Source organism: Pelodiscus sinensis, chromosome 3 (genome assembly GCF_049634645.1).
Source record: "Pelodiscus sinensis isolate JC-2024 chromosome 3, ASM4963464v1, whole genome shotgun sequence".
Classification (NCBI taxonomy): domain Eukaryota; kingdom Metazoa; phylum Chordata; order Testudines; family Trionychidae; genus Pelodiscus; species Pelodiscus sinensis.
Window position 1 is genome coordinate 67,106,332 of NC_134713.1, and position 72,089 is coordinate 67,178,420.

Here is a 72,089-nt window from a genome sequence, read left to right on the forward strand (position 1 = left end):
CTGGGGTTTGAATGAGCAGATCTAGTGAAGACATGTTAATTTGAACTGAGAGGCTGCTTCTGCCAGCAACATTATTTCTACTCCTACAAGGAGTAAGGGAAGTCGACAGGAGTATGTGCTTCCATCGACCTCCTGCTATATGAATGGTGCCAAAATGCGATTTAAGATACTTCAACTCCAGCTATGTAATCAACATAGCTGGAGTTGAATATCTTTAGTCGACTTTCTCCTTTAGTGTATACTAGGCCTAAGGTGCTACAGGACAACTAGTTTTTTACCTTTTTTTTAAAGTCACAGACTAGCATGGGTAGCTCTCTGATTCTTTTTAAAATCCAGTCCTAACTATCTCAGTTTGCTAAAGAAACTGCTTGAGACTTTATCATTTGTGAAGCTAGTGAAACTAAATAGAGTAATTAGAGTACTATTGAAATTAAATTGGTGCTCTGTAATATGTACCAAGAGACAGAATTTTCAGCATATAATTACTTATATATATATTGGTAATGTAGTCTCTTTATGGAAATCAAATCCATATGCCTTATACAAATCAGACAAATATATCTTTCCGAGATATATTTAATTTGTGCATTACTCAAATGCAAGAGTGAAAATCAGAATTTATGGGCCAAATTTTCCAGGCTATTGAAACCACTTAAAGTGACCTTAAAGTAGGCAGGGAGTCAATATAAACCAAAATCCATTCTCCAAACTCACATTGATTTCAGTGGGATTGCTTGAGGAGCAAGGAACTATTCGGCATGAGTAAAAGTATTAGTATCTAGTCCATAGTGCATACAGAGGGGTTTTCATTGGGCATCCTGACAGCATTTTTATATTTACTTAGATTGAGAGAGATATTTCAAATTATGGGTATTCTTCCCAAGAGTAAGCAATTATTTGAATACATGCTAGCAAATAACGAGTGGATAACATGTTTGTCTTTTAATTTAAGTTAGCTGTTCTGGAATGCCTGAACTGCCTCAGGTCAAAATCCCCTTGAAATTCAATGGGACTTAAGCACAAGATTAAGTATTTTCCTTAATATAGATGCTTTCCTGCATCCGGGTCTTTGAGATGATTGGCTCTGGTTATTAGTTTTGCAGCAGTCTGATACAGAGAATATTCTTTTTTTATTTCAAAGAAAAAGAGTGAAAACATTTGAAGAAGAGCTCTGTGTAGCTCAAAAATTTGTCTCTATCACCTCACTAACAGAAGCTCGTCCAATACAAGATATTACCACACTCACCTTTTCTCTGTGATGTCCTGGAACCAATAGGTACATCTAATTGTATTCTTCATTATTAACACATTATTAAATGTGTGAAAGGAAGCATTATACTGAGGGTATGTCTACACTACCCCGCTAGTGCGAACTAGCGGGGTAATGTATGCATACTGAACATGCAAATGAAGCCCGGGATTTGAATTTCCCGGGCTTTATTTGCATAAGCCGGCCGGCGCCATTTTTAAATGCCGGCTTGTTCGAACCCCGTGCCGCACAGCTATACGCGGCACGGGCTAGATAGTTCGGACTAGCAAGCCATTCCGAACTATCTGTACGCCTCACGCAGCACGGGCTAGAGAGTTCGGACTAGCAAGCCATTCCGAACTATCTGTACGCCTCACGCAGCACGGGCTAGAGAGTTCGGACTAGCAAGCCATTCCGAACTATCTGTACGCCTCGTTCCACGGAACGAGGCGTACAGATAGTTCGGAATGGCTTGCTAGTCCGAACTCTCTAGCCCGTGCTGCGTGTAGCCGCGCGGCACGGGGTTCGAACAAGCCGGCATTTAAAAATGGCGCCGGCCGGCTTATGCAAATTAAGCCCGGGAAATTCAAATCCCGGGCTTCATTTGCACGTTCAGTATGCATACATTACCCCGCTAGTTCGCATTGGCGGGGTAGTGTAGACATACCCCTAGTTCGAACTAGGAGGGTAACGTAGGCATACCGCACTTGCAAATGAAGCCTGGGATTTGAATTTCCCAGGCTTCATTTGCATAAGCGGGGAGCCACCATTTTTAAAACCCCGCTGGTTCGAAACCCGTGCAGCGCAGCTACACGGGGCACGAACTAGGTAGTTCGAACTAGGCTTCCTAGTTCATGAGGAGTAACAGTAGTTCGAACTAGGAAGCCTAGTTCGAACTACCTAGTTCGTGTCCTGTGTAGCCGCGCTGCACGGGGTTTGAACCAGCGGGGTTTTAAAAATGGCGGCTCCCCGCTTATGCAAATGAAGCCCGGGAAATTCAAATCCCGGGCTTCATTTGCAAGTGCGGTATGCCTACATTACCCCGCTAGTTCGAACTAGGAGAGTAGTGTAGACATACCCTGAGAGTCTTGCTATTAAAAATGCCTGAATCTAGCCTGCAATTTTATTGAGGCAATTTGGGCTTGTAATTAATTATATGGACAAATGATGTATAAGCGTTTTAAAGCTAGCTTTGTGTCTTGCCCCCCAATCTGTGTTGAAAACGTTGGCACAGCCCAGGAACTGGGCTCTATCATGTTCATTTTGGTTAAAAGACAGAAAATGAGGACATGGCAAGTGTATACAGATATCTGATCTTGATAGGGGTAAACAGCAAGCAAGAAGAGAGATTATTTAGAAAAATCTCTCTCTCTCTCTTAAAAAAACCCTACTTCTTATTTTTTAGTTACTAGAAGACTTACCGGAATTGCATGGGTCCTTAACTCTAACACATTTTGTTTTTCTTCATTTAAATCATTGCTCTGGGGTGGGGCTGGAATTGAGGGGTTCCGTATGCAGGTTGTCCCAGGGACAGAGGACAATCCCAGCTCTCTCTCAACTCAGCAGCTTGGGGCCAGGTGACAAGTGCCTGTCATGGCAGGCAAAGCCAGAAGTGGGGTGCATGTCCCATGGTGAGGGGGACAGACAAACACACCGACAAAATCTCTGAAATATATAGTAGATTGCTGTCCCTTTTTCTACTCCTATCTCCTTCTGTCCCTATGGGGTTATAGCTGTCCTGATCCCCATCTCTGGCCTCTTGCTGTCCTCCTGTGGTCATTCTACAGTATAACTGTCCCTGCTACCAGATCCCTTCCTTTCCATTTTATGAGAAACAATCAAATTTCAGGCACAACCAACCCATTGTTCTGGCAAAACTAATCCCTTACCTTGCTTTAAGTTATGATAAGAGGAAGTTGTGTACCAAATGTAGTGGTCGTAGCTCTTACCATTTAGGAGGACTTGTACAAATAGACTCATAGATGGACACACAGACAGATAGATGCACAAACTCTTTCAAATATACAGTAGATATATTGAACATGGAGAATATAATGATCCTTACACAGGGACTACAGAAAGACTACTCAGTTTAAATTTTTTGAAGGGATCTTATAATTTTGCATCCAAAAATAGGAAATAATTGATAGTCAATGGAATCTGTGCAATTAAGTCCTGTGTGTAACTTTGAACATCTCAAAGCAGATGTCACATTGAAATAGAAGTCATGTAGGGTGTGATTCTAAATACCCTCCACTTAGAATTTCATAGATTCATGGATTACAAGGTCAAAAGGGATTACTATGATGCTTTTTCTGACCTCTTGTATATCACAGGTCACAGAATTCCCCCCCCCCCCCCGCCCCAAATAATTCCTAGAGCATCTCTCTTTTAGGACAAACATACAAACTTGATTTAAAAATTGCCAGCAATGGAGAATCTATGATAACCTATTGCAGTATAATTGCAGTAAATTGCAGTATAATTGACTTTATCATTGGAAAAATCATTTGGATTAGTTTGACACATTGTATATCACAGGGAAGCATGTATGAGTCTATTAATGTCTCTCATGACTTTGAGATATTCCAAGCATACAGGAAACCTATTTCAATATACACTCCCCTGAAGTATCATTATGGCTACTATTACCCTGGAACTTTTTCTTTTGTTTTAATTTTAAAACAGTATTTTACTCACATTCTTTGTTATCTGTTAATATGTAACTCGGACAATGGCATAGAAAATTGTATTATAAATACTACACACCTTTAGATAGAACACAGCAGTTAGAAACAAATTGTATTTACATACTGTAAATGTAGATTATAACAATTCAATTTGTTGCTAATTTATCCTAGGCTATCAGGTTGTTAATTGTTCTGTTTGGCTCATAAATGTCAAGCTCTGCCTGTGACAGGTCAAGTGACTAGGTCATATTCTCTAAATAAATATAGCTGTGTCATATAAAAAGAAAAAAATTATCTTCTAGCTCTACTGGGCGATTGAGCCTGTCAGAATATTTAAAAGGACAGAATTTAAACCCTAATAATGTATGACTTGAGAATAGATAATTTGTTTCCAGAATATGTGGCTCAGGGCAGTTACTCTTAAAATGGAAGTCACTGTGTCAGTGCAAACAAAGGTTGTATGAGTTGTGTGTTTTCCAGTCAAAGGTTAGTAGCTTCACTTAGGTAGCCTGTAAAATTAAAGGGAACAGAAATACTTCTGCATTCCTAGGATGGATTCTCCTCTCCATGTCAACTTGTCTGGACTATAGAGTTAATTAGAGTCAGAATAAATGGTCTGTTTGCAGAATGGAAAGAGGTAACTAGTGGCAATGTAGTTGGCAAGAGTAAGTTTCAGGTCTGACACTGGGTTCCCAAAGTACAAAGGACGCTACACAGGTATCTGTCAAACACAAGTAGTTTAGTTCTTGACAGCTAACAGCTGTACCCCATAAATGGAAGAACAACATAACAAAGAAGCGACATATCTTATGTCCCTTCCTGCAAGCCTGGGACACCGGGTAGGCTGCAGATGACGTGGGAGGTTGTTTCAGCTTCCGAGGCACCGGTACCCGAAGCCCATTGGTGAGGTCTGATTTGCTAGGCTCTGAGGCAGCCTTAAATACAGTTTTCCTGCCTTGTTTGGCAGTTTGGAAATTTCCAGGGCTTACTCATTAGTGCTGATGTAGAGCTTAGCTGTTAGTTATTGATCTGGTTCTGATCTGGATCTTCTTGTCCTTTGGCCCTGTTTACGTGATCAGTACGTTAGGTTAAACAGAATTGTTTATGTGTTCTTATGCTTTACCCTTATCTTATACTTGTTCTTGCTATACTGACACCAATGCTTATCTGAAGTGGTGTATGTTCCCAAAGACTTGCTTCTGGCTCATCAGATATAGGGAAAGAGGAAAGGGGGGGAAAGAGTGCAGGCCTCACCACCCCTAAACTATCACGTAAAAAGTTCTTCCGCAATTGACCACTACAGGCATCCTGCAGAGGTCTGCGCTAGGACCAATCCTATTCAACCTATTCATAAATGATCTGGCAAAAGGAGTAAATGGTGAGGTGGCAAAATTTGCAGATGATACAAAACTGTTCAAGATAGTTAAGTCCAAGGCAGAATGTGAAGAGCTTCAAAAGGATCTCACAAAACTATATAACTGGGCAGAGACTTGAGCTCAGAGCATGTCTACACTAATGAGAAGATCGACCCACAGGCATCCAATACACCTCGTTCTTCAAGAAGTAAGAGAAGCCTATGAGAGCATGTGTGGACAGTCATGTGTGGACACTGCCAGGGCTCGGTTTAAGGTAAGCTGACTCCAGCTATGCATTTTGCGTTCTTCCTCGTGTAATGAGGTTTACTGCCGCGTTCTTTTGATTTAATTTCGAAAGAACGTGACTGCAGTCTAGACGCAGGTGAAGTTTTTTCGAAAAAAGGCTACTTTTTTCGAAAAAAACCCTGAGTCTGGACACAGCCTTTGTGTGTTCCTCTCTGATTTTATCCTTTCATACATGCTCTGTTATTTTTTACTCCTCTGTAGCAATTTGTTCATGTTTTTACTATTTGTAAGATTTATTGTTGATATTTGGGACATTGAAGAGTGCCTTAAGGTATGTCTACGCTACAAAGTTAATTCGAACTAACAGCCGTTAGCTAGACATACAAACAGCTAGTTTGAATTTAAATCCAACTAGCAGAGTGCTTAATTCAAACTAGGCAAACCTCATTCTACGAGGAGTAACGCCTAGTTCGAATTAAGTAGTTCGAATTAGGGGCTGTGTAGCCACTTAATTCAAACTGGTTGGAGGCTAGCCCTTCCCAGGTTGCCCTGGTGGCCACTCTGGGCCAAACCAGGGAAACTTTTCTGCCCCCCTCCTGGCCCCGGAGCCCTTAAAGGGGCATGGTCTGGCTACAGTGCTTGTGCCAGTTGCAAGCCTGCCAGCACCCAGCCAGCAGACCCTGCACCTGGCACGGCATGAGCCAGCCACCCACTGCCACCCAGCCCTCCGCCTCTTCCCAGGACCAGGCTGGCAGCTCCCAGGAGCCTGCCCTGGGCCAAAAGAGGTGGGCGCCCACCTGGTCTAGTGCGGAGATTGTGGACCTCGTCCAGGTTTGGAGGGAGGCCTCCAACGTCCACGACCTCCGCACTAGGCACAGGAATGCGGCCATCTAGGGCGGGATAGCTGCCAACCTGGCCACCAAAGGCCACATGCGAACTCAGGAGCAGGTTTGAATGAAAATCAAGTTGGTCCAGTGAGACCCCCGACCCTAAGCCCTGAGCTTAGAACATAAGACCATAAGAATGGCCGTACTGGGTCAGACCAAAGGTCATCTAGCCCAGTAGCCTGTCTTCCGACAGCAGCCAGCACCAGATACCCCGGACTGGATGGACCGAAGACAATGACCAAGCGATTTGTCTCGTGCCATCCATCTCCAGCCTTCCACAAACAGAGGCCATGGACACCGTTCCTACCCCCTGGCTAATAGCACTCCATGGACCCAACCTCCATGACTTTATCTAACTTTTCTTTAAACTCTGTTATAGCTCTAGCCTTCACAGCCTCCTGTGGCAAGGAGTTCCACAGGTTGACTATGTGCTGTGTGAAGAAGAACTTTCGCTTATTAGTTTTAAACCTGCTGTCCATTCATTTCATTTGGTGTCCTCTAGTCCTTCTATTATGGGAACTAACAAAGAACTTTTCTTTATTCACCCTCTCCACACCACTCATGATTTTATAGACCTCTATCATATCCCCCTCAGTCTCCTCTTTTCTAAGCTGAAAAGTCCCAGTCTCTTTAGACTCTCTTCATATGGAACCTGTTCCAAACCCCTAATCATTTTAGTTGCCCTTTTCTGAACCCTTTCCGAGGCCAAAATCTTTTTTGAGGTGAGGAGACCACATCTGTACACAGTACTGAAGATACGGCGTGCCATAGTTTTATACTTCCTCTCCTCCTTCTTCCCCTGGCTTCCCTCTTCCAGCTCCCTCCTCCCAGGTTTCCTCCTCCCCTCTTCCACCCTCTCTCTTCCCCTCTCCCACCTCCTTTTCTCAGTCTCCCCAGAGGTTAATCGCCCAGTTTTGTTAAATAAAGAGAGTTTCTATTTTTGAACACACGTGTCCTTTATTTTTTACATCAGGAAGGGGGGCTAGAGAGGGGTAAGTGGAAGGAGGTGAGGGAGGAATGGGGCACGAGCCCCCGATGGGGAGGAGTCGGGTGACTCTGCAGGCTCCTCGGGGTGGAAGCTCTCCTGCATGGCCTCCTGGATCCTGACAGCCCCCGATTTATCCCCCCCCCCCCCGGATGGCAGCCTGTGGCTAGTTCAGCCGGGCTGATGGCTGAGTGCTGTGATGTGCCGCGTGTGGGCACTTAGGGCACGCCAAGACAGGACTGCTTTGCTGTCCCTCATCAAGGTAGAAAAGCAAGCGGGGAACCCTGAGAACTGTCTGTCTGGGGTGGGGGACAGATCCCTTTAAGCACAGCCCTCGGCTAGCGTGAGGCATCAGCTCCATACTCTTAAGTCCTAACGTGATGCCCCGCCGGCACTGGTTCCGGCCAGCCTTAACTTCGGTTCAGGGTCCACTCAATGTGGACATGCTGTTTTGAATTAGTAAAGCGCTAATTCGAATTAGTTTTTTGGTTTAGATGCACTAATTCTAATTAGCTTAGTTCGAATTAACTAATTCGAATTAAGTTAGTTCGAATTAGTGCTGTAGTGTAGACATACCCTTAGATAGACATATTGGCCTCTGACTATTCTTTCTGTCTTTCCTTTATCTTGAGATAGATTACTGTTATGCCTTTCATATTGTCTCCTTGAGAAACTGACATCTTTCCTGAACTCCTTTCTCCTATAGATTTTCCTCCCATGGGATCCTGGTTACCAGTTACAGGCAGTCCCCGACTTATGCGGATCCGCACTTACGAACGGGGCTTTCTTGCCCCAGAGGTCGAGATGGCGGATTGCTACCTGCGAGCTCCGGGGCGAGAAAGCCCCATTCGTAAGCTGCTCCCGGTGCCCCTGGTCTGCTGGAGACGGTCCTCAGCAGACCAGGGGCACCGGGACTGAAACCGCAGCCACGGCGGGGTCCCACGCCTCTGAGACTTTGCCAGAGCAAAGCCTCAGAGGTGCGGCACCCCGCTGCCGCTGCGGCTCTGCTCCCCGTGTCCCTGGTCTGCTGGGGGAGGAAGGGGCGCAGCTAGTGTGCCCCTCCCCCCCAGCAGACCAGGCTTTTGTTGTGGACCCTGGGGCAGAGCAGCTGGGGCGCTGCCGATTGGTCCTGCAGCGCCGCTCTTGGCACTGCTGGACCAACCCGGCAGCACCCCAGCTGCTCTGCCCCAGGTCCTGATTCAGCCGCTGCTGGTCAGTTTCAGCAGTGGCTGAATCAGGACGCCTGGGGCAGAGCAGCTGAGGTGCTGCTGGGTTGGTCCAGTAGCGCCGGAGTGAGGAGCGGTGCTACTGGAGCAACCCAGCAGCACCCCAGCTGCTCTGCTCCAGGCGTCCCCAAGTCAGCCGCTGCTGAAACTGACCAGCGCTGACTACAGGAAGCCCGAGGCAGAGTTGCTCTGCCCCAGGCTTCCTGGAATCAGCCGCTGATCAGTTTCAGCAGCAGCTGACTTGGGGACGCTTGGGGTTCTTAAGTTGAATCTGTATGTAAATCAGAACTGGCGGTCAGTTTCAGCAGCGGCTGAATCTGGACGCCAGTTCCGACTTACATACAGATTCAACTTAAGAACAAACCTACAGTCCCTATCTTGTATGTAACCCGGGGACTGCCTGTATTTTAGTTTGTTAAAGTCTGCTTTTATACTACTCTCACTCTTTCCTTTCATTTGAATCATAAAATCCCACATTTCATGATCACTTTCACACAAGTTAACTTCAACCTTCAGATTCACAACCAATTCCACCTTGTTAATCAGAATGAAAAATAAAATGGCTATTCTTATGGTGACTTCCTCTGCCTCCTGATGGCAAGATCAATGCTCTGGAGGCCGATCTTCTAGCTTTCTACTTACGGGTCTAGTCTAGACCAATAAATAAAATGCTGAGTGCAGCTCAGTCAGCGTCCGGTTCTCCTCCTTCTGTGAGGAGTAAGGAAAGCTGATGAGAGTGTTTCTCCTTTCAGCCTCCCACTGTGAGAATGCTGCCAAGGCTTGGCTTAAGGTAAGCCAACTCCAACAACGCATTGGCTGTGTCTACATTGGCATCCATTTCCGGAAAAGGGATGCTAATGAGACACTTCGGAATTGCAAATCCGCGGGGGAGGAGGGGATTTAAATATCCCCCGCGGCATTTGCATTTACATGGCTGCCGCTTTTTTCCAGCTCGGGGTTTTTGCCGGAGAAAAGCGCCAGTGTAGACACGATTCTCCAGAAAATAAGCCCTTGAAAGTAGGAATAAGGGATCTCCCAGAAAAGGGTTTATTTTCCAGAGAATCGCGCCTACACTGGCACTTTTCTCCGGCAAAAACCCCGAGCCGGAAAAAAGCGGCAGTTATGTAAATGCAAATGCCGCGGGGGATATTTAAATCCCCCCCGCGGATTTGCAATTCTGAAGTGTCTCATTAGCATCCCTTTTCCGGAAAGGGATGCCAATGTAGACACAGTCATTTTGTGTAGCTGGGGTTGCATACCTTAAGTTGACCTTCTTAGTCTAGTGTAAACGAGGCCTGAAACAAGAAGTCCCAATGCACTTAAAAATTACTGGATATTTTGTGTTTGTGTTATTTTTCTGACAGATATCTGGGTAGATAAAGTCCTTCATTATTACCAAGACTTGTGTTTTGAATATTCTGTTACGTATTCAAAAGATACCTCATCCATTCCTTTTCCTGTTTTGATGAGCTATAATACACTCCTTCCATGACATTGCCCTTGTTTTTTCCCCACTTAATTTCATTCAGAGACTTTTAAGTGGTCTGCCTCTCACCTCCTTCTGGACTTTAGAACAGGTATATATGTTCTTGATGTATTATGAAACACTTATTCCCCTTTTCCCAAGCCTGTCCTCTCTGTACCAGCTAAACAGTTCCATGCCAGTATTCCAGTTATGAGATTCATCCAAACAACATTTTGCAATACCAGGTAAGTCACAATTTCATACCAGATCTGATCTTCTCTGCAAATATGTATTTTCACCTCTATTTTCACCTTTTTTCCCTTTATTATTTCACCTTATTATTTTCCCTATTATAATTAATCATAATTATTAATGTCATTATTATTATTTATTATTATTATTTTCACCTCTATTTTCACTTTTTTTTCCTTTGGAGATGAGCCACCATCCACTCTGATTTAATTAGTCCTGATGTCCCAGTCTCAACTCTGCATCTTTCTTTCTTTCTTTCTTTCTTTCTTTCTTTCTTTCTTTCTTTCTTTCTTTCTTTCTTTCTTTCTTTCTTTCTTTCTTTCTTTCTTTCTTTCTTTCTTTCTTTCTTTCTTTCTTTCTTTCTTTCTTTCTTTCTTCTAGGACCTCTCCTTTTTTTTTTCTGCCTCTTTACCCTTCTTCATGGGCACCAGCTCCATGGGTGCTCTGGAGCTTGAGCACCCACAAGGAAAATTTGGTAGGTGCTGAGCACTTAACAGTGCCAAGCTTCACCCACCCTGTCCCTCTGCATCCCTCACATGTCTTTCGGGAAGCTCCTAGAGAGTGGGGGAGGAATGAAGACAGGTTATGTTCTGGGGAGCAGAGAGGGCATGGATGGAGGCCTGGGGGAAGTGGTGGAATGAGGGCAGAGTAGGGGCAGGGGCTTGGGAAAATAGCAGGGCACAGTGGGGCTTGGGAATGGGTAGAACAGGGTCTTGTAAGAGGGAGAGGAATGGGGACAGAGGCATAGTAGAGGCAGGGGCTTGGGGAAAAGTGGTGACAGAACTGGGGGCAGAAAGAAGTAAGGTGGTGGTTTAAGGGAATAGGGAGGTAGGGCCTGGAATGGAGCACTCCCCAACCTGGCAGGGAAGTCGGCGCCTATGTCCTCCTTTTCATGTCCTTCTATTTGCAGACCCTAAATATACTATAGCAGTCAATGGTAGCAGTACATAACATTTTAGCCTTTGGACAAAAAGTGTATTTTCTGCTTTTGTTTTTAATAAAGTCAGTGACTTTCCTTTATTGTTTAATACTCTAGAGTGTTTGTAACTCTTCTGTTCCCAAAGATAACTAATATTAGCCTCTAGTCAGAAAAAAATATTTCTAGTAGCGTGAAGTACTCTCCTAAGAAATTGACCAAAATATATGAGCCATACACTAGTTTAATCTCATTTAAATTATATTTTGAGAGACCTGAGACTTCTTCTACAGGCCACTCTGCATAGTGGTAAATTTCACCGGAGAGTGATATTGTATGTTATTTTGCAAGCTTGGGAATAGATAAATCCATCTATGAACAATCACCGAGTCATTTTATTATTATGATGTAATAACCATTATTGTAAATATTTAATATAATCATTTAAATTTCTACTGGTTATTTCTTGCTTATCAGACAAAGCAGTGTGCAAATTAAAAATGATGTTTCCATGGGACATATGGAATCAAGTGGGCACTAAGGGAAGTTTGGAAATATTTTTGAATCGCCTTACAGCAGCACTGTAATTTTTAGCTGTCTTTCCTTCAAGTTTTATCTATAAACTTGTACAGGGAAGAAGGTTAGTATCTTCGCATGCTTAAAAAATCTAAAGACAAGGATTGGAATAGCAATAGGCAGACATAAATCTAAACAATTAAATCACAATACAAAAAGGCAAGCCTGAGAATGATTGAATGGTCTGCCAATCCGCAGTAGACTTTGGGATACTTTTCCATTTCTAGGTGGATTGTAATGAAAGCTATCAAGCAGTCTTGGTCTAAATGGATCTTGCTTGATATACCCTAATAAGAATGCATAAGAATCCCTGTTGGCAACCTCCCTGGTATACCTTGTGCTGATTCTGAATATTGATAGGAATGTGAGGCTCCTAAGCTGAGTAAACTCTCCTTTAGCCACAGTTTTGTTCCAACAGACACATGTGCATGCCAACAAGGTGCTTAGCAGGGAAAAAGGGGAAAACTACATTCAAAAAACAGACTTATTTCCCACTTTCTGTATTTCCAAAAAGACTATAACCTACCTATGTCAATTACATCATTTTAAATCTCCAATCTGGTGCTAGAGACCCAGAAGTACAGCTTCACTGGTCTGTGAAATACCTTTGGCTACCAGCAAAACTAGGGAGAGATCCTCCTATCAGGATCTGCAGAAAAGAGAATAATTTTATATAACATTTATTTTAAAAACAAATACAATAGCTACATAATTTAAAAGTAGTCTTGATATTCAAAAGTTTTGTGTTGTACAGCAGAGAGTGCTGCAGGCACTGGTGAGACATGGAAAACCCATGCTATGTGATCTGTAACACTGAAGGCCAACTGTGGCACGTTACACAGAATGCCAGTCCCAGGTAGGCCGGTGCTATTCCCAGGGAATGGTTTGGGCTGTGCCATTGGGAATTAGCCTGATTATTGGATCTATATTTGTTCATCTGATAGTTAGATAGTAAGTTCTTTGCATGTATAATATCTAACACAGTTGGGATCAAATCATTGCTGTCCTGGACATCAGCAATTTCAACCTTTAGCTATTGTGGTCCCATGAGCTCCCTACTGGTTGGGACAATACATTCCTATCATTTTTATCCCCATGGAGCTCCCATACTCAACACCTTTGTCACGCTTTGTGCAAGGAGTGTGGAATTTAGCATCTGCCTCAGTCTAATGGAAATCTAATTTCTCTTGGTTTAGCTTTCCATTATTATTGTGTCTTTTCCCCATTTATCATACAAAACTTTCTATCTTCTGATTTAGAAATGAAATAGTTGATCCTCTGGGGTATAATCCCAAAGGAAACGGAAACATCTAGCTGTTTTGGGGGGCAGGTCTGTTGTCCAGTCCAGCAGGAAACATTTATGTGCCAAAGTCAATGGAAACAGGATGCATGAAATATCTGTGCTATATTCTCACCAAACCTAAGCAGAAATGAGATAAAACAGAGAAAAACTTCATGCATAAGTCATTTTTCACATCTGAATACTCACCAAGTGAAAATTGGTAGTTTTACAGTTTTCTAATTGCAAGAAGAAGATTTGAGTTCAAAACGGAGGTCCCAGACCATAAAATGATAATTTAGCCCCAGCACAATGCATTGCAGATATAATGCACTTAGATGCTGAAAGTGAGGGAGAGGTCACATCTAGGACCTCTCAGAAAAAAGATCTAGGCATCATTATGGATCAGAGAATGAAGATCTCTGTTTGGTATACAGCGGCAGTAAAAAAGTAATAAGTGTGGGATAGAGAGCAATATGGAAAATAATATACTGCCATAATATCAATCAATGGTAAATCCTCGCCTTGAATACTATTTTCAGTTTTGGTCACCTCATCTCAAAAATGAAATGGCAGAAATAGAAAAGGTCCAGAGAAGGTGAACAAAAATGATCATGTGTATGTGTGTGAGTGTTAAAGATTCTATATAGCTAGAGAGTAAGCCTTGGACTATTTAGTTTGGGAAGAAGAGAAAGATGAATAAATACGTTCAATACAAAGAAGACTAGTCAGGGGCTCCTGTATATTCTCTCTCATAATACAAGAACAGGAAGATATTCTTATGATTAAAAGGAATACACATGGTACTAATATTGCAAGAGGTGATTAACCCGTGAAATTCATTTTTGCAGTATATTATATATGATTTTTATGTAAAATTAAGAGAATCTTTATAGGACTCACAACTGAGCATTAATTAAAAAACAATAATCAATATTTCCTTCTTTAGGACATCAACTGATCACCCACTGAGGTCAGGATGAGAGTTTTTATCCACCAAGACTGCACCATATTTTTCTGAATGTGCTCTGAGAAGAGAATCTGAAAACATGACATAGTGTGGTTCTTTGTTCATTGTCACTCAATGACTTTCAGCTCAAATTCGCACAGCTTACATGCTAATAGATTTTTTTCTAATCACCATTGCTTCAATCTCAGCCTGGAGTCTGAAAGTCAACTTGTATTCTCTCTGGATCATGCGTCCGCAAGATTCTGCAAATGGAACACACAGTCATTAAGAAATTCCGTTGTGACTTGTGGGACAGAATAAAATGCTGTTCCCTCTTGCAGCATAAAATGTGATAAAGATTGAACCACATCATCTCTTTCTGATTCTGTAGGAAGTGAGTACCCAACTCAAGTTCATTTTCCTCAGCATGAAAGATAGGGATGATGTATTCATGGCATTGTCCCTTTTCCTTCCAAACCTGACTTCAAGGGGTTGTCCCTTATGCCTCATGCAACGAGGTTTACGGGATCAGTCAGAAAAGGCTTTCCTTGTTGACCGATCCCCATCTAGACTGCCACTTTTTGCAAACAAATTGCCGCGTCGGCAAAAAGCGGTGGTCATTTTTATTCTAATGATGCGTGGGATATTTAAATCCCCGCTTCATTAGCAATTTCGGTATGTCTAATTTGCATCCCTCAGGTGACAGAGGGATGTAGTCTAGACATACCCAAGGTGAGCAGGGACAAAGCAGCTATGTTGATGGGGTCTGAGATGGGGTGGGCAGAATTATTCCTCTTTCCCGGGTAGTTAGATACCATTAATCAATTTTCCAGTGTCATGTACAGTCATGTAGTGTAGTCATGTAGTATACTTAGATTTCTAAATTCTAGCTTTTGTGTCCATATTACTTTGTGGATACTAAATTGTGGGAGAAATTATTAAAAGACTCACCCCACAAAAAATAGAAGCCACTTAACAAAATCAAGGCCTTGATATTCATATGTAATGGAAAATATAGTTCCTAGTACAGTATCAGCATAGTTTAAATTAAAGGAGAGGCAATTGTTTATTCAAAGAATTTTACCTTTTTCTTGTTTGCATCTAGTTTGTGATGAGAGGTCACAAGAGCCTGGGATTTTAGATTTTGAAGATCTTAATTTCAGATTAACCCTTTCGTGGCAGAATAGAAACCCTTTTGTCTCCGTCCCACTTACTTAAATTGAGAAACACAGTATATGTGCGGAGGAGCCTAGGAAATGACTGCAGCCCAAAGATGTGAGGCCACATACCCTTCTGGACATGGTGAGGTGATGGGTACTTAAATCAAATACCCTATTAGTATTGAAGTTAGAACTTTAGCCTATCCTGCTGCTGAGAGAGTTTGTAGGTATAAAAAAAATATTCCCTGAGCTCTCTTTCTTTTCACACTGACAATACAGAGTATGGTTTGATCCTGAGTAAGGAGGAAAAATGGAGTAAGAAGTGACTCTCAGTAGGACTCAATGTTTATCATGGAGAAAGTTTTTGGAAATCACAGATTCGTGACCTCTGCAGAGACCGGTGTGATTGACCCTGGGGCTGACAAAGCATCTGGCTTAGAGGCCAGCTGCCCAGGTTCAGCAACACTGTCCACCTCTGAAGCAGTTCCCTGCTGCCAGCTATTCTGGATACTGTGGAGCAGGTCAAAGCCAGTTGCACTAATTATTGCCACATGGCCCTGGGCAACTGACCCTAGGGACCACCCCAATAGATCCTGGTGGGACTGTCCCCAGCGACCACCTGAGCAGTGATCCCAGGGCAGCTGGAGCAACTGCTGCTCAGGTGACTCTTGATGGTTCCTGGCCGTGGTTTCTGGAGGGTCCTGAGAACTATCCCTGAAGTGGCCAGAGAATGTGCTGTAGCCGCTGGTCCTGGTACCACCCACCAACACCCAACCTGAGAGCACCACCTCGAGGAGCAACTCTTTCAGGAAACTCTTCCAGCAGTGGACCCTTGGGTGCATGCCTCCCCACAGCTGCAGACCTCAAGGTGCTCCCCGCAGCTATGGTACCTCTCAGCAACAGCTGCCACAAAATTTAGTCAAGGTTATCTATAGTAAAAGTTATGGACAGGTCACAGACCGTGATTTTTTGTTTACTGCCCATGACCTGTCTATCTCTTTTATTAAAAATACCTAGAACAAAATCATAGCCTTAACTATCAGCATGAAGGAGGTTGCAGATTGCAGTGTTCAATCAGTTGTTGCATTTTTAGAAAGTCACGATGAGGCATCTGTACAAACCCTGTTGCATGATCCAGAGTCCAAACAACTGCTCATAAGTTGCCAAAGCTGTATGAGAGGTTTTAGAAATTCTGCTTGTGTTCTATTATTTAAAGTCAACATACTAAAAATACAGTACATACCTCACAGCTGGTGCTATACAAAGTTTCATATACAGATGCATGTGTGATAGAATGCTAGGCAAGAAAGGCTGAGTTAGCACTCTGTTCACAGCAGCTCCAATCAAGCAAGGGAGAATGAAGCTGACTCAGCAGAGCTGTGCCTTATTTATGAGTGGGGGTGGGCAGAAAGGCTAACTAAGTCTTTAGGCAGAGCCTACAAACAGGCACAAGAAGGAAGTGGAAAGAAGAAAGTGACTGGGGATCAAGAAATCAACATTGCCATATTAACCTACTGATAATGCTCTACACCCTCTATAGAAATGATCTCATCCAGGAACATTATATATATTAATGTGTATTAGATAATATTGGTGATATCAGATACAAGAGAGATACACAAGGTATCGAAGATCTTTTTGATAGCAGATGGTTTTTGATAATGACTGGTAGATTGGTACATCCAGGTAAGCTTGGTGCTGCTGGAGGGCAATTCAACACATCACTGTTAGCTGGCAGGTGAATCCTACAGAGCATGGTCAGTTTTATCACCGCCCTCCAGTTTTCCCAGTGTGAATGTTTTTGAACTCAGGATAACAAATTACATGACTTTATTTGAATTTCAGGCCTCTCTGTTTTTTAAATAATTTAACTAAATCCCTTTCTAGCTCCCACAGTAGACACCCTCATTTCTTGACTTTTAACAACAGGTTAGTCTGGTATGTGTGATCCTGGCATTGGAAAAATCTCAATTGCTCATGCCAAGAAGCTAAACAAACAATGAAAGTGCAGAAAAAAAATTGCCATACTAAAAGAAGCTCTCTAGATCAACAAAAATATTGTATAGCTAGAAAAAAGTATTGTACAGAGATCTTTACTCGCTGCTAGAACTACATATTCAGAAACAGGCAGTAATTTAGTTATATATTAGATAGAAAATGTAAAAATAATAGGATAATTCTTCCCTTAAATACAGCCTAATGAGAATGTGGCAGTACTGGCCATGGCACAAGTTGTGTGATGTATAAATTGTACATTTAACTACTATTTAATTTGTTTTCCCAGGTGATTTTAACAGGACAGCTGATTAATGCCAGTAACACTACAGAAAATTGAAAGTGGAACAGCTTGATGTGTAAAATGTGGTGGCTTCATTGTCCTATTTAGTCAACTAATAAACTGAAAGCTTGTTGGCTAGAAAGGAACCTTGGATTATCATTTCTGTGTGTTCTTTCCTGTTATGCGAACAGGAACAGCTAACAGGAGAGTTTGGAGAGGGAGTTCTCCAGGTAAAAGAGAAGTAAAAACAGGACCCTTGTGGTAAGTGGCTGTCTGGAGCGTGTGTTTGTGTGTGGGGGAGTTATTTGCAGTGTGCTGAGCTTGTGTTTGTTTGTTTGTTTGTTTGAAGGAGCTTCTAAAAGGTTTGAAATCTAGAAGCCTTTGTTAATTGGCTGAGCCTCAGTCAGGGGGAGGGGCTACCAGAGCTATATAAGCCTGTGACTCAGCGACCAGGGAGCTTGTGAACAGGAACAGCTAACAGGGAGTTTGAAGAGGGAGGTTAGAGGGGGAGGTTAGAAGGCACTAGTGACTTCTGACCTTCTTTAAAACTTAACTCTTAGAATAATCTATATTCTAGAGGTTTAAAAAGAATCCCAGTTTATACTTAAACTTATTCATTAGACGCCCAGCAGCAGAGTGGGAGCTATCCTGTTTATTGTGTCGAGCGTAACATGTATGATTACCTGCCCTGTGGGCAGGTGGCATATGTGTGCACCCGTTGCAAGGAGCTCCTGACCCTCAGAGACCGAGTTCGGGCTTTGGAGGCCAGAGTGGCTGAACTGGAGGAGCTAAGGGAGGTAGAGAGCTATGCTGATGAGACTTTCCGGGACACTGTAGTACTGTCCTACCTCCAGTCTGAGAGCCCCAGTGCTCTTAAGGAGGATGAAAGTCTCAAGGGAACAGAGCATTCAATGGGAGCAGAGGGAAACCATCCCATAGTTGGGACCCTCGTCCCAGAGGATGTTGCGGTATCCTCTCACACTGAGGATACCTCTGAGGGGGAGGGAATGCCAGTTAGGAAGAGGCAGGTGTTAGTAGTGGGTGATTCGATCGTTAGAAACATAGATATTTGGGTTTGTGATGATCGGGAGAACCGTATGGTCACTTGCCTGCCTGGTGCGAAGGTTGCGGATCTCTCGAGGCATCTAGATAGACTTATGTGTAGTGCTGGGGAGGAGCCGGTGGTCGTGGTACAAGTAGGTACCAATGACATAGGGAAGAGTAGGAGAGATGTCCTGGAGGCCAAAAACTCAAATGGGAAATTGCTGAACTATTATCTGTGGTTTGTAACCTATCCTTTAAATCGGCTTCCGTACCTAATGACTGAAAGGTAGCCAACATGACACCAATATTTAAAAAGGGCTCTAGAGGTGATCCTGGCAATTACAGACCGGTAAGTCTAACTTCAGTACCAGGCAAATTAGTCGAAACAATAGTAAAGAATAAAATTGTGAAGCATGTAGAAGAACATAATTTGTTGGACAAAAGTCAACATGGTTTCTGTAAAGGGAAATCCTGTCTTACTAATCTGTTAGAGTTCTTTGAAGGGGTTAACAAACATGTGGACGAGAGGGATCCAGTAGATATAGTATACTTGGATTTTCAGAAAGCCTTTGACAAGGTCCCTCACCAAAGGCTCTTGTGTAAATTACATGGCCATGGGATAAGAGGGAAGGTCCTTTCTTGGATTGAGAACTGGTTAAAAGACAGGAAACAAAGGTTAGGAATAAATGGTAAATTTTCAGATGGAGAGGGGTAACTAGTGGTGTGCCCCAAGGGTCAGTCCTGGGACCAATCCTTTTCAGCCTATTCATAAATGATCTGGAGTAAGGGGTAAGCAGTGAGGTAGTAAAGTTTGCAGATGATACAAAACTGTTTAGGATAGTCAAAACAGAAGCAGACTGTGAGGGACTCCACGAAGATCTCACCAAACTGAGTGATTGGGCAACAAAATGGCAAATGAAATTTAATGTGGATAAGTGTAAAGTAATGCACATCGGGAAAAATAACCCTAACTATACGTACAGTATGATGGGGGCTAATTTGGCTACGACAAATCGGGAAAGAGATCTTGGCGTTATTGTGGACAGTTCTCTGAAAACTTCCACACAGTGTGCAGCGGCGGTCAAAAAGGCAAATAGGATACTAGGAATTATTAGGAAAGGGATAGAAAATAAGACCTAGAATATCTTACTGCCCCTGTATAAAACTATGGTACGCCCACATCTTGAATACTGTGTATAGATGTGGTCTCCTCACCTCAAAAAAGATATTTTGGCCTTGGAAAGGGTTCAGAAAAGGGCAACTAAAATGATTAGGGGTTTGGAATGGGTCCCATATGAGGAGAGGTTAAAGCGACTGGGACTTTTCAGTTTAGAAAAGAGGAGACTGAGGGGGGGATATGATAGAGGTATATAAAATCATGAGTGGTGTGGAGAGGGAAAATAAAGAAAAGTTATTTATTAGTTCCCTAAATAAAAGAACTAGAGGACACCAAATGAAATTAATGGGTAGCAGGTTTAAAACTAATAAAAGAAAGTTCTTCACACAGCATGTAGTCAACCTGTGGAACTCCTTGCCAGAGGAGGCTGTGAAGGCTAGGACTATACTAGAGTTTAAAGAGAAGCTAGATAATTTCATGGAGGTTAGGTCCATAAAAGGCTATTAGCCAGGGGATAAAATGGTGTCCTTGGCTTCTGTTTGTCAGAAGCTGGAGAGGGATGGCAGGAGACAAATCGCTTGATCGTTGTCTTCGGTCCACCCTCTCTGGGGCACCTGGTGCTGGCCACTGTCGGTAGACAGGATACTGGGCTAGATGGACCTTTGGTCTGACCCAGTACGTCTGTTCTTATATTCTTATGTAATATGTGGCCATATTTAACCCCAGTTAACCAGATTCATCTCTCTTATATACATAAACATAATCATTTTCCATTATGGCCATGTGCTGAAAATTTGCTTTTCAAAATTGTCATTAGATTAACTTTGCACTGAATCTAGGCAATGATCAGAGTTGGTTTAGTAGATATGTTTCATCCACCTTTTTTCCAACCAGCAGGAATAGCTTATCAGACCTGCCATAGTTAGAGTAACCTATGCCTTTCAACTAATATAACAATACAAATACTATAACCTCTCTCTGACTCTATTTTAATATATAACATGCAACAAGACAAATTGCTTGATCATTGTCTTCGGTTCACTCCCTCCGGGAAACCTGGTGTTGGCCACTGTCGGCAGACAAGCTACTGAGCTAGATGGCCCTTTGGTCTGACCCAGTACGGCCATTCTTATGTTCTTATGTTCTAACAATGTGTTTATCTGAATAGAATAATCAGGCAAACTCATATACTTAGTTTCAGACTTAGTTCTCAGAAATTCAAACTTAGTTTCAGAACTGACTGTCACATATTCTCTACATCAAGTATAGAAACACCTATCTACTCTGGGAAGTTAAACCTTCACTAACAATAGTTACCAACCATGGAGCCTTTCCCCCAAATAGCATAATCAAAAATAATTTACCTGCAATTATAGATGGGGCAAAATTGTTTCCTGCATGGTAACTGAGCACCTTAGAATTACATGGACTGGTACCTGTATCTCATAGCAGAGTACCTTGACCTGGGGCTATAGAATCACTTTCAGTGACATTCTATCTGTGGCCTAAAGCATGTTGAATTTATGAGTGCAGAATGGAACTGCGTCCACAGGAAGGATTGAAAGAGCACTGCCTTAGGCATGTTGGCAGTTTTTCAGAGAAACTAACTATAGGAGCGGGCTCGGGCTGTGAATCCCAAGTGAAGATAGGTGCCTTATTTTGGGCTATGTCTACATTACAGGGTTTTTGCGCAAAAACCCATGGAGCGTCCATACCTCAAGCATGTTTTTGTGCAAGAAAATTTGCAGTAAAATAGCAGAACAGAGGAGGTTTTGCGGTGTAGGTATGCCTCTTTCTATGAGGCATAACTTCTTTTTGCACAAGAGTTCTTGCACAAAAAGGTGTGTGTAGATACTCAACAGGGGTTTCTTGCACAAAAAGAGCCTATCAGAAAAAGGCTCATTCTGTTAATTGCAATCAGAGCTTTCTTGTGCAAGAGCATCCATACAATGTGGTGGCTCTCTTGCATAAAAGCGCTTTGCTTTTGTGATGCCCTTTGAAGTGGGGACGTGCTTTTGTGCAAGAAGTTTTTGCGGAAGATTTCTTAATCCTATTGATGTGTTTGGGTGACTCTTCGTGTAGTATGTTGGCTTTGTGAATCATATTCTTATGTGCCTAATTCTCCCCATGAATTCTATTGGGAGCCTGGAAGCTTAACTCAGGGTATATCTAGACTGCAGAGTTTTTCTGGGATACCAGAGGTATCCCAGAAAAACTATGCCACGTCCAAGAATGTGTCTGCTCTTCCAAAATTTGTTTTGGAAGCGCAGACGCATTCTTTCAGCATCCCTGTAAACCTTGTTTTACAAGGAAGAAGGGATGTTCTGAAAAGTTTTTTTTTCCCAACAATTGGCCCAGTGTAGATGGGCCAAATGTCAGAAAAGCCTCTATCAAAAAAAGAAGCGGAAAAAGGTACACAAATTGCAGTTCACAATTTGCATATATTTTTCTGGAAGAACTGTGTAGTCTAGACACAGCCTCAGCGTTGTGAATTCCACTAGGCTACAGTGTGCCCAAAAGTGCCTACAGTAGCAGTACAGTACAGTGCCCCTTGTGAAATACTCCTTAAAAACTGTGACCAACTCACCTCTTAGGGAATGTACAAAACAGGGCAATTACTGAAACATTCACCCTCTCATACTGCTGAGAGTTACAACTTTAGGGACAACAAAGTATGGGGTTGCATCACTGATCATCTTGACTGATAGTCGTTGATGGACCCATCCTCCATGAACTCATTTAATTATTTTTTTAACTTAATTGTACTTTTGGCATTCATGACATTCCCTTGAAATGTATTCCACAGGTTAACTGTGCATTGTCTGAAGAAGTGCATCCTTATATTCATTTTCAACCTGCTTTCTATTAATTTCATTGAGTTACTCTTTGTTCTTTTGTTATGTGAATGAGTAAATTACATTTCCCTGTTCACCCATTTCATACTACTCATGGTTTTACAGATTTCTGTCATATTCTCCCTTAGTTGTCTCTTTTCTAAATTGAATAGTCCCAGACTTTTTAATCCATCCTCATACAGAAAGTGTTCGAAAACCCTAATAATTTTGTTGCCTTTCTCTGTAATATAACCTCTCTTAACCTACTTAGTATTTCCATTTATACATCCAGAGATCTCCTTAGCAATTAAACTGCACAACAGTTTATCTCATTTTAATATAAAAATTTACAAATAATATTCAAACAGATTAAACTAATGAAAAATTTCTAATAATTGATCAATGGTTTTGATTCCAGAACAGATGCCATTGGGTGGTTTGAAAGCTCTTCTATTATCCATTTTCCTTTATTGATTATACCACATGAAGAAATATGATCCCAGATTGTAAATGCAAATAATTATTAAATATTAAAAGAAGATAGTTATCAAAGAATGTTAACATTATTTTTTGGGGGGAAATTACAGAATGAATCATGAATTTGTTGATAAAACACATAAGTAGTTAAATCCATTTGATAATTAAAATATTTTTAATTCTCTTTGAAATGCACATACATTCTCAACAACACTGATCTGAATTTCCATTGATAGAATAAAACAAATAGCTGATGTGCACAGTGCTGTACTATAATAATCCAATTATTTCCCATCGTGTGGAACTAACATGCAATTTCCATGCCTGTGACTTCAGAGAGATGTTATTTGCACAGTTTGGATCTGAATACAGAGTGAAAATTTGCTCCTGTTCAGATTTATGTAAAATCTTTCTCTTTGAAAATTCTGCAATAACATATTCTCTTCTAGCATGTTGGCAGCATGTCCTGTTCTCTTGCCTGGCAGGGAACCTATTCTGATTATCAACTTCCATACCCTTGTCCCCGGGTAGCCATGTCATAAAGGTGAAATCTGGAGTGAGAAAGCTTCAATCCTGCAGGGGGGAAAGGCAAGGGAGGAGACTGTATTTTTCCTGTAGCATTTCTTGATGTCTGTTTCAAAATGTACCTATGAGAGTAGCATTTGGTGTATGAGACTTCAGTTGTTCAATAGGAGTTGGGAAGGATGAGAAATGTTGAGGCAGTGGGCAATTTGAGGTGGGATGTAATGGCAGCGCTACATGCAGCTGTTTAGGGATATGAGAGAGGTAAATGTAGTGTAATGGAGTGATAATACCATTGAAACACTGACAATATTGGTTAGGATGTGGGGGAATTCTGTGGACTTGCAGAACTCCGAGTCTAATGTTAAATAATACTATTTTAAATGTTTTGCATTTGCATTTACAATTAATTTCAAATTCCACAATACAGATTCAGAGTCATCATTCCTGTTTTGGTAGTCTCCCTCAATGTCTTCTCCTCATGCAGGCTGCTTGTGCAAAATTAATGCTATGTGATTCACTGTGCTGCCTTTTAATTATTATGAAATTAAAAAGTGAAAAAAAATCATAATTAGCAAAGGGATGTGCTGAACTAACCGTTTATTTAAATTTATTTTTTGCTTGTGACAAATGTGAAACTTCCAGTGTCTGCTCTGAACAGAGCCTGGTGCCAAAGTGTAACAGTGGAATTTTGGAATCAGTCCACAGCACACATATAACCAAAGGTAATCCAGCAAAGCATCATATGTATATGTGGCAAATATGGCAATTTCCTGCAATATCCTGCAAACACTTCATTCAATTAAGATTAAATAGCTTTAGAATTTGCTGTATTAAAATTCAAAGCGTATGTATTATAATGGAATTTTACATAATTCTCTAGAGAAGAGACATGACCACTGTAAGCCCAGTTGGAAGTATCATTTGAGTTTCAGATAATTATTGGAACAATGGGCCAGGCAAGAATGAATATATGAGACAAAGAAAGTTAAGTAGGTTACGCTGGCAAGGAGGCGATTTGTCCCTATGGGCTGGGAGAGACTTTCTGCTCTGTCTTCAGCAGGAAGCTGTGGCTGTCGCTGAGAAAGAAGTGTTGCTCTCCTATCCAGGCAGCTACCTGTGTGAATCTTGAGCCCCTGGTTGGGCAGAGCTCATTAAGCAGCTGCAGGGTTGTGCTGCTGCTCAGCTTCCAGGGAACACTGGCTGGGACTCTAGAGCCGGTGACTGTGCTGGACCGTTAGGGTTGACCTGAACTGTGGCAGCACATTAAAAGTATCACCAAATTACAGCAATGCTAATGACTTTCTTTAGGAACTTAAAAAAGTAGATGACAAACAAAACATTTGTTAATGTAAGGCATATTTTTCTTTTGTCTGTGAGAGCTCTGCCAGAGGCTAATATGTATCTGGGTAAGGATAAAAGGGATAAAAAATAAAGGAAGGTATTATGTCATGTCTACTATATACAGGCAGTCCCCGACTTACGCGGATCCGACTTACGTCGGATCCGCAGTTACGAACGGGGCTGCCCCAGAGTACACGAACTGCGGGACCTCGCGGTCCTGCCGCCCGTATACTCTGGGGTTTTGCTCTGCGTCTCCCTGGTCTGCAGACCAGGAAGACGCAGAGCAAAGCCGCGGAGGGGCTCGGGCAGCAGGGCAGCCCCGCTGCCCGAGCCCCCCCCCCCACCCGCGCGGCTTTGCAAAGCGCGGGGAAGCCAGCGGCGGGGCAGTCCAGGCACGCCTGGGGTGCCTTGCTGCCCGAGCCCCCCCCCCCCGCGGCTTTGCAAAGCCGCGGGGGGGCTCGGGCAGCGAGGCACCCCAGGCGTGCCTGGACTGCTCCGCCAGCTTCCCCGCGCTTTGCAAAGCCGCGGGGCGGGCTCGGGCAGCGAGGCACCCCAGGCGTGCCTGGACTGCTCCGCCAGCTTCCCCGCGCTTTGCAAAGCCGCGGGGCGGGCTCGGGCAGCGAGGCACCCCAGGCGCGCCTGGACTGCTCCGCTGCCGGCGTCCTCAGAGGCGCTCCCCGTCTCCCTGGTCTGCTGGTCTCCAGCAGACCAGGGAGACGGGGAGCAAAGCCACGGAGGACCCAGGCGGCGGGACCGCGGTGCATCTCGGTCCGCCGCCCGAGTCTTCCTGGTCTGCTGGGGTGGGGGGGGGGGCGCAGCTAGTACGTCCTCCCCGCCCCCCCCAGCAGACTAGGCTTTTCTCCGGACGCCTGTGGCAGAGCAGCTGGGGTGCTGCAGGTTGGTCCCGCAGAGCCGCTCTGGGCGCTACTGGTGCAACCCAGCAGCACCCCAGCTGCTCTGGTCCTGATTCAGCCGCTGCTGGTCAGTTTCAGCAGCGGCTGAATCAGGACACCTGGGGCAGAGCAGATGGGGTGCTGCTGGGTTGCTCCAGTAGTGCCGAGGAGCGGCGCTACTGGAGCACCCCAGCAGCACCCCAGCTGCTCTGCCCCAGGCTTCCCCAAGTCAGCTTCTGCTGAAACTGACCAGCGCTGACTACAGGAAGCCTGAGGCAGAGTTGCTCTGCCCCAGGCTTCCTGGAATCAGCTGCTGATCAGTTTCAGCAGCAGCTGACTTGGGGACGCTTGGGGTTCTTAAGTTGATTCTGTATGTAAGTCAGAACTGGCGGTCAGTTTCAGCAGCGGCTGAATCTGGACGCCAGTTCCGACTTACATACAGATTCAACTTAAGAACAAACCTACAGTCCCTATCTTGTACGTAACCCGGGGACTGCCTGTACCAAGAAAAAGAAGTGGATGAGGCTTTTTTTAAACTAACTATCCAAAGTACAGGACTTGGTGGTGATGTGGCATTTCAACTATCCAAAGATCTATAGGGTATGAGACATCAACTATTTGACCAATTTCTGAAGTGCATCGGAGGAGGGTTTTTTTTTAATTTTAGAAGGTGGAAAAAGAAATTGTGGGAGGGGTTGTTCTTGATTTTATTTTGACAAATAGGGAGGAACTGTTGGAGAACTTGAAAGTGCTGTCAGGAGCCTTTTCCCTTTCCTACATTATGAGAGAGGGCATCTAGCAGGAGCTACTACCTATTACAATCCAAACAAATTTGTAAAAGCTGTCAAACATATACACCATTGACTCCAGCAGAGGAAACAGTGCAGAGCCACAACTAATGCAGAGACAGCCTCAGAACCTTTGCATAGAGTTGCAAGGGAAAACACAGATTTTTTTCTGTCACTTATGGGCCTGCAGTGTAATTATGCTCAGTCATGCCTTTGTATATCTGTACTCCGTCCATAAAAAGGATCTCAATTTCTTTATTTTCAGACACCCTGCGTTGGGAGTTAGAAGATATACCATACAGCATTTGATTTATTTATTTAGACCTATGCAAATGCTGAAAAGGGAGGCTATCCATATGCTGTAAAGTGCTCTTGATATAACTTAAAAAACACACCGCTATAATGCCTAAGACAGCACTATAAATTAATAGAAACCTCAACCGTAAGTTAGACAACTTAAAAACAGAAATCTTCCTCTCCCTTCAACTACTCTTCACCCTCACAGACCCTTTGGCCTCCAGCCCTGATTTGCAAATGCATGGAAACAAAATGAGTTTTGCAATTTGGACTGAAGATCTTCAGATAATGGCTATTTCAGACCGAGGGAATGAATTTCAAAACCCTGAATTCCAAATAAGACTCACTGCCAGCATCTCCCTCATACTTTTACCATTGAGGATATCCAGTGCAGTATTATTATACAATAAGGCTGTGTCTACATTGGTGCGATCTTGCACCAAAGCGGCCACTTTTGTGCAAAAACATGCTGCCTGTCTACACTGGTGGAGAGATCTTGCGAAAGAACACTGACGTTCTAATGTGTGAAATCAGTGCTTCTTGCGCAAGAACTATGATGCTCCCGCTCAGGAATAAGCCCTCTTGTGTAACTGTTCTTGTTCAAGAGGGCAGTGTAGACAGGTAACATGAATTTCTTGCGCAAGAAAGCCCGATGGCTAAAATGGACATCGGAGCATTCTTGAGCAAGAGAGCATCTACACTGGCATGGATGCTCTTGCACAAAAGCACATCTCTTGCTCAAAGGCACATGCCAGTGTAGACGCTCTCTTGCGTAAATACGTTAACACAAGAAATCTTGCGTTAAAGAGTATTTGCGCAAGATCATGCCAGTGTAGACGTAGCCTGAGAGGGGAGATTTCCTCAAGAGATAGATCTAGGGTAGATCTTTGTGGATCTTTCTACCTCATCAGTTATATTTACTTTCAGGTTATGTTTCTTTTCTATCTTCACTTTATTTTGCTACTAATTGCCTTCCTTTGCCACAAGGCTAAAAAATACAAATAAGTTCGGAATGCAGGTGATTGCTTATTAAAATGCTCTGCTTAGTGTAATTCCCATGGCAACAATTGCTTGGTGCTGTGCTAATGGTGAAGAAATTCTGTAGCATGTGAGTTGTGCCACAATTTTGAGGCAGATACTTCAGAAATTAGGTTTTATGAGCATAAACTCTTCATGGCTTCCAAAAAAACTCTCAGACACCTGGCTAATGTGAAAGGGCAATTACCTTGTGTTGACAGGGAGGAATGGTTGCAAAACTTAGGCTCAGTGGCTTAAGCAATTATACTTAGTGGTAATACATAGCAATACCTTGCAGGGCAGTCCAGTTGAAAGTTAGGCCTAGTAGCTGGTACAGTATATACTTTTTAGTTTATTCCTTGGTTAGAAGCAATTAGCCAACAACTTGCTTCAAAGTCTTCCCAGACAACCTGCTTTTCACATAGTACTCTAGCATTTACTTCCTGTTCAGCTTCTTGTTTACATGTGGTTCCTCAGCTTTGCCTTCCCTTTCAGATTCTTGCTTGCTATGCAGTTACTGAGATCCTACTGTCTGGAGAGAGGAGTGAATCTGCTCTTCTAGTCCCTGGAGCAACAAACAACATGAGGACAAAACATATGTGGAACAAATCTAGTGTGTCTTTAGAATTATTTTAATCTCCTCTGGGAGTGTAAAGACAAAAATGCCTTAAGCATTATCCTGTACTTGTTGCATGATGACCCTACAGGGCAGAGATAATATTGGTTAGGTGCCTTTACTGCATTTCTTACTCCAACATATTTTGATTTTTTTAAATTGTAATCTGTACTCTAAATCTTCTGGGTTTCTCTTGCTTGGTTTTGATGTATTTACAACATCTCTGTAAAGTTTTTTACTCTTAAATTATAGATACATATTCTCAACATTAATGAACATAACTCCTTAATGTTCATTTTTGTTTGGGAAATATGTCATAGCATGTATAGTCCTGCTTTATTTGTGCATATCTATATAACATTGCAAGAGCTTCAGGTAAACAGTATTCATGTTCTTTATGCTACATGATAGTAACATGATGAAAAAGCTTCATGTTCCTTATTAGCCCCTTTGGGTATATCTACAGGGCAATCTAAGCTGGGCTCTGAGGGTATGTCTACACTACAGCGCTAATTCGAACTAACTTCATTCGAATTAGTTAATTCGAACTAAGCAATTTCGAACTAGTGCATCTAGACTAAAAAATTAGTTTGAATTAGCAATTTGCTAATTCGAACTAGCATGTCCACATTGAGTGTACCCTGAAACGAGATTAAGGATGGCCGGCAGGGCATCAGATTAGGACTTAGAGTGTGGAGCTGCTGCCTCAGGCTAGCCGAGGGCTGTGCTTAAAGGGACCCGACCCCCACCCCGGACAGACAGTTCTCAGGGGTTCCCCACTTGCAAAGCAGTCCTGGCTTGGAGTGCCCTGAGTGCCCACACTCGGCACATCACAGCACTTGGCCTTCAGCCCAGCTGCACTTGCCGCAGGCTGACATCCGGGAGGGGGGGGGGGGGTCAATCAAGGAGCTTCAGGAGAGCTTCCACCCCGAGAAGCCCGCAGAGCCAACCCAGTCCTCCCCATCAGGGGCTCGTACCCTATTCCTCCCTCACCTCCACTTACCCTTCCCTAGCCCCCCTTCCTGATGTACAAAATAAAGGACACGTGTGTTCAAAAATAGAAACTCTCTTTATTGAACAAAACTCGGGGAGACTGGGAAAAGGAGGTGGGAGAGGGGAAGAGAGAGGGTGGGAGAGGGGAGGGCAACTAAAATGATCAGGGGTTTGGAACAGGTCCCATATGAAGAGAGGCTAAAGAGACTGGGATTTTTCAGCTTAGAAAAGAGGAGACCGAGGGGGGATATGATAGAGGTCTATAAAAGCATGAGTGGTGTGGAAAGGGTGCATAAAGAAAAGTTCTTCATTAGTTCCCATAATAGAAGGACTAGAAGACACCAAATGAAATGAATGGGTAGCAGGCTTCAAACTAATAACAGAAAGTTCTTCTTCACAAAGCAAATAGTCCACCCGTGGAACTCCTTAGGAGGCTGTGGAGGCTAGAACTAGAACAGAGTTTAAAGAGAAGTGAGAGGAGCAAGTCATGGAGGTTGGGTCCATGGAGTGCTATTAGCCAGGGGGTAGAAATGGTGTCCCTGGCCTCTGTTGTGGAAGGCTGGAGATGGATGGCATGAGACAAAGGGCTTGGTCATTGTCTTCGGTCCATCCCCTCCAGGGTTCCTAGTGTTGGCCGCTGTCGGTAGACAGGCTACTGGGCTAGATGGACCTTTGATCTGACCCAGTACGGCCATTCTAAGCTCAGGGCTTAGGGTCGGGGATCTCAGTGGACCACCTTGATTTTCATGCAAACCTGCTCCTGGGTGGCCAGGCTGGCTATCCTGCCCTATACGGCCACTTTCCTGTGCCTAGTGCGGAGGTCGTGGATGAAGTCCACGATCTCCGCACTAGACCAGGCGAGCGCCCGCCTCTTGCGGACCCGGGCAGGCTCCCGGGAGCCACCAGCCTGGTCCCGGGAAGAGGCGGAGGGCTGGGTGGCAGCGGGTGGCTGGCTTGAGCCGTGCCAGGTGCAGGGTCTGCTGGCTGGGTGCTGGCAGGCTTTCACCTGGCATGGGCACCGTAGCCAGCCTGTGCCCCTTTAAGCGCTCCGGGGCCGGGAGGGGGCCAGACGAGTTTCCCTGGTGGTGCCCAGAGTGGCCACAAGGGAAAGCTGGGGAGGGCTAGCCTCCCACTAGTTTGAATTAAGTGGCTACACAGCCCTTAATTCGAACTAGCTAATTCGAACTAGGCATTAGTCCTCGTAAAATGAGGTTTACCTAGTTCGAAGTAAGCGCTCCACTAGTTCGAATTAAGTTCGAACTAGCGGAGTGCTAGTGTAGCGCTTATCAAAGTTAGTTCGAATTAACGTCTGTTAGTTCGAATTAACTTTGTAGTGTAGACATACCCAGACTGAGGCTCAAGTCTAACCCTCTTCTATCTCCATATAAATCGTACTAACTCAGGACTCAGTCCCAGAATGACTTGAGCCCAAGTCATGCCTTAAACCTATTTCGTCCTCTAACTCAGATCTTCGGCCTCCTCCAAAATATATCTTACAATCCCATGTGCCAACTTCCTTTGTCCTGCCTATACCACGAATCTCAAATCTACTCTACTGAAAATGAAAGCAGTCCTCTAGCTCAGTAGCCACCAACTGGTAGATCAGGATCTATAGGTAGCTCTTGCAGACTCTGACTGGTTTGTCTGGGAGGCTACCAAGCATCAGCACTTCAGCTGACTCTCCTCCCCTCTGCCATACTGCTCCTGACCTCTATCTTGGAACTGCCTCCCTGGAGCTTTCCTGCTTGCTCTGTAGGTTGCTGATGTCAGGGTGTCTTCCTCCTCTCATCCCTGTACCCCACATTCAGGGACAACAGGGCTTGGAATGGAGGGAGCTTTCTGACCATTTTGGGGAATGGTGCAGGGCTAGGGAGGGAGCCTGCCTCGGCCTCATTTCATTGCTGTCCAGGAACCACATGCACTAAGCAATGCCCAGCCAGAGCCCATAAGAAGTGATGCTGATGATTCTGGGTTAGTGCTTGCCAGATGCCCCAGTGTGATACCAGATAGCTCAGTACAGTTAGAAATGCTGTGTTTGAGATCATGGGTGTGATTTTTTAGAAGAGCCTAGGTGATTTAGGAGCACGAGTCCCTTTGACAGTCAGAAGAAATTCCTAAATTACTTTAATTTTTTGAATGTCCCATCTGACATGGTAAAGTGAAATCTTGATAAGCCAAGATTTTTTAAGTTCTCACAGCTATTTTCATTGGTCCTGGCCAAAATCTGAAGATAGTATATTCTGCTTATTTAAATTTTGCTTGGAGTTTCAGTTAGATATGGTATTCTTATTTATGTCCTGTCCTACACAGTTGTTCCTCTGTGCAATGGTATCGCTGTGTTCTCTTAGGGCTCATCTAGACTACGCTAAAGTGTCGAAAGAGGATATGCTAATTCTGTGGGAACTTGCATATCTCCTTCCGATCTCACTTTCGAAAGTGGAGCTTTCGAAAGTGAAAGTACTCTGGATGTGTTTTTTCCAGCAAACCCCCCTTTTCCGAAAAGTGGCATAAACCTCATTCTTTGAGGAGATATGCATATCCTCTTTTAACACTTTAGCATAGTCTAGATGAACCCTTAAGTAGCTGACACATTTCCTTCCAGAGGTGGTTCCATTTCAGCTACAGGTGAAGTGTCCTCTGTTGCAAGGATGTCCTACTGGAGCAAATGGATGAAGAAAACCTTACTTCTCTCCTGTGACAATGGTGCAGGATTCTAACTAAGGTCTCAAATCTCCAAGTGGATCCATGCAGGTAGATTTTTCTGGGGCAAGGATTCTTCTGGGTCACACTATGGTTCCAAAGAATAATGGTTAATGTAGCAGGTGTTCTATTAACTGAAGTACACACTAGATGGGGATGTGCAGGGAACCTTTTCTGCTAAATCATAAGCACAGCCCACTGATCCTGTCTTAGCTGAAGAGTTTTACAAGAAAAAGTGCATTTTTTGCAGGAAAGAATGCATTTTTATTTTCGGTATGAATTCAGTTTTCTGTTGATATATTATTATTATGAATATCAGCAAGGGTCCAAGCTGGAATGTAATCAGGACTCCAGGAGTTTGACTGTTCCTATGCTAATTAAAATCTAATCATCATCATGAAAACAAACACCTACTGAGACATTTTAACTATAACCCCTGAAGGATCCTCACAAAGTTTCTATGCATACACATTCCAAGTCAAGGCTGAAAAGCTAGTTAACATGCTTAACACATTTCAGTTGTAATGCCACTGTTTCTTTCAGGATTAGACACAGGAGTGATCTAACTCTCAGCTCAGTGATTAAACCTGTGCAACCTCTTTACTTCTCTCATGGACTAAAGACCCTCTCCACCCCCTTTCTCTCTCCAGCTGCCAGGAATTTACATTAATTAATGAATAAAAAGTTCTAATGGTCAGTTATATCAATAATAGTTTTAACTAATGATTTTAAAAGAGGGCTATAGTATGTATTGCTTTATCAACCCAGAGGCCATATAATGTTATCTCATTTTCAGGAACATCACTTGGGAGCACAGAGAAGCACACACACTTATGCACACGGAAATAAAGGGCCTCAACAATGAAGCACAGACTAGATTTGGAACAGCATCCAAATAAAAAAAATACTTTTACTCAGACATTGAGGAAGTGACTATAAAATTAAGTATTCATTTTTAGTACCATGAAAGAGCTGCTGAATATAAAATACGATAGATCCAATACAGTGGCCAGGCACAACTTACTGCTTTGACCCAGTCATTTGAAGGAAATACTTGAGGAGAAATGCCAGAGACCATGGCATTCATGTCAAACCAATCTGATAGCTTTCTTTAATAGGATAATGAGTCTTGTGCATAAGGGAGAAGTGGTGGATGTGGTATATCTAGACTTTAGTAAGGCATTTGATATGGTCTAGCATGATATTATTATCAATAAACTAGGCAAATACAACTTAGATGGGGCTACTATAAGGTGGGTGCATAATTGGCTGGATAACCATACTCAGAGAATAGTTATTAATGGTTCACAATCCTGCTGGTAAGGTATAACAAGTGGGGTTCCTCAGGGGTCTGTTTTGGGACTGGCTCTGTTCAATATCTTCATCAATGATTTAGATATTGGCATAGAAAGTACGCTTATTAAGTTTGCAGATGATACCAAGCTGGGAGGGGTTGTGACTGCTCTGGAGGATAGGGTCATAATTCAAAATGATCTGGACAAATTGGAGAAATTGTCTAAGGTAAACAGGATGACGTTTAATAAAGACAAATGCAAAGTGCTCCACTTAGGAAGGAACAATCAGTTTCACACATACAGAATGGGAAGCGACTGTCTAGGAAGGAGTACAGCAGAAAGGGATCTAGGGGTTATAGTGGACCACAAGCTGAATATGAGTGAGCAGTGTGATGCTGCTGCAAAGAAAGCAAACATGATTCTGGGATTCATTAACAGGTGTGTTGTGAGCATGACACGAGAAGTCATTCTTCCGCTCTACTCTCCGCTGGTTAGGCCTCAGTTGGAGTATTGTGTCCAGTTCTGGGCACCGCATTTCAAGAAGGATGTAGAGAAATTGGATAGGGTCCAGAGAAGAGCAACAAGAATGATTAAAGGTCTAGAGAATATGACCTATGAAGGAAGGCTGAAAGAATTGGGTTTGTTTAGTTTAGAAAGAGAAGATTGATTGGGGACATGATAGCAGTTTTCAGGTATCTAAAAGGGTGTTATAAGGAGGAGGGAGAAAATTTGTTCATCTTGGCCTCTGAGGATAGAACAAGAAGCAATGGGCTTAAACTACAGCAAGGGAGGTTTAGGTTGGACATTAGGGAAAAGTTCCTACCTGTCAAGGTAGTCAAACACTGGAATAAATTGCCCAGGGAGGTTGTGGAATCTCCACCTTTGGAGATATGTAAGAGTAGGTTAGATAAATGTCTATCAGGGATGGTCTAGGCAGTATTTGGTCCTGCCATGAGGGCAGAGGTCTGGACTCGATGGCCTCTCAAGGTCCCTTCCAGTCCTTGTATTCTATGATTCTATGATTCTCAATGTAAGTAAACCACAACATTAATATATATTTTTGTCCACACCTAGATATATGTTCAGCTCTATAGTCTTGGTTAAAATCTCTCTAACAAGTTATCATAAAGAAAGAAACATGCCACCTCTTAAGAGAAATGTAATATCTAATGGCAGATACTTTTGGATTATGTAGTTATAATGACAATGTTTCCAGTTCTGTGATTTACAGAATTCCTGGGGTGACTTTTTACTGTTCTCCTCTGAATCTCTTCTGATAGGTCATTTTGGAAAACAGCCATATCATTTATTTTTAAGTTGCAATTCCTTACCGTCTGTTATATGCTCACCCGCACATGATAACAGTAGCTGAATAGAGATAATTATAATCTTGGAAGGAATCAGTATAAATAGTTAGTTCCTATGCATTCTTCCGCCACAGGATTGAAGTACTGAAAGTAGGTAAAAAGCCACAAAGATTTAAATGATAGGTCTTAAGACCAGATTAACATGGCTACATCTCTATTACTATTCTACATGCAAGGCACTACATTTAGCCGTTTGGAATGGAAATCCATCAACCATATGAAAAAACTTGCACAGATCCAGACAGACATCATATTTCTATCCAAGTGCAAAAAGATAGGCATTGTACCCCAAGGACTGAAATTGAACAGCCCATTAAGATCAACATACTGTACTGACTACAGTGAGGGTACATCTACATTTGCTCCCTAGTTTGGACTAGGGATGCAAATACAGATAAGTGAAGTAGCTAATGAAGCCGGGATTTAAATATCCCATGCTCCATTAGCATGATCTCGCTGGCGCGCTAGTTCAAATCACAGTTTTTGAGGAGTAACGTTAGTTCAAACCAAGGGCTTTGGTTTGAACTAATGCATCCCGGCGTGCTCTTGCTGGTTTGAATCAGCTGTGATTCAAACTAGCGCGCCGGCGAGATCATGCTAATGGAGCACAGGATATTTAAATCCCGGGTTCATTAGCTACTTCGCTCATCTGCATTTGCATCCCTAGTCCGAACTAGGGAGCAAATGTAGACATACCCTGAGAGACTCTGCTACACACTATCCAAGAATTTAAGGAACCACCCGATGAATATCTTATACAAGAAACAGAGAAATATCAAGAATGACATCTCTAACCTAGAAAATCTTATGTGCTGCATAGTCCTGTCTTTTGTTTCAGCAAGACCAGACTAACGCGGCTACATCTCTATTACTGTTTTGAGATAAGTTGTGATATTGTTTTGAAGATTATTAGTGAAATTACTCAGAGAGTGACTGGCACATGAACTCGGGTTCTCTGTGTTTTGTTGAAGATGGGGTAGAGATTCAGTCTGTTCACTGCTAGCAGAAGGGGACCCCCATATAAAAGTGTTTTTGTTACTGTTTGCCTTACAGCTCAGCTCAGCTCCTTCCTTCCTAACAAATAAGGGATTTGGGGGACAAACTCGAGTCAGGCCATTTAATTTATCCTTATATGGATCCACTGACTGGACTCCTTGTGGCCTAAGGAAAGTAATTCTCCACTTCATAACCCTAAATGAATTTTTTTTCTTGTTCACTGTATAAGAACGAACATTTGGCCATAAGGCTTTATTAATGATGCTTCTGACTAGGGATGGGCAAACCATTTGAGACAAAAAGGTGCTTATTACATTCTTTATCTATCCTGAAAATTGAATCACAACCTCTTCCAGATTCTTATTGTTACTGTAATTCATCTGTATTCATTGGAACAGGCTGGTTATTATCCTTCCACTCACACGTATCTTCTTACCTGCTACAGCTCACACTGAAGTAAATGTTTGAGTGCTTCTCCTGGGTCTTCTTGCTGTCTTTCATATTTCTTGGTGCTTTAAGAATGTCTCTTTAGATCTTGCTTTGAAGCTCCAAAATCATTCATATCTCTCTGGGGGTTCTGATTCACACCATGTAAGCGGAAGCATGATTAAGTTGTAAAGGCCTGGCATGTATTTATTAGTTATCTCTTTACAGCACCAGAGATGTGCACAGAGTGTACAGATAAATTAAAGATGAGAACCCTTTCCTATGGAGCTTTATGTTGAAGTCTTGATACTGTGAAGTGCAAAGTTCCAGTAATATCCACTCTTAGGCTATGTCTACACAGCAACATTATTTCAAAATAACTAGCATTACTTCAAAATAACATAGTCCGTGTTTACACAGCCGGCAATTATTTTGACATACTGTCAAAATACTCTCAAGTTAGAGGTCTTCTTACTCTGACTCCTGTAGCCCTCATTTTATGAGGAGTAAGGGTGCATATACACAGGAAGTCTTAACTCAAAATAAGCTACGCAAATTGAGCTACGTCAATTGCATGGCTTATTTCGAAATTGAGAGCATCTACACAGCACTTATTTTGAAATGGAGCACTCTTCCTCCGACTTCCCTTACTTCTCATGTAATGAGGGTTACAGGAATCAGAGTAAGAAGTCCTCCAGCTTGATAGTATTTCAACATTATTTTGAAATAACTGCCTGCTGTGTTGACGTGGACTAAGTTATTTTGAAATAAGGCTACTTATTTTGAAATAATTTTGCTGTGTAATCGTACCCGGAGGGAATAGAAGGAACAGTGCTCTATTTCAAAATAAGTGCTGTGTAGACATCATGAAAACTCAAAATAAGCTATTTCAAAATAAGCTATGAAATTGACGTAGCTCTGCTGTGTGGATGCACCCTTCCTGGTCTACGGTAGGGAGTTATTTTGAAATAACTCCCCTTATTTCAAAATAACAAGTGGAGTGTCCTCACTATCAAGCCTGTTATTTCAAAATAATAACTCCTGCTTTCCACATGGAATAATGTTAAGTCCAAAACAGTCATTTTGTAATAGCAGTCGTATGGACGCTCCGCTACTGCTTTTTCAGAATAACTATTCCCCAGAGTAAATTCCAACTACTTACTCCCCAGTGCTTTCTGGTGCTCTATGTCCACATTAAAGGAGCCTACCTCGTACTAATTTCAAGGCATTTCTATAATGTGGACACATTATTTCAAAAATACTATTTCTGGAGCTATTATTTTGAAATAAGTTATTTCAAAATAATTTCCTAGTGTAAACATGCCCAACAAAAATAAGAATACTGAGTACTTACAAGCTCTTGGGGCCAGGATCTAAATTAATGTAGAACACAAGTCAGAGGAGGCAATCTTTATATATAACTTTAGATACATACCGAAGCATCTGTATGCTTATCTGAATCAAGCCTCTGAATGTTTTCAGTTCATTCATTGCTCTTACTAAGGTGTGTGAAATCCATAGGTTGTTCTTCATAGAAAAAAACTTGATGGCATGATTGTGTTTTATGGGCATGCTTGCTAAACCAGAAAGCAGACAAGTTCTGTACATATATATTTTTGCCCACTTGCCAATACATAGCCTGTCCTGATCCTTGTAGGTTGGGCTGTCAGTGGAGGAGAAATCTGTCATTGAGTCTGAGTATATTTTAAGTTCAACTTGCTTTATTCATATACACATACCAGTCCTGAATCAGAGGTTGCCACAAACACTATGCAGGCAATCCTCTCTCTTTTATGGATGTCAGTCAAAATCTACACACTTTTTTGTTGCTTGCCAAAGATCCTCTCTGATAATCCTTCCTCAGAAAACTAACAATACTGTATGTCTCCCAAGACTAATAACTTGCTTGTACACTAAGAAAAAAAACTTTTAAAAATATCAGATGGTGATCCTGCCTTAACAGTGTATATCTTCACTGTTTTGTTTTAATACTAGGAACTTATAAGAAAAAGGCTTCTGTTTATTAGAGATGGATGCAAGTCAATACCTCAGGTCCAACTTTGCAGAAGTTTAGATTCAGCTCTAGATATTGCAGCTTTGGTCTGTTTCTGTTGTTTATTTATACTTGAAAAGGAAATCCCACTCCATTTTATTTCCTCCCATTTGCTTTCCATTGCTAACCTCTGCTTTCATGATGCCCATTGTCGCTACTGGCAGTGACAGGTCAGAACAGTCGTTTATGTTTATTCATGTACACGCACAGAATAAAATTTGCAATTCATTGATGATGAAAAAGACAGAACATAACATTCATCTTTCTATCTCCCCATTTAATTCCCATGCATTTTTAGAGCCTGTTCTTTCCTCATCTATAAAGGAATGTCTTACCGTGAGTTATTTCTCTAGTTTAAGGCTCAGTCCTCCCAGCTATCAGTGTGTGTAATTGCAATTGACATCAACAGGAATTCTGCACTCAGAGAGTTTGCAGGATAGTGCCTGTAATTGATTTTGTCCCCTAAACTCTCAAATAACAAAAGGTATTTAAACACATAGAACACCTTTCGTAAACTGATCTCTCTTCTTCAAGATCCACTGCTTATAAGAAACCAAAAACCTGCCAAGGCTCTGGGGGGAAAAAAGGCAGATGAAGATAGCTGGAACTTTAAAAAAAATCTCAATTTAATAATAATAAATTAATAATAATAAAATGGCATATGCTAATTAACACTGTATGTATCTGATTTATCTTTTCCTCTTATCACCACCTCCTTATCACTTGCTACTTATCATCTCATATGCCCAGCTCTTAGAGGAATGGACTATGTGATTGTACAGCACCTAGCACTATGAAGGTACCAAGCCTGCCTCTGGATGCTATGGTAACAGAAATAATCTGCTCCATAGACAGTGCAAAACCAAGATGCCTGCTAGGATTGCATATTGCTCCTTTGTGACCTTAGGAAATCCTGTGCTTGGTCCCAGGACACTTGTAAACTGCTAGCACTCTCCCAGTTCCAAATGGAAGTAGGCAGATGATTAAATAGTAAAGCTGTTTTTACAGCTGGTAAATCAGTATTTGAGGGCAGACAAGGGGATTAGTCTCTTAGTAGCTCAGAAATGTGCTGTACCATATATACAGTAGAGTTTGAAGATTCTGAATAGTCACATCATTAGGAGTTGAAGGTTGTTGCATGCAACATGGGAACGGTGATCTCCCCAAGACTGGGTAAAAGGTCTCTGTGAGTGGAAAGGAACAATGTGCCAGATTGCTTGACTGAGCAGGAAGTTCCCATTATTATTATTTAAATTACACATGAAAGGCTACATTTCTAAGGGGTCTTGACCTGGCCTCCTTTATTATGTTGACAGTTAATTGCAGGTGCAAAACTGCAGGCATAATTAATTGTGGGTGCAAAACTGTGCCATGGAATAAAAGAAGCTGGCACTGAAAATCTGGCCCTGAGGGCCTTGCTTCTGGTGCCATTCAAATCAGTGGCACAATTCCCCTTGATTTGAATGGGAGCAGGATTGGGTCCAAATGGCCAGACATACAGTTCAGCCTCCTTCTGTAATGGAGATTCTTTTCTTTTAATGTATATTGACGTGCCTTAGTCTGACAAATGCTGCTCATTATGGGCACTAGGATTACTTCACAGCCTAGGGCAACTGTGGCTCTACACTATTCTTGGCATTTTGTGAAATAATAACTTAAAACCTGTTTCTTCTATTATTACATTTTGGGTTTTTAACTTGTCAGACTGCTGTAAAATCAGATGCAGAAAAGCCAGAGCTTTGGTAGATAAGAACTGCACAGAACGTGTGAGATGCACAGCAGCTAAATAATACTCTGTGACAAATAAACTTATAAGTCACTGTGCAATTGCAGTGTCTTAAATGGAAACAGAGCAAAATTCTAGCTTCAGTTGCATACATGCTGTCTTTTGCTTCAGCGGGTGGATGGAACTAAGGGCAGAATTTATCTCTAATTTGTCTCTGATTTCTGGTAAACCTTTCTTCCACTCTCACTTTTTAATTGCTAGAGTGCTTCTTGAAAGCAGAAATTTGTAAAACAAAATGGTTATGTGGCATGTGGCTACTTTTCAGAGGCCATGTCACATCCTTTCAGTTCATAAACTAGCTAAGGCAGGGGACATTGCAGGCTAATGCTTCCGGTTTCTTAGACTAAGGAGACACAATCTGCCTCATTTTTCTAGCACTTCAGAAGCTCATTCATGCAGTGGAATAGATGGTATCAGTTCACTCAGCCCTTGCAGCTGCAGCAGAAGTGAACTGTTCACAGCTGGAAATCCAGATGGGGATTAGGAAACATAAAAAGCAAAATGGCAGCCTGGAATAAATAGGTAGTGCAAACCCCACCAGCCACGGTATGGGACACTGGCTTTCACCTTTACAGAAGATATAATAAATGAAGGTTAAACAGCAACTGGATGCAGAGTCTTCCCATTAAAATTCACTCTTAAAAATATACTGCTCACTGAGTTACAATTTCTTTAAATTTATATTTGGGCTACATTTCTCCAGTACTAAAATAAATAAATACTATAACTTCCATAAGAAGAATTAACTTCTCAGAAATTAAGAGGCTTTAATCATCTAGCAAAGGTGGAAAATCCATTCTTTTCTTAGACGGAAGGGTTCTCTACCCTGATGTATATACAGGCGGTGTTGATACAGAGCCAATGGTCTCCTTAGAAAAATTAAATGATATTTTTCAGTGTCATGAAATCTTTATCAAAATTAGACCATGACAACCATAAGGTATGAAGCAGATTTGGGGATAATACCCAAATAGTAGCATTTTAAATGTTATCATAGCAGAGAAATCAATTATGGATTCCTTTTCTCCCCTCCTTAGTCACATATAAAGCTTTGACGTTGTTCATTCCATTTATTTGCTGCTGGCCTAATAATCCCTGGCATGCTGGGAAAAACCTTTGTTCTCTGACAGAAGTAATAAAGCTGTCTGCATGATTCCCTCTTGCGAGACATGGAGTGTTCCCATTTTATTTAATCTGCTGGTGTGCAGTCTTTTCAAAGTAAACACTTCACAGGGAACAAATGCAGAAAGACATGCAAGAGACTGGCACATATCAGTATCAAAATTAAAAAGTAGCCCATGAAGAAATAATGATGCCTCTTAAAATGTAATAAAAATAAAAGAAAACCTGCATGAGAAACCCAGGTCAATGAGGCCTTGATTCTCAGTTCTTCCAGAGCGTATGTCCTCTTGTGGAAGTGTTTCAGATTTCCCTCATCTTCATTCACTCATTCCCAGTGAATAGAGAGCATAGAGAAAATGAAGAGATCTGAATGCCAGCAGGAGGCTGGCTGCTTTCTTCTAGGCATGTCCTGAGCCCAGTCACCCAGAACAACTTGTGATCCCTGGACAAAGCTACTCACAGCAGGTGGCCATATCAAGAAATTTTCCTCCTGGAATTAGATATTATCCCAGGAATCACTACTGAGTCAAACATAATGCCCCATCCTGCTGGGTCAAGTAGGATTTCATTTCAATTTCTTTACACAACGATGCGTTTCATCTTGTCTGCGTACAATGACAGTGCTCAGGCATGAAATAAATGGAAGTGCTTGAAAGGCAGAATTATCCCTTGAACCTGCAGCATTCCCGACCCCAAAAACATACATTGTCAAGTGAGTTCCAGATAAGCAGGATCTTCAGCGAGTGTTTGTGCTGCTTGGCTTCCTTTAATCATACTCCCTTTTGTAAAAGGGATTTTCGAGGGGAAAGATAAATCATTGCTGAGGAAAAAGGTCATTTTCAAAAGGCTTTAAGAGCTTCATTTTGTGTGGCTTTTCAAGGTGAAACAGGTAATTCAGTGCAGTGAAAGTCTTTTGTATTCAACTTAATTCACACTTCACACTACTAAGGGGGAAAAATAATGAATTTAAGCTTGAATAAAGTTCTTTCTTAAAAGTGTTCCCCTACATGTGTGAGCCACAGCCTGTTGTTTGCTAGCATACAGGCCTGACTATTGAAAAAGACAGTTATGGAGAGTGCTAAAGCTATTTATCCTACCTTTAAACCATCTGCAAGTAAGTTAACATGTGCAACGCTACAGCGGTGGTGCTGCTGAGGCACTGCCTTGATGGCTCAGTGCAGACATTTACTACCGTGACTGGAGGGATTTTCCCATTGCTATAGTTAATTCACCTCATCCAGAGGTGGTAGCTAGACTGACAAATTCTTCCATCGGCCTAACTGTTCACATTAGAAGTTAGACCAGCATAGCTACATCTCCCAGGGGAATGGATTTTTTACACCTCTTTGAGACACAGCTATGCTGATGTCCATTTCTAGTGTAGACTAGCTCTAGGTCACTGAAATTGGACCACTTTTCTTCCGGGTAACTAAAGAAGTGTTGAAGACTTCTTCCACTAGCCCTTTTTGTAATCCCGTCACTGGTATATAGACAGTCAAGTATTAGTGAATTTAGAACAAATCCTCAGATCTGAGCTTAATGCTGGTAAGAGATGTCTGGGCAGCATCTGCTGCACAGTAAGTGAGGGAAGGATTGGCTGAAAAAGGTTGGTGGTGGATAGTGAAGCTCCTTTGTATTGAAATGTCATTCTTTTACCAAAGATTTGCCTAGAAGTATAAGCTGTCTAGCTCTATGATCATAGATCATACATATGTCTTCATAAAAATATGCTTCATCTCAGGCTGAGGATACGGGCTTGAAATGGAAACCACCAAATGAAATCTATGGCCTATGTAATGCAAGAGGTCAGACTAAATAATGGACCTTTCTAACTTTAAAATGTATAAATCTGTTGAATTATGCACAATTTTTCACAGTGCTGGATATCATCTGAAGTTTTTGCTCCCTCAGCTTTAATGCTTAACAAATTAATCAATGCACTTGTTTACTAAGATAAATGTCAATGGACTGACTGCCACTCAGCTCATCAATCCTTAAATAATGGTCTAAAATGAAAGCTAATCTTTTCTGATAAAAAGGACTCAATTATACCAATAAATTCACATTCAGCAAGCTAGTGAAAATTGGCCATTTCTCACAATACTTCTTGAGGGCAAAAAAAAAAAAAGTGTTATATTTACTGTGTTGTTCCCTGACTTTTTCAAATGTTAAGCCAATTCTTCAAAACAGCTTCTGCTAGGTCACCTTTCTTCCCACCATCCCAATCTGATCCTCTATCTTTTCTACAACAACTCTATTGCTTGGATCATTAACAAGTAATTTTTTAAAAGATTACTAAAGGACACAGCTATAAAAATAAGCATATGTTCATCTGATGGATGCAGTAGCTTGATTATATTCATGTTTTAATTATTCTTTTTGAAGATAGCAAAGAGGAAAGTATGGCATTACAAATGTCACAAAGAATGCATCCGGAACATGGACTCTTTCTGACACTGAATCAAGGACTATACTTTCATGCTGGACAATATTTTCAAAAAAGCTAAGAAACAAAAGAAGAACAACTGACAACAGTCACCATGAAAGGGTCTACAGACAAAAGCGCATGTGCATGGAATAGGTGGAGCAAAGTATTGTGTTTTTCCATAACAAGCTAGTATTGAAGCAAATGCCATTGGAGAACATGTAAGTGTAGTGCTGCTGAATAGCAGTGGAGTGCCATGGTGCAATCAAAAGGAAATGAAAGACTGGATCCTATTTATCACAGACACTGGCACTGTTCCAGAGAAACAATTAACATGTTAATTTGTATAGAGATGTCCAAGATCAATCTCATTTTTGAGCCAGTTCTAGCTGTCTCCCCTTTGGCACCATAAAGAAGTCACCAGAGGTTTGGAGAGAATTCCCCTTGTGCACAAGCAATTAAGGATAGTGCAGCCATAGCCAACCATGGGAAGTCTGCACTAAGTTTAAGCAGCCCTGGGGGCTAAACCATTCCAGGGCCATTCTAATGTAAAGCTACTCTAATGTATACTTGGAACTGTTTCAACCCCAGCAACAGCCCAGAATCCAGGCAGTACAAAGAATAACCCTATCTAGTTCTTTAATGTGAACCCCTGGATTAAAGACCATTGATAGAATCTTAGCTAATGAAGCCATATACATTAATTTTACTCCTGTAAGAATTTTAGACCAAAGCCCACTTGCTATAGAGTAAGCTACATGACTTGCTCAAAAGCTTCAAGAGAGATGATTACAGCAGGAATGCATTTTGATCTGTCTGAGCAGATAGCGTGTAGTAACTTATGAATATTAATTGGTCCTTGTCTATTATGGATAGAGCTGGTCAGAAGTTTTTCAGTGAAACATTTTTTTTTACTGTAAAGTACTGATTTGTACAAACAAACATTTCAAGGATCCAGGATGGATTTTCTGATATATATGCGGCAAATACCAATGAACACACCACAACCCAATGGATATATTAGGACATGGAATGTATTAGACCCAGTCTAATTTTCTGTTTTGCACTACTGATTATTTTTATTTGGATCTCTCTTTTTCTCCAAAAAAGGTCTCAGTTTTCTCCTGATCCAGAACAGGAAAATATTTTTAATTATTTATTTTCCTTCCAAATCTAAATGTAAATATATTCTACTTGGTCATAGTGAACCAGATCAGGAAGAAATTACAATCAGCTAGATGCAAAAATTTTGGATAAGATATTTATACCAGTATTGCAGAGAATATTTAATTTATTGGAAGTCTGTTGCTGAGGATCTAAATATTTGTCCCTTTGTGCCTGTCTTCCCTGTCTACATGATTTTACATTTATTTCTAACATATCCCTTCTCATTCCTTGCAACCTCAAAATTTGATTTCTCCAGGTCACTAGAATCTGTTGTTCTATGTTTTAACTGGTTTTCCCTCTGATTTTGGTGTTTTCTAGACATTCAGTGTTGATTAAAATGTATACCAAAAGGCTCATTAAACAGTTGTTCCTGGTGCAGAGGGATAATTTTGGTTTGTTTGAGATTCTTTTAAGATTAACTGATCGAAATATCCTCCTGAAAAATCTCTAATAATACCCCAAACCATATATAATTACCAGTAATCATCACTGCTTGAATTGACAAATGCCTCACCACAGTGACAAAAAAAAGGGGGGAAGGGGTTGGACCCATCAGGAAGTATGGGTATGTCTACACTACCACCCTAGTTTGAACTAGGGTGGTAATGTAGACATACCCTATTAGACCATCTCCCAGTGATTCATAGACCCAGGAAACTCCTACAATCAAATCATGAGAATTAAGATTGTTCATGGAGTCATATATTTTTAGCCAGAAGGGATTTTATAATCATATAATTCCCCTCCTGAATTATTAAAAATAATAATTACTACATCAATTCAAATGGCTTGTGGTGAAAGTTGAGCACATAATTTAGAATGCCATATAACCTTGTTTTAAATGAGACAAGTGTAGAGAACATACCTTGTTAATCGTCTAATGATTACAGAGGTGGGAGTGCCAAAGGTCAAACATCAGATCAAACTTTATGGCCATTTAGGACTTGATCTAAGTTTTATCCCCATGATTGGTCACCAGTGCTCAGCACCCATTAAGCATATGATTTTACAGAAACAGCAAACAGAAAAGGCAATCAAGAGGAAAAGTGCATTTAGGAGTTTTTTTAAACTTATAGAAATAGGCAAGAATCACCAAAATGCAAGCAAATAATTAATTTGCCTATTAATGAAAAATGTATGGTTTTGTTTTCATTTTATTTATCATTTGAAAATGATGTTACATTCCATTTACCATAAAAGACATTTTAATACAAAATACACTTTTGTGTAATAATGTAAACAAATCATATGAATGTTTATTTGAATAAAAAGTCCCCCCTACTTATTCATTTCTTCTAAAAATAAAAGTGCTCAATTTTGCAAATATCACATCTGAATTGCAATTAAAACCTTTTCAAATATTTTCCACAATAACTGGTAAATCTAAAACCTTTCATTTTTGTTCATTTCTGATAATAATGCTTCTTTTTTTGTAATTCCCATATTTCATTTTCACATGGAAAATGCAATGTGTATAAAATGCATTAATACAAAGCACACAAAAGTGAAATATATGCAAATATACAGTTAATTTTTAATCAAAATGTTATTCAAGATATAATGGTGAGTACAATTATTTTCCTTTAAGTTAAAATTTACAATAAGATTATTATTTTCTCTAGATTTTAAAAATGATTAATTAAAATATGTATTAGCGATTTGTGATCAAATGTATATGGGTAAGCATATGGAAAGCATGAAAATTTGATACATTTAAAATGCCCATCATCTTCACTCTATACAAATGGATGTTTCAGATATATTTAAAATGCAGCTATTATATTAATTCTATTTTTGGTTGAAAAGTGCCATTTAATATAGATCCAGAGACCTTATTTTATGAAAAATATCATTTTAATTCTTTGTTAGAATTATGTTTTCAGTATCTGTTCATTAACTGAAATTTAAAAAAAAAAACCTTTCAGTTATATTTAATGATATGGGGATTTCCATTACTGTCAGTTAATTTCCTACGCCTCAAGTATCAATATGAATTAATATGTATGTCCAGAGGAGAATTTGAAATACGATTTATGATTTATATGCTAGGAGTAAGCATAATCCTAAAGATACTGTATAGTGGTTTCTTTGTGGATGCTTATCTGAATAATAGCCAGAAATTATTCAGCTTCCTTTGGTCCTGAAGGGGATTTAGAAATGCCACAAGAACAGATATTGTTACAGATTTTGATGAGTCTGGTACTGAGTGAACCCACGAATTCCAGAAATGTACAAAGATTATATGTCAAATTTTTAAATAGCTGAAGCCAAGTTCTGTGTCTGTATATATGTAAGATATACAAAATGGGCTTCTATATTAGTCAACACAAATTGGTTAGTTGTGTGTAAAATAGCAGTTACTCAAGTGTTTGTTTACACACACAGCAGTTAAGATTTTTTTTCCTTTTCTTGCTTGCACTAGGACTTTATAATGTACTATGAAAAAGTATAGTTGTCTATGTAGAATTCTACACTTGGCATCCCTGCAAAATTCACTAGTGGCTCTATCCCCTTAATTAGCAGATTTCAAAACAGTTTTGAGCCGTGGTCTCTAAACCACTGTTCCTACCTACAATGGCAGACAAAAAGTAAATTAAGGGTGAAAGAAGTCACCATTACTTGCCTTGAAAAGACCCTGTAGATTTTTGTGTGAGAGGAGAAATGAGCCATACTGTAGACAGTGGCAGGCCTTATGGGTCTATCTTTTGAATGATGAAGTGTCTTGTTGGACCCCACAGATCACTGACTGTCTGGTTCATAGCACCACAGAGCAGGACTGGCACTCTCCCTTCTAGCCTACACACCACGTGGCTCCTGGGAAGGAACCAGAATGCCTCTCCCTGGGCTTCTATGCATACGGTCTGCGAGGGGGTTCCACAAACTGCCCCTGCCTTAAGACCCACCCACATTGCTCATATTGGCTAGAAAGCACAGTGAACAGGAGCTGTGGGTGCAGCACCTGTTGATTGGACACTGCACACCGCAGAGCTGCCTGACTGCACTTACACACAGGAGCAGGAAGAGGAATCTGTCACTGCTTCTGAGAGGTGCTTGAGGCAAGTGACATCTGGAGCTTACACCCGTGAACCCTCCCATGCTCCAATACCCTTTCCTCCCTCTGAACCCCAGAGTCCCAGCCCAGAGCCTCCTCCTGAATCCCAAACCCCTCAACCCCATCCCTAATCCACAGTCTGAACCCCCAAGCAGAGACCTCAACCCCCTGCCCTGACTGAGAGAGGGGAGATGGAATGAGCGGGAGTTGGGGCTTTGGAAGAGAGGCATGGATGGGGGTGTGGCAAAGGTGTTTGGTTTTGTGCAAGTAGAAAGTTGGCAGCACTATCGATCTTCTGTCAGCTTTTGTAGCTGAAACATTGTACAGTCCCTAGCAAATGGCTCCCATTGACTGCCAAAGGAACTACTCTGCTCCTGTCACACTCACTAGTCTAGGATCAAGTGGATTTTTGTTTCATCCACTTGCAGAATCTGAGGGCATAATATAGTGACCCATAATGTCGAGGAAGCAGAGAAATAATTAGTGATAAATATGATTTAATTTTAAAAGGCTACTGTGATTTAAAACTAACCATTAAAAGATAGAAAGCTGTGATGAAGTATTTAAATATCCAGCTTGCCAACTGTAATGCAGATTTGTTTTTTAATAAATCTGTGCAAGTCATCAGGATGTATACACAGCACATATTGCCAACTCAGTGTCAGCACAAACATCCAGTGAATTCCCCCAACTTCAGCAGTCTTTGCTAAATAAAATGACCTACCACAGCAGTCAAAAATGATGGAAAACCATTCTGAAAATAACACTTTTGCCAGTTTTCTAAAGATATTGAACTATGGAGCAACAGTGACTAACTTTTAAATCTTAGTATTAGAAATATTACAAACAAAAATGACCTGTAATGATCTATTTAAATACCAGTTCTTTCTTAGTTTGAGCAAATAGGGATGACATAATTAATATACATGATATGGGTTTTGTTTGTTTGTTTATTTGTTTTGACTTAGTTTTGTGGATTCTTGTGTTTTGGAATCACAGTATCAGTTTTCAAATTTTATCTGGTGAATATCCATAGAATACAATTTGTAGAAATTGGGTTGCGTCAGAGAGTTAGACATTTATTTTCTTAAGCCATTCTTTCCCTTTTTCCTTTATTTTACCGTAAATGGGTGTGTGAGTGTTAAACATTGTTCAGATCAGCTAGGCCAAGAGACTATCATTATTTGTGCTTGGATTGCCTATTGTTTTGCAATGCCTCAAAACTCCAATCAGAGAGTGGGGCTCCACTTTGTGACACACTCTACATACATATAATGGAAAACACAAACTCTGTCCCAGAGAACTTACATTCTTAGTATATGATGAGAGACTACTAGGGAATCAAACAAACCACAGGAAATAGGGCAAGGTGAAACGGTGAAAAATAATTAGTGCAAAAGCAGTAGTTTCGATATATGTCCTGATCCTCTATTAATTTATACACTCTTAAGCCCAACCAGATTTCCCAGGATTTGCATATTGGGTTACCTGGCAAAGCTGTAGGGTTAGCATGAATAAAACACACAGAAGTATATATTACTGGAACAGGTGGCTAGGGAATGTCTTATAGGAAATCCAAAAGAAATATTAATAAATATAATTCTGTTATGAATATAAATTAATTGAAGAAAGGGTATGTTTTGTGATATGGGTCCTGTCCTAATATTTCATAAAAAAAGTATTGTTCATTCTGTCCCATTCTAAAGCTGGGGTGAAAGATAAGGAATAGAAGATGTGTATTACTTGTCAACTGTCTGATGTGTGAGGCTAAAATCGAAGAATCCTTTCATAGGGAAACAGGTTTTGGAAAACATTATGATGTCAGTTACTTGTGCTTCATTACATGCTTTGCTCTGTCAATTTTCTGTCAATAGAGCCATAGAAAGTGAACAAGACCACATACTTTTCTGATTAAAACTAAAAAAGTTCCATTCAGCTTAGAACCTATGCTTAAAAAATGAGTGAGTTAATATGTGTCTGTGTAACCTCTCCACTCTGTGGCTGTGTCTAGACTACATCCCTTTTCTGTAAAAGGGATGCAAATTAGACACATTGCAATTGCAAATGAAGCGGGGATTTAAATCTCCCCCCCCCGATTCATTTGCATAAACATGGCTGCCGCTTTTTTCCGGCTCAGAGCTTTGCCGGAAAAAAGCGCCAGTCTAGACGCGGATCTTTTGGAAAAGGCTTTATTTTCCGAAAGATCCGCATCTAGACTGGCGCTTTTTTCCAGCAAAGCTCTGAGCCGGAAAAAAGCGGCAGCCATGTTTATGCAAATGAAGTGGGAGGGATTTAAATCCCTGCTTCATTTGCAATTGCAATGTGTCTAATTTGCATCCCTTTTATGGAAAAGAGATGCAGTCTAGACACAGCCAGTGTGTCTGATCATTTTTACTTGTTCTGTGGAAATCTTCAATCACCATACAAAATATATTTAAAGTTGATTTTGTTTAGTTTTTGTATTCCAGCAGTACTCACAATCTACAAGACATTGTCCACAAGTGCCTTGAAAACTATGCTAAGCATTCAGGATAAGATGGAAAATACCATTTTTCATGTGCTGTCGTCATGTGTCTGAGCTGAAGATCCTACTTATAATGCATCGTCTTTCACCATATTATATTTACTTCATCTAGCACATTTAAATGGGAATATATTTTTGCAAATATTGGGCCCACACCTATAATTAATGAGAGCTAGATGCCTAAGTACCCTTGAGGATTTGGACTTGAGAGCTTCCTCCTGAGAAGTGCTCATTTCCCCGTTAGTAGAGCTGATGGCTCTCAAGAGTCTTTTTCTGGAGGGTCTCACTGCCTCAAAGGAAAAGGACCAAAATTATTTCTTTGAAGTCATTTTGGGCTCAATCCTGCTCCCTTTGAAGTTGGGAGTTTTTCCATAAACTTCAATGGGAATAGTACTTAGCCCTCAAGCTAATATTGCTCTGATGATTTTGAAGCATTTTCCGCAAGTAATCATGATTTAATATATATTGGAATGTAAGTTAAGCTACATCCTTTAGTTCACTGAAATTAAACCAGGGATACATTTGGCCCAATACCCCTTCTAATGAAGTAACCAGGAAAAAGTAAAACAGTGAGTACAAAGTAAAACTATGACGCAGAGCCTTAGAGAAAAGAAATAGATGACTACTTACGCAGACCGGTGATTGTTAAAGTTGCAAAATGATTAGTAATTATAGAGGAAAAAAAAGAGGTAGAGTAAATATTTCTGCTTGGCAACAAGGAAGGAAATTTTTGCTGACATGGCAGGATACAAATTATTCAGCAAATTAGAGGGATTGTCAGATTTGTGGCTGATGCCCCTAGATAAAGCAAGCACCAAGATTTGCATGTTAAATACACTGCTTGGCAGAGATTGCTTCTTGATTACACCTGCCTTTCATAATATGTTCATAACCACAAGTATTTCACTGTACAGTGTTCTCTTATGATTCAAGGATTCACAAGATGGAAGTGTCCATTGATGACATTGCAATCTGGAAGGCATCACTCATAGTCAGGACTGGCATCAGGCCTTGTGGCTAGAGCAGGAGCTGGTAGGCACATGCTAGGGCCAAGGGTCACAGACGGAGTCAGGAACCAGGAGTCAGAGTTCAGGATCAGAACCAAAGTCTGAGGCCAGATGATAGATTTCCTTTAGTATTATGGATTCTGACATGAAAGAATGCTCAAGGATTTGAAACAGGTACTGCCATTAGCATCAGTGCTGCGCTTGATCCACTGAAAGAGATCAGGCCTTTCCACAGATGTTTCAAAAGAAGGGCTGAGAGTCAATGCTGCCAAATATGGAACTGAATGGCTGCCTTTACGGTATGTTGTCCAAGTTATAATAGTGCAGGTGTATGTCAAAAAGGAAGCTAGGCTATCCGAAATTCAATGATTTTCTCTGGTCATTGTCTCAAAGCTAGAATTAACTGCAAACACTGGTTGCAGAACACAAGAAAGGACCTTCAGAAGCATTGCCAAGGTTATAGTGATTATTTTTAAATTTCAGAGGTATGATGTTACCCTGGAGTTTCAGCCAGGACATCATCTAATAACAAGTGACAGGCGGTCAAAAGCATAGGCTTCACTTGATGCCTCACAAAGGGATGATCTCATGGTAATTTCATTCCTGCCACACAGATATATAATATTGATGAAATGGTAAGCAAGTGTGGAACTAAACTACAGTAGGCGCAATCCCCTGCTATTGTAAATCCTGCAGTGGAAGTTAGTGTATACTTTCTGCTGTGCTAAATTCTACCAGGGTCGAGAAGCCTGGGAACTCATAACTGCAACACAGATAGAAGGGAGGAATGGGGCCAAACTGCAGAGAGAGCAGAGCAGAAGCATAAGTATTAATTGTATAAATAATATCTTGATAATTAAATAAATAGATTACCATAAAATCTACACAGGCTTCTATTCAGCAAGGTTCTCAAGAACCTTCCTAATTTGATATAGGATCTGGACTTTTAACACGCCTGTTATCTGAAGAAGTGGGCTTTGCCCATGAAAGCTCATGATACCATCTACATTTTTGGTTAGTTTTTAAGGGACTACTAGATTATTTGTTGTTATTTAAGTTTTTCTTGATATAGGCAAGCAGTACCTTTAAAGTCAACAGAACTGCTTGCCTATGTAGAAGCAGGGTTGTGCTTAAATATCTTGCCAAACTGGGGTCTGAAATATGACAAGCTAGTAAAATGCAAATGATTAAATAGAATGATGGGGGGACATTTTTCTTTAATAAAAAATGCAAAATGGATGTCTGCCTTTTGTGGCTTGGCTTCCTAATGGGCATTGAGTGTAAATGGAACCAGATGTATAGGTGCAACTGGCAATAGTTACTTGCCTATCCAAGTCACAAGTCTACCAGACATTTGGCAAATATCCACGCAGGAAAGACCTGACACTTTCAAATCAGGATTGAGATTTGTAATGGTCAAGTTTGCTTACTGCCTGCTTGCTTGTATTATGTTTGATTTTATCCAACACTGTCATTTTTTACATTTATAAGTACTAAGCATTTTTTTTTAATTCTAAATGTAAAAATAATATGCACCATTGAACTGAGTGTTTGTCATTCTGGAGAAATAAACTGTCTGATCAATGAATGTGCAGTGTCAGTGAAGCTGTGCAGACCTTCACATGGCCTGTGATTCTCCTCCTTGTTGCATGGTCGGACCATTCACTGCTCGTGAATAGAAACAATTTTTGGTATAATGAAAGAACAAGATGTTGGATCTTTAAAGAATCTACATATAATTTATTTTCCTTTATAGATGCTAATGCATTAAAGTGGCAATAATGTTATTAAACTGGTGAATTTAGAATAACATGAAAGAAAATAAAATCATCATATCCACTCTGGCTAGTAATTGTACTGAGAGTAACTAGTGTTTCCTTTATTGATCTATAAGATGTTCTACTATGCTTCCATTTTTTCCTCATTTTATTAAAAGTATAAAATCATTGTCTGTGTTTACAGCAGCCTTCTCTGTTTCTGAATGTTCTTCCATGCTTTGTATTGAGAACACAAGCTGAAAAATATTTTAAGTGAACATTTGGGGTGGAGAGGTTCCATGGGGGTTACTTAGCACAGGTGTATGTAGATATATGAACCCTATTAGATTCTTTAAATTGTTTCTGTGCTCATTTAGTGCAATTGATCAAATATAGGGTTTATGATAAAATGAGCTTTTTTGCTTTTGCTATAACTGCTGTTACCAAGGAAGTTAAAAGCCTAAACTAGGCCAAAATTGCTATATAATAAGGGTGTGAAATATCACAATCTTGCCTGTTTTATCTGTTGAGTGAGCCAACTGATTTGCTAACTGCTTCGCTGAATCAACTGTAAAGACATAGGGACCCCAAATTTCTTTCCTTATAGCTCATAAAGAAATATTATTTTCAGCAGGCAGGAAAATACACTAGAGAAGGAATGCAGTTGACACGGTGGCTGTGTCTACACTGGCACCCTTTTCCGTAAAAGGGATACTAATGAGACACTTCGGAATTGCAAATTCCACAGGGAATTTAAATATCCCCTGCGGCATTTGCATGAACATGGCTGCCGCTTTTTTCCAGCTCGGGGTTTTGCTGGAGAAAAGCGCCAGTCTAGACGGGATCTTGCGGAAAATAAGCCCTTTTCCGGAAGATCCCTTATTCCTACTTTCAAGTTAATTATCCTTCAATAAGGTACTGTAATTCCTATTCTCCTTTCAAGTAGGAATAAGGGATCTTCCAGAAAAGGGCTTATTTTCTGCAAGATCCCGTCTAGACTAGAGCTTTTCTCCAGCAAAACCCCGAGCCGGAAAAAAGCGGCAGCCATGTTCATGCAAATGCCGCGGGGGATATTTAAATCCCCCGCGGAATTTGCAATTCCGAAGTGTCTCATTAGCATCCCTTTTACGGAAAAGGGTGCCAGTGTAGACACAGCCAATAGGTATTACAGTACCTTATTGAAGGATAATTAAATGGGGCAATCAACACAAGAAAAAGAACATGAAGAGTTCTATGGAGAAAAGAGGTTTTTTGCCATCTAACTGCAACTGTTCGGCAAACTTAATATCTAAAGTAAGTGCAGGTTGAGGAGGTCTTGCCAGTGATGTTGCTTTAGATTAGAATAATAGTCTTATAAGGTATTATTTTTATCTTTATTTTTGAAAGGTTCTTTGGTAAAATACCGAAGAATCGAATAGAACAGACCACCAGGGACTCAGTTGCAGTTTGGCTTCCACCCCTACATCAGCCAACATGACAAAGGCTTTTGTATATGCACACACATGCACACATACACATACAGTGGACTAGTAGGATTTCCTATGACTTTCCTTCATTAGATATGACTCATTACAATAAAAAATGCAATAGTTCTGGTGACACTGGGAATCCATACGTGGCACATAAAAACTGTATTATATCCTGGAAAAAGTTTGGAAAGGAAATACTGTAGTTCACTGATATTGGGCATGGAATTGCCTCCAGCATCCAGCAGGCAAATGGCCAAGCGTTACTCAAAATGAGAAAGGCCTTTCTCCTCACTGATTATGTATTTTATCTTATCAGGCGGCTGCAGTGCATCATATGAGAGTTTTAAATGGCTCAATAGGGGATATAAACCATGAACAGGAATTAAAAAGGGAAAAATAGTGATTGTTCCAACTACATCAGAGTATAATCTAAACAAGAATAAGTGCCTTAGTTTGGCATTAAACACATAAAATAGGTTCAAATTCATAGTAACTTGCCACCACCGTTTCAAAAATTGTCAGGATACTATTCCCACTGTATGGCAAATTGAGCCAATTATAAACTAACCTTTGAAAGGAGAAATACATAGAGGTTATATTTCTTCCATGGAGGGAATATATACCAAATTTCAAAGCTCGTCCTCATTGGGAATGTGAGAGTGTAAAGATGCGGAGAAGTTCTATTCAAGACTGTGTATGCTGCTCATGTGTACTGCACACAAGAAAAGGCTTTCTATGCCTCCTTAATGATAAACAGCTGATGTTGCTATTTGAACTGATTAAGATACAACTTTAAATGGTCCTTTAGCTTTTGTGAGGGTACCAGTAAAGCCAGAGTGACATGATACTACACTTCTGTAATTCAAATTGTTGCCACTGAGGCAAGAAAAAACAACAACCCTAGTTTCTCGGTGCAATTCTCCTTTCCTTTGGGAGGTAGGGGGACAAAGGAGGGTAAGTTAAGCAGATTTACTCTTTAACAGTGAAGCTTCAGTGGATGATTATGACATCAAAGTGAGACAGACAGTGATTATGTACTGCAGGGGGAATAGGCGGATAAAAACAGACATTTAATTCCCTTAGCTTAAGGAGACATTATCCCGGGCTAGGGAAAAAAAGAAAATGATAACGTTCCAGCTTATTTTTTTTAATGAAGCAGTGATTAATTCAGCTCCCCCTGTTTAAGAGTTTTTCTTTTAAAACTGTAACTATAATTTTCTTTCTCAACTATATTTTTAATTAGACCTTGAATCTTTTTTTACTGACTTTGAAACCCATGGATACTGGCAGTAGCCGTTTCCTATATTGCAGAGCTCAGCCATAACCTGTCTCAAATCATGACCTTTTCACATGTTGTTTTACAGAAACCTCTAAGGAGCATGGGTAAAAATAAAAAAAAGCCAAAATGACTTAGCAACCTAAACTCCATTGGGTCTAATTTGTAAAGGTGCTTAGGCACCTAATCTCACTGAAAAGAAGAGTAGTTAGGTACCGTAATACCTTTAAAAATCTGTCACTTAAGAATGGAAGTGTGTCCTTGACTTTCAGTGAGACCTAGGCTCCTAGATCTTTTGAAAATAACCTAACTGATCATTTTTCAGGGAAGTCATAGCAGAGAATCAAAGGACAAAGGACATGTTTCAACTCCCACTGAAGCCAATGGAAAGACTCTTGCTGATCTTAGCAGGAGCTGGATCAGACCCCTAATGTGGACCCAGACAGCAGCTTAATCGTGAAGCTGTTATACAGGCAGTCCCTGGGTTACGTACAAGATAGGGACTGTAGGTTTGTTCTTAAGTTGAATCTGCATGTAAGTCGGAACTGGCGTCCAGATTCAGCCGCTGCTGAAACTGACCGCCAGTTCTGACTTACATACAGATTCAACTTAAGAACCCCAAGCTTCCCCAAGTCAGCTGCTGCTGAAACTGATCAGCGGCTGATTCCAGGAAGCCTGGGGCAGAGAAACTCTGCCTCGGGCTTCCTGTAGTCAGCGCTGGTCAGTTTCAGCAGCGGCTGACTTGGGGACGCCTGGAGCAGAGCAGCTGGGGTGCTGCTGGGTTGCTCCAGTAGCACCGCTCCTCGGCGCTACTGGACCAACCCAGCAGCACCCCAGCTGCTCTGCCCCAGGTGTCCTGATTCAGCCACTGCTGAAACTGACCAGCAGCGGCTGAATCAGGACCTGGGGCAGAGCAGCTGGGGTGCTGCCGGGTTGGTCCAGTAGTGCCCAGAGCGGCGCTGCAGGACCAATCGGCAGCGCCCCAGCTGCTCTGCCCCAGGGTCCAAAACAAAAGCCTGGTCTACCGGGGGGGGGGGCACACTAGCTGCACCCCCCCGCACCCCAGCAGACCAGGGACACGGGAGCAGAGCTGCAGCGGCAGCGGGGTGCCGCGCCTCTGAGGCTTTGCTCTAGCAAAGTCTCAGAGGCGTGGGACCCCGCCGCGGCTGCGGCTTCAGTCCCGGTGCCTGTGGTCTGGCAAAGCCTCAGAAGCGCGGGAACCCGCCCGGTGCCAGCAGACCAGGGGCACTGGAGCAGCTTACGAATGGGGCTTTCTCGCCCCGGAGCTCGCAGGTAGCAATCCACCACCTCGACCTCCGGGGCTAGAAAGCCCCGTTCGTAAGTGCGGATCCGACATAAGTCGGATCCGCGTAAGTCGGGGACTGCCTGTATTTATTTTAGTGAAATATTTGGGCTCCATTTTAAGTTGTATGAAATATGTAGCAGTTCAGAGCTGCCATCAACTCTGACAGGGAGTTACAGCCAGACATACCAAAAACTAAATTCAAAACATTTCTTTGGCTTTAACTCAGAACATCATATGGCCATTTTATTCTGTTAAAGGTAGCTTTTTTTTTTTTTAAGTCAGAGTTAAAAAAAAACATCAGAGGAGTCCTCTTGATCAAGAGCCAGATACATACCATTGAGAGCAGGACTTCAAACACATAGGCTTTTTAATGAAGATTTCCTCTTTATTCTTTGGGCCAAATAAAAGGGATAATTAGGAAAACAAAACAATAATGCCTGGTAGATTAACTTCTTTTTAATGTTGAAGAGCAGCTAGTTTTTAAAGCTCTTTCTGTACATTTATGTACTTTTAAAAATATTGTCTCAGGCTTCTGGTTTCACATACAGTATAACAAATGGAATGGATGAAAAGATCTCTCTTTTGAACCAGCTCTTGCATTTTTATCAAGAGGAAAAGGAGCTGTACACAATTTTCTTTGGGGCAAGAGGAAAGCAAGCGATGTGAGAGTCACAGCTCAAGTTACGAGAAGGAGCTGGCTCTCTTCTTATGTTGATATTTGTGTTGTTAATTTAGAAAGAAACAACAGAAAATAGCTTCTATTAAGATTTGTTAAGATCCCATAGGTGAAATCCCAGTCACCACTGAAATCAATGGCAAAACTTCTAGGCTATGTCTACACTGCCCACTCTTGCACAAAAAAATATGCAAATGAGGCAAAGCGAGGTATATCATGGTGCCTCATTTGTATGATTAGCGAGGCTACGTTTTTGCACAAGAGGCTTTTGTGAAAAAGGAGCCATCTATACGGCTCTGAAAAAAAGAGGAAGAATGGCTCTTGTGCAAGAAGGTTTTTTTGTGCAAAAAGGAGCCGTATAGACGGCTCCTTTTTGCGCAAAAGCCTCTTGCACAAAAACCTAGCCTCATTAATTATGCAAATGAGGTGTAGTGATATTCCACACTTTGCCTCATTTGCATAGTTTTTGCGCAAGAGGGGCCAGTGTAGACATAGCCCCTCTGACTACAATGGAGTCAGTACCTCACCCTATGACTTTCAGCTTTTGATCATCTGTCCCAGACATGCTCTATATATCACAGTAAAAAATGTTCCCCAAAGTGTATTTACTTTCAGTTAAAAGCCTATTGCTGACTAAAAACCTCTTTTCCCATGCTGGTCATCCCTTACATATCTTTTTGTTTTAGTCTCTGATCCTGCAAAAGTGGCTCGCTGCATCTGTGTGATGCCTTTTGCAGGACTGGGCCTCTAGGCCTGGGAAGCTCGAACCTGCAAAAGTTCAGGAGTAGGAACATCCAGGAGCAGTGCCATGGACACCCATGGAATTATTCATGTCAGTAAAGTTGCTCAGGGTGCACCATTATTTGTAGGATAAGTGCCTTAATTTGAAAGTCCTGTATCATAACCGATTAACAAACACAAACCTCAGAAACAAGATCCAGGCTATTAAATATAAACCTATAAATGAAAAATGTAATGATAATGCAAAAATGAATTTGAGAAATTCATCATTTACTGGTCAGAATATAAATGCTGTGAAATGCTTTTCCTATTAATTCAATATGTATGTCTACACTACCCCGCTAGTTCGAACTAGGAGGGTAGTGTAGACATACCCTATGGGATCTGCTTCTGCCCAGACCTCCTTCTATTTGCCTCATCTTTTCATCCTCCTGGTCACTTTTCTCCTCTCTCCTAGTCTTACACTCTACTGTTGTTTTTTTGGCAGGCTACCCAATTCTTAGGCTACGTCTACACTGGCCCCTTTTCCGGAAGGGGCATGTAAATTTCACGAGTCGTCGTAGGGAAATCCGTGGGGGATTTAAATATCCCCCGCGGCATTTAAATAAAAATGTCCGCCGCTTTTTTCCGGCTTTTAAAAAAGCCGGAAAAGAGCGTCTAGACTGGCCCCGATCCTCCGGAAAAAGTGCCCTTTTCCGGAGGCTCTTATTCTTACTTCAAAGTAGGAATAAGACCCTCTGGAAAAGGGCACTTTTTCCGGAGGATCGGGGCCAGTCTAGACGCTCTTTTCCGGCTTTTTTAAAAGCCGGAAAAAAGCGGCGGACATTTTTATTTAAATGCCGCGGGGGATATTTAAATCCCCCGCGGATTTCCCTACGACGACTAGTGAAATTTACATGCCCCTTCCGGAAAAGGGGCCAGTGTAGACGTAGCCTTAGAGTGCAGCCAAGTAGGAGAGGCATATCAGCTGAGGTTTTCCCAAATGGCTGTCTACTATTAGGCTTCTAGGTCCTTATTTAGGCATATATGTATATGGAACTAAGACTCTAGCTTTTGACACTTTTTTTAGAGGAAAAAAAGGTCACTTTGTAATTAAACATGACCAGTCTTGCTGACTGGAGGGAGAGAGGGTCAATGAGGGAAATTGCCCTGGCACCTGGTGATTCAAAAGGGCTGGGTGCTCCTGACTGCTGCTACTGCAGCAGCTGTGGCAGCTAGAGCTCTGGACCCTGTAAATCACCATGGGAGTAGCTTGCAGAGATGTCTGGGGAGTGGAGGCATTAGCACGGCATGCTCTGAGCAGTGCTACGGCCCTGTCCCTTCTGCATGAGGCCATTTCCATTCCAGTATCATTAAGTCCCCCACACACACCTTGCCCGGGAGCCTGGCAAATCTGTGGGCTCCCTGACGTGGCTAATTATTAATTTACAGTAAGCTCCAGTCCACATCAGAACCCATTGCCAGCCACTGTATACAAATATAGTAAGAGACCCAAAAAGCTTACAATCAAAATAGACAAAATACCCAAAGGTGGTAGAAAGGAAGTATTGTTACAAATAGGAACTTATGTACAGAGCACTTAACTGTTTTGTCCATCCCATTGGAAGTGTATGGCACTGAACTAAACTTGTCTCCTGAATCCCACTCCCGTTCATTAACCAGTACCTTCATCTTTTTTGGGATGTCACACGGCTCTTCCAGAAAATATAGCTGGGGCTCCATGTTCTTATCCACAGAAAGAATTTGGTCCTGTTAAACCCATTACTTTGGTCCTGTAGACATAGATATCTATGAAATTTCTGAAGACAAGTGTCACATCATTGATCTGATTCTTCCCCAAATTGTCTTCTACAATCATTAAAACGTTAGCTAAGGATTTTTGCTAATGATTTTACAGACAAGTAACCAGATATCTTTTTTCTAAAAGTTCATGACAGGAATAAATTTAGCAAGGGACGCTGAGGGGTGCGACAAAATTAGTGAGTTACTGCATGTTATGTCAGAGAGCACTGAATGCAGTAGAGAAATGCATAAGGGGGGCATTTTTCTAAAGGTAACATATTTTCACTCTGATTTTAGTGTAGCTCCTTGTAGTAAAAGTTCAGATTCCTTTGGGCATAGACATTAAACAACACCCATTGTATCATGTTTGCAGTCTGCCACATTTTTTTTCATTCTGGATTGTGTCCATATTATCCTTTCCCTTTCTATCTTCTAACAAGGTGAAGAATTTTGGAAAACTTTTTTGCAATGCCAGTTTTAAGAAGACAAAATAGGAAGCTCTCTCAAATGCTCTCATTGGATCCATCTTTGTGCTGGCAGCACAATGCATGTAAAATCCACCTGCTGGTAGTCGGGTGGTTTTATGCAAAGGCATGTCATGGTAATTTGAAAACTGCTGAATACAGATCGAAGACTTTTCCTGCCCCCAACTCACCACACCAGTTTGCCTAGCTCATTACATGCCAAAACTTTTGATTGATGTGCTCTCTTCAGTCATGGGTAATTTTAACTCATATATTAAGTAGCTATTGCCTCCGTTCCATTATATTTCCTTGTATGAGGCAAATAAGAGCTTAGACTTAGACTGTGTTGGGATGGCATAAAAGCGGTAGGAAGCCTTTGTTTAGCTTTAGCAGGCAGTTATTTCAAACCTAGCTAACTTATGCACTTTGCTTTTCTTAATTGTAGGGATCCCTGTAGTACAGAGACTTTTATGGCTACAATCTAGCTTTTTATGAGCCCCAAGGAGGTAAGAAAAGTTGTTGAAGACTTGCTAAATACCTACACATTCTTTTGAAATGGTGGAGATTTAAATGGATTAACAGCTACATAAACAATGTAACCAACCACTGACTTATTTTCATTAGGAGATGTAGGTGAAATTCATTAGCATTGTGATCAGACAGCTCAAAGCCTTGCTCACAACTTAAATTCTTATAATGAGGTTCTGTGGGAAGGGATGAGAGGTGTCTTTACACTTACTCTATGCTGTGAGATGGGCATTTTACCTGTCCTATATTTGCCCTATTGCACATAGCCAGTGCCAGGTTGAAGTGAAGACTAGTGGCAACAACACTCACAACTGGTCCATGAATTGGAGGAGCGGCTACAGGAGGCAGAACTGAAATTCTGTTCTCTGGACCTAGAGTTAGGGGTGGATTTGCAATGGGTTTTTATAAGTTATTTTATATTGCCTTCCTAGATTTTTTATTTGTAGAGCTTATGTGTAAAATTATGGATAAGGCAGTTTGGCTGCATGTTTTACTGTTCCTCTGAATACAAACTATCAATTCATTAGCCTCTGATTGGTGCCTGCTGGAAGATGTATTAAAATATATGTTTCAAATGTAATCATGTGAATTCTATTTTTTGACTGCAGTGGAAGACCCAGTGTATTGCTCACTAATAATAAACAGAAGAGGTGAATCCACACAAGTCCTTGGATCCAGTCACCAATTCATTTTGCAGGGAAAGGAGTAAGCATTCAAAATCCAGATCTGCATTTGAATTTTACGGCATGGTCTGTTTTGAAAAGATAATGTAGAATATTTGGGCCCCATTCCACAAATCTTGTTTCTGAAGTACAGGATTGGACCCAATATTTATATAGCACCAATCTGCCAGAACACCTTAGGCACTGCATAAAACATTATTAAAGCACATTAAAACATGACAGAGATAAACAGCCCTAACAACATTATGCTGTCAAAATACAAGCACTACACTATCTATTGTACACTTTCCATTTTCTTAATTTATGGACATTTCTATATTGCTCCTTATCAAAGTGCTTGAACTTCATAATGATGATGTTTAAACTGGGAACAGTGCTTTTGGGACTAATTGGAAATAGGTAGCATGTCTCAATTGAATCTGTCTTGTCTATGCACCTGATGTTTCTGAATATAATTTACAAAAAGGCAGTGCTTCTACAGCCTCGGTTGTCAATCCCAAATTCATCCTTTTAGACGAGAGGACAAGGGTATACAGACTCTACAATTTCACTTGGCCACAATGAGGACATATGAGACCAAATCCTCTTCATCTCTTTGCAAAATGGAAAAGAAACTGCCAGTACATTTGGGAAAGAGCAGTAATTGCCCCAGATGCCTTGGGTCATGGAGGAGGCAGAGGAGGCACTTATAGAACAGGAAAGTGAAACAAGATCTTATTCTGCATTAACAAGATTAGAGTGAAAGTTCTAGCATGAAAGGAGCTAGGAGATATATTTCAGTACCTACCATAAAGAAATGACCTGAAGAAGGGAATTTAGCTGATAATTATAAATGTGTGCCTATGCTAATAGATCTGTCATGTTATTTCTGCTATAGACATGCTCATAGTGTGTTTTCTCCAATAATTTCCCAATGTAAAAGTGATATCAGTGATATCAGGCCACCTGCTTTTAAGTAATAATCCTCACTCCTTTTGTGGTAAGACACTGTCATCTGAATATTGAATAAATAGTAACCAGATCTCTAACTGTCCTTTAGGTATACTGGTGCATGTACTGATGCATTAATTTTGTTTCCATACCAATGATCCTCCATGTATTTTGGGACCATTTCTCTAATTAAGAGGGATTTTTCCTTTTCAAGTAGGAAGCTATCAATGGCCTAGCAGTTACTAACGGGGATTAATTCTTCATTGCTTTTATTGTGAGCATTTCCGCTCTGATGCCACACCAGGATTACTAATGGATCATTGGTAATGAATATCCAACAATCTGCAATAGTTGGTTGTGAACTGCATTCATTAGAAATTGCACATGTCTGTGTTAACATCACCTTCTCAAAGCACTTTTGAAACAATAGCTCACGTTTTTATCATACCACAGATTCATAGATTTTATAGATCTATAGATGTTAAGACCAGGAGGAACCTTCTGATCAAATCATCTATATAACACAGGCCTAACTTCACTAAGTAGTTTCTTCGTCAAGCCCATAACTGTTGTTTGAGCTATAGCATAGCTTTTAGAATGACATCCAGACTTATCTTAAAAACTGTAAGGGAAAGAGAATTCCCTATGTCCCGAGGTAAGTTGTTCCAATAGTTAATTTCCCTTACTGTTAAATATGTGCACTTTATTTCTGTTCTGACTTTCTCTAGCTTCAGCTTCTAACCATAAATTATAATGATAATAATCCGAAATAATGAACAGTCTGGAAAGGTAGATCGGTACCTTCTGTTTCAGCTGTGTCGTAACAGGAAATTAAAAGGTGGGAAATTAAAAAATGATAAAAAGGAAATACTTTTCTGTGCAACATGCAAAATTAGACTCTGAGAGTATGTATAGACTACATCCCTCTGTCGCCAGAGAGATGTAAATTAGACATACCGAAATTGCTAATGAAGCAGGGATTTAAATATCCTGCATTTCATTAGAATAAAAATGGCCACTGCTTTTTGCCGACACAGCAATTTGCCAGCAAAAAGCAGCAGTCTAGATGGGGATCGGTCAACAAGGAAAGCCTTTTCTGACCAATCCCTTATGCCTCGCACAACGAGGTTTACAGGATCGGTCGGAAAAGGCTTTCCTTGTTGACCAATCCCCATCTAGACTTCTGCTTTTTGCCGACAAATTGCCACGTCGGCAAAAAATGGCGGCCATTTTTATTCTAATGAAATGCGGGATATTTAAATTCCCGCTTCATTAGCAATTTCAGTATGTCTAATTTACATCCCTCTGGTGACAGAGGGATGTAGTCTAGACATACCCTGATAGTTATTCTCATGGGGGTCACTGAGACACAGAACATAAACAGATTAAAAAAGGGATTGGACATTTACAATCAAGACTTTCTAAAATAATCATAATGAATAACAAAAACATTGGAAAGATTACCTGCTGACGGCACCAAGTTTATTCCAAAGAGCCACATTGTAAAAAGCAAAAGCAACATTTTTGTCCCAGTGTTTTGCAAAACAGGAATAGGCTGAACATTATTACAAGAACTGGCTAGAACTCCCCAGACCTTTAAAAGTGTGGCCAGATTTAAAACAAAAGATATACAAGCTATAACATTTTAAATAAGGAGAAAGCTTAGACTGAATTCCTTGGTGGATTTGCAAAAGAACTGTTAAGGGCCTTAGCACTGACTTTTCTAACTCCAGAATATTCTTACACGAGAAAGAAACTTTGATCCCATGCAAGAATCTGAAGATCTTATCCAATTCCTATTGAACTCAAAGCAAGATTTTCCATTAGCTTTACTTGGAGCTGGATCAGGCCCTTAAGCCCTTATATCAGTATCATAAAATTATTTACAAGGTGAAAGTTATTTCTGGAAACTCTTACTTAGAATAAGTTTTATAGTTTGTTTTTAAGCAGCTTTATTTTTGCAACTAGGGTGAAGGTATTTTCCTTTCACCCTCGTCCTATCCCTTTTGTCCTGCACCCCACATTTGCACATGAAAATGGGAAAAAATAGTTAAAATCACATATTGATACATGTTTAAAGCATTATGCAAATCATCTTTCATTGGCTTTTTTAGACTTGTAGTGCAGACATGACTTTGAGATTAATGGAAGTTACGTGACATTGGCCAGATCCCTAGCTGATATCCTAGTGCAGCTGCATTGACATCAGTGGAAATATATCAGTTTACAGCAAGTAAGAATCTGGCACGAGTCTTTATGTACCAAATTAAAACTCTGCATTGTTATGCATCAGATTTAGTATTTTCTTGTCTCATCATGACAAAATGTTGGCCCTGAAAAGATAACAATCTTCAGGGTTAACAAAGTATTTCTGTCTTAACTATTACTCAGAGCTTCCCTACTTGAGAAAATTGCACTTGTCTAACTTTAGATGTGATTTTTAAACTGATTTAGTGAAACTCATGCAAAAAGATTTGAGGATCCATGTATTTTGGATTAATAATTTTCTTTATAGAATTTTAGCCTAACTAAATTGGCCTATCAGCTTTATGCTAACCTGAAATAAACCACTCTGAAAATGAAATGAGTGTCCACATCAGAGTTTGCAACAGTTTAAATGAATTGGATTAAAAATGTGTTTAAGTTCAAACAGTGCAGCTCATCTTATAGACAAGCTCTCCATCCAGTCTGAATCTCTGCTAGCAGAGGAACACTCACCACCACAATCTACACACGTATTTTATTCATGCTCAGACATCAACTTTCCTTCAGGGATAGCCTTCACATCTAAGCAAATGTGTGTCAGGCAATTTAGAAATATGCCTGAAAGAAATATGATTTCCCCTCTGAATCAATCAGTTGTCTGTTTGTTATACGACCTATACCATTCTGATAAATGATGGCCTCCCAATTCTGTTCGGAGGGTAAGTAAGTGAAATGTTAATACAGATCTCAAAAAAGGGAGAAAGTTGGTTCCTATAGCTCTGGAATCATAAAGCTTCAAGATCACATTCATAGCTTTGAAACATTGGCCTGCTACAAGTAATGGATATAATTTTTAAAGAAGGAAAACTAGAAAGAAATCTAAAAAGGGGGAAACAGGGTCAGATCAATATGTCATTGTGTGAGAACCTATTTAATTAATTCACCACAATCAGAGACTTCCTTGCAAAGGATTTAAAAACAAAGGGGAGGAATTGCTATTAACATGTTTCATTGTCCCTGAGCAAGTCTTCCTTTGATCTTTTTAGATGACAGGAGATGTGTCTTAGGAATTAGAATGTAATACAGAAGTCAGTTGTGATTGATGGAGAAGTATCAGAGCAGAGCCATAGGAAATACTTAACATAGGCATATACTGGTGGGGTTTTTTTTGTTTATTTTTTTTTTTTTTTTTTAACTGCCTCTTGTCTTTGTTCTACCTAGAAAGGAACCTTTCCATTTGGGCTTCAGTTTCACATTAGTGAGTTTTCCACAATTCAGTGTTTTCTTTTTCAGCGGTGAATTCCCGGTGCTGTGTTCTGTGTCAGGTAGCCCTGTCTTGTGACCTAGATCGAAATCCAGCTTTGCTTTTAATAGGAATGTAGAGTTCTTTTCAGAAGTTGATAATCATTAATGCAGACATAGCTTGAAAGCAGCTTTTTAGTGTCAGTACCTTTCTTCACAATGCCTTTATTTTTCTCTGATTAAACTTGGTGCAGAGACAAAAAGACTGGTTCAGCAAACTCGTGCCAAGATACCACATATTGGTCCGGATCCACAACTAATGTAAAATGACATGGCTACATTGACATCAGTGGAGCTATATTGATTTATACTAGCTGAAAAATCGTTATAATTTAGTATGAAAAGTATAAAATCTAAAATACATTTTAAAAAAATGAATGTCCTAGTCATGTGTCTCACCCTGTGACCATTTTGATGATAGTCACTTGCATTTTTAGGGTCTGGACATTCTTGCAGGATACACAGACCACAATTACAAGAGAGGGGGAATCTATCCTGGCAAACAGAGATTCTGAAAAAGATTTAGTGATATTGGTGTATAATCAGCTGATGATAAATGCTCCCTGTGTGATGCTGTGGCCTAACTCCCTGTAAGATGTTGTGGTGCAACTGTTGTGGGAATATTGTGTCCAGGTCTGGTAATGACAATTCAAGAAGGCTGGTGATAAAATGCAGAGTTCAGAGAAGATCCACAAGGATGATTAAAAGATTTGAAAACTTGCCTTATATAGATAGAATCAAGGAGCCTCAAACTATTTAAAACAGCAGGGTGACTTGATTTCAGTCTACAAATACTTACATGGGGGAATAAATATTTAATAACTGGATCTTCAATCTAGCAGAAAAAAAGATATAATATGATCCAATTCCTGGAAGTTGGAACTAGGCAAATTCATAATAGAAATAAGGCAAGTACTTTGAACAATTATTAATTGTTTAAATTGCTAATAATTACTAAGGATTGTGGTGGTTCCTCCATCACTGATGATTTTAAAATCAGGACTGGATGTTCTTCTAAAAGCTATGCTTTTATTTTGTGGAAGGAGTTATTTTGTAGAAGTTCTATGCCCTGCATTACACAGCAGGTCAGACTAGATGAACACAATGGTCCCCTCTGGTCTTAAAATGACAGACATTTTATCTGACAGAGCTATGAGTTTCTTGAAGAAAATGGCTGATATAATTATGGTTTTGCAAAATCCTCATTAGAAAGCCGTTCGTTTCAGTAAGCTAGAGACCAATATCTACAGAGCCTATGAGAACTTAACTAATTTGAAAATTTGTGGTCTATAAACTCAGATTTTTTTCTGACTCCAAGTCAGGCTGTGTATGTTGTTGACAATAAGTCTAACTGATGTTCTATACAGTAATTGCAACAGCATGTTTCATGCATGTATGACATGCCCCCCCACCCCTAGCAAAATTGTAAACAGCCATAAAGTACATAGGGTATGTCTACACTACAAAGTTAATTTGAACTAACAGCCATTAGTTCGAATTAACTTTCATGGGTGCTACACGTACAAACCGCTAGTTCGAACTTAATTCAAACTAGCGGAGCGCTTAATTCGAACTAGGTAAACCTCATTCTACGAGGACTAACGCCTAGTTCGAATTAAGTAGTTCGAATTAAGGGCTGTGTAGCCACTTACTTCGAACTAGTGGGAGGCTAGCCCTCCCCAGCTTGCCCTGGTGGCCACTCTGGGTCAAACCAGGAAAACTCTTCTGCCCCCCCTCCCGGCCCCGGAACCCTTAAAGGGCCACGGTCTGGCTACAGTGCTTGTGCCAGTTGCAAGCCTGCCAGCACCCAGCCAATAGACCCTGCACCTGGCACAGGATGAGCCAGTGACCTGCTGCCACCCAGCCCTTCGCTTCTTCCAGGGACCAGGCTGGCAGCTCCCAGGAGCCTGCCCGGGGCCGCAGGAGGTGGGCGCCCACCTGGTCAAGTGCGGAGATCGTAGACCTCATTGAGGTTTGGGGGAAAGAGTCCAACGTCCACGATCTCTGCACTAGCCACAGGAACGCAGCCATCTACAGCCGCAAGGCTGCCAGCATGGTCACCAGAGGCCACATGCCGGCCTGGGAGCAGGTCCGCTGCAAAATTAAGGACCTGCGTCAGTCATACTCCAGGGCCTACCAGCCAGGGGCCGACCTGGTGACCGGATCCTGGGGGCTCACGTTGTCCATGCCCTCCGGGTGGTGATCGACTCCGGGGCAGAAGGACCCGTCCCTGATACGGAGGAGGAGGACGCCGAGAGCCAGGAGCCTGCAGGGAGCCTGCCCAGGACCCCCAAGGCATCCCACAAGAGCACATCTGCTGCGTCGTCTGAGGCCGAGGAGGGTTCCGCATGTGAGTGCCATCATGCTCCCCTTATGTGTATGAGGGGTGGGGGGAGAGGGAGCTCAGGGACCGTGCGCCTGGGCCTTGCCCACCATGGGGCAGCAGCTGGGTGTCATGCAGGGGCCCTGGCCTTGCAGAGGGGGGCTGGGTTTCACCCACCTTGTCCCCTGGGAGAATTGACCATTGCTCTTGTTTCACCACAGTCGCAGCACCTGGGACTCCAGGGTGCACCACCTCATCTGCAACAGCCACCCACACCCGGGTCAGCAGGCACACCAGGAACCAGGAGGACTACCAGCAGCGGCACCTGCGTCTCCTGGAGCACCAGCTCCATACCCAGGACCACTGGGTCCGGGAGATGCTGTGGCTGCAGCAGCAGAGTTTGGAGGTGCTGGAGGAGCAGGGCCGTGCCCTCAGAGGCCACCTCCAGACCTTGGTGGACATGTTCCTGCCTCCTCCTGCTCCGGCCCCTGCGGCCGTCCCAACTCTCGCTCCTCCTCCCGTCCCTGATCCCCCTTCCGCTTCCTCCGCACCCCCATCCCTCCTGCCTCACCCTCCACACCCACTTCCCCTCTGACACCCCCACACCTGCAGTGCTGCGAGACGAGAGAGCCAGCAGGACCCCCAAGCCTGAGCTTTCCCTTCCCTTCCACCCCTTCCTCTCCCTTCTAGCTCCCTCCTCCCAGGTTTCCCCCTCCCCTCTCCCATCCTCATTTCTCCATCCCCCCACCCCAGTTATGTAAAATAAAAGAGATTTTTGTTGTCAAAACAGGTGTCTTTATTTGACATTAGGAAGGGGGGTTAGGGAAGGGAAAGGAGAAGGAGGGGAGGGTGGAAGAAGGCCCCAGTGGGGCATGCAGGGAGAGTTCAGTCCTCCTCCTCCACTTGGAAGCTCTCCTGCAGGGTTTCCCAGATCCGGATGGCCCCCCGCTGGGCCTCCCGGATGGCAGCAGTGCAGGGCTGAGTGTACTGGCCAGCCATGCGCTCAGCCTCAGCCATTCAGGCTGGCAGGAAAGCCTCCCCCTTCCGCTCGCACAAATTGTGCAGCACACAACATGCTTCCACCACAGGAGGGATATTGTGTTCGGCAAGGTCGAGGCGTGTGAGGAGGCACCTAAAACGTGCTTTCAATCATCCAAAGGCCCCCTCCACCACAATGTGGGCCCTGGTGAGCCTGGCTTTGAAGGTCTGGCGGGAGGGGTTGAGGTGTCTCGTGTAGGGCTTCATGAGCCAGGGCTGTAGGGGGCAGGCCGCATCTCCCACCAGGCACACGGGCATGTCCACGTCCCTGACCCTGATGTGGGGGTCGGGGATGAAGGTCCTGGCCTGCAGCCTCTGGCAGACAGAGGAGTTGCAGAACACCCTGGCATCGTGTGCCTTGCCGGACCTGCCCACATTAATGTCCGTGAACTGGCCCCGGTGGTCACACACGGCCTGCAGGAGCACGGAGAAGCACCCCTTCTTGTTGATGTACTGGGAGGCCTGGTGTTCCGGGGCACAGGGGGAATGTGTGTCCCGTCGATGGCCCACCCGCAGTTGGGGAAGCCGAGGGCGCTGAATCCCCGGATGACGGCATCCGTGTCAGCAAGGCGGACCACCCTGCGGAGCAGCACCCAATTGATGGCCTTGATGACCTGCAGAGAGACACAGCAAACTGCGAATCACTGGGCCGCCTGGGTGGCTGGGAGTATTTGCTCCCTGGCACTGCCATGCGCCCCACTTCCAGAAGCAACCCCCGCGGGCAGCGTGTAGTACGGCCGGGACAGACCAAATCCTCCTGTGTGGGGTACTGTCGCCTCCTCTTCCACCCCCATTTTCCCTGGGGTGGCCCATCCCCTCCTTGCAGCCGCCCTCCCCCCCTGCCCAATGGCCGGTGAGTGCTGTACCTGAATGAGCACTGTTCCGATGGTGGATTTCCCCATGCTGAACTGGTTCCCAATGGATTGGTGGCTGTCCGGCGTGGAGAGCTTCCAGAGGGCAATGGCCAGACGCTTCTTGAGGGGAATGGCGGGCCTCATGCAAGTGTCCTGTCGCTGCAGAGCAGGGGCGAGCCACTCGCAGAGCTCCAGGAAGGTATCCTTCTTCATCCTGAAGTTCTGGGTCCACTGTCTGTCTCCCCAGCGCTCCAGGACGATGCGGTCCCACCAGTCGCTGCTGGTGTCCAGACGCCAGATGCGGCGGGGCACGCTGGTATCCGGGCACTGCTGCAGCTCCTCCATGGCCCCCAGGGAGGCCAGTTGGAGAGGTAGGGGGCTGACGTGCACCATGTGGTGCCAGGCAGCCTCCAGCCATTGCTGGCAGTCTTGCAGCAGCAAGTCCAAAAACTGCACCAGAAAGCCCAGGGCGAGCTCTGGCTCCATGTTGCCAACTGTGTCGGCATCCCCAAAGGGAACCACTGACACAGGCAGGTGCAGAGAAAAATGCTTTGCTGTCCCTCGGCGAAGTAGGCAAGCAAGTGGAAAAGCTGAGAACTGGCTGTCCAGGGGGGTCCCTTTAAGCACGAGCCTCAGATATCCTCAGACAGCAGCCATACAAAGCAACTACTGACCTGATGCCCAGTTGGAACTGGTTTCAGCTGCCCTTAAATGCGCCCCAGCGTCCAATCGGTGTGGACACGCTAATTCGAATTAGCAAAACGCTAATTCGAACTAGTTTTTAAGTCTAGATGTGCTAATTTGAATTAGCTTAGTTTGAATTAACTAATTCAAACTAAGTTAGTTCGAATTAGTGCTGTAGTGTAGACATACCCATAGTGAGGTACTGCTTAGGTAAATAAAGTCCCTCCTTAGTCTTGTATGTATGGGCCGTACAGGAGTCTCCACTTAAGCAGTGCCTCCCATAGTTACCTTGCTATTTTAACAGTCTGCCACTGCCTCCCCAGATGCCGAGCCTTTCTTTGGAGCCTCCCTACTGACAGACTTGTTCACTACTCCATAAAGCCTGTTTTTCCCAGAAGAGGGGGGATGTTTACAAGTACCCTACATTTTGCTCAAGAGTAGTAGTAGTAGCAGTAGTGCTGTACAGCCATATCATAAGATGAAATATGTCAAGCAGATACTTGATCTGTGTAAACCCAACTCCAGTATAAAATGTTACCTGTGAGAGGGAATTATAGAAGAAAATACAGAAAGATTTTTGTGCTAATTTGCATACCAGTTTCTAGAACACTCTTCTTTCAGAAGGATTATTTCATAAAGATGGGGCCATCCAATTCTTTTCAATAAACCAACGAATTTGACTATGCTTTCCAAGTC

At 41.9% G+C, this 72,089-nt stretch overlaps 1 long non-coding RNA gene across 2 annotated transcripts; it reads left to right on the plus strand.

The window, feature by feature from the left end:
* Window positions 1-4,678: 4,678 nt before the first annotated feature.
* Window positions 4,679-46,061, plus strand: LOC142827836 (uncharacterized). 2 transcript variants are annotated; one of them, XR_012902604.1, is made up of 6 exons: window positions 4,679-5,568; window positions 10,266-10,348; window positions 14,076-14,469; window positions 17,520-17,774; window positions 24,153-24,232; window positions 43,586-46,061. It is a non-coding gene; the product is annotated as an uncharacterized LOC142827836 (long non-coding RNA). The 2 variants fall into 2 exon arrangements; XR_012902603.1 differs by lacking the exon at window positions 43,586-46,061 and adding an exon at window positions 28,342-29,573.
* Window positions 46,062-72,089: the final 26,028 nt, after the last annotated feature.